Raw genomic sequence first — 72089 nt, 5'->3', positions numbered from 1 at the left:
ACTACGTTTTGACACTTGTTACTTTCAAAGCTTTTAAAGAAGGAGAAAACAGCTAAAACGGATTGTATGATGAAATGCTTGAGCTTACACTGTTTCTTTCAAGCAAATGACCTCTTTTCATCATTATCATCATGGTATGAAGGATTAGGCATAGTTTTAGAACCTGATTCACTCAACTACGTTTTGACCCTTATTGTTACTTTCAAAGCTTTTGCAGGAGAAAACAGCTAAAACGGACTGTATGATGAAATGCTTGAGCTTACACTGTTTCTTTTAAGCAAATGACCTGTTTTCATCTTTATCATTATGGTATGAATGATTAGGCATAGTTTTAGAACCTGATTCACTCAACTACGTTTTGACCCTTATTGTTACTTTCAAAGCTTTTTAAAGAAGGAGAAAACAGCTAAAACGGATTGTATGATGAAATGCTTGAGCTTACACTGTTTCTTTCAAGCAAATGACCTCTTTTCATCATTATCATCATGGTATGAAGGATTAGGCATAGTTTTAGAACCTGATTCACTCAACTACGTTTTGACCCTTATTGTTACTTTCAAAGCTTTTGCAGGAGAAAACAGCTAAAACGGACTGTATGATGAAATGCTTGAGCTTACACTGTTTCTTTTAAGCAAATGACCTCTTTTCATCATTATCATCATGGTATGAAGGATTAGGCATAGTTTTAGAACCTGATTCACTCAACTACGTTTTGACCCTTATTGTTACTTTCAAAGGTTTTGCAGAAGGGGAAAACAGCTAAAACGCACTGTATGAAGAATGCTTAAGCTTACACTGTTTCTTTTAACCAAATTACCTGTTTTCATCATTATTATTATGGTATAAAAGATTAGGTATAGTTTTAGAACCTGATTCACACAACTACGTTTTGAACCTTATTGTTACTTTTAAAGCTTTTGCAGAAGGACAAAACAGCTAAAACGGACTGTATGATGAAAATGCTTGAGCTTACACTGTTTCTTTTAAGCAAATGACCTGTTTTCATCTTTATCATTATGGTATGAATGATTAGGCATAGTTTTAGAACCTGATTCACTCAACTACGTTTTGACCCTTATTGTTACTTTCAAAGCTTTTGCAGAAGGGGAAAACAGCTAAAACTGATTGTATGAAGAATGCTTGAGCTTACACTGTTTTCTTTAAGGAAATGACCTGTTTTCATCATTATCATCATGGTATGAAGGATTAGGCATAGTTTTAGAACCTGATTCACTCAACTACGTTTTGACCCTTATTGTTACTTTCAAAGCTTTTAAAGAAGGAGAAAACAGCTAAAACGGATTGTATGATGAAATGCTTGAGCTTACACTGTTTCTTTCAAGCAAATGACCTCTTTTCATCATTATCATCATGGTATGAAGGATTAGGCATAGTTTTAGAACCTGATTCACTCAAATACGTTTTGACCCTTATTGTTACTTTCAAAGCTTTTGCAGGAGAAAACAGCTAAAACGGACTGTATGATGAAATGCTTGAGCTTACACTGTTTCTTTTAAGCAAATGACCTCTTTTCATCATTATCATCATGGTATGAAGGATTAGGCATAGTTTTAGAACTTGATTCACTCAACTACGTTTTGACCCTTATTGTTACTTTCAAAGCTTTTGCAGTAGGAGAAAACTTCTAAAACGGATTGTATAAAGAATACTTGAGCTTACACTGTTTCCTTTAAGGAAATGACCTGTTTTCATCATTATCATCATGGTATGAATGATTAGGCATAGTTTTAGAACCTGATTCACTTAACTTTGTTTTGACCCTTATTTTTACTTTCAAAGCTTTTGCAGAAGGGGAAAACAGCTAAAACGGACTGTATGATGAAATGCTTGAGCTTACACTGTTTCTTTTAAGCAAATGACCTCTTTTCATCATTATCATCATGGTATGAAGGATTAGGCATAGTTTTAGAACCTGATTCACTCAACTACGTTTTGACCCTTATTGTTACTTTCAAAGCTTTTGCAGTTGGAGAAAACTTCTAAAACGGATTGTATGAAGAATGCTTGAGCTTACACTGTTTCCTTTAAGAAAATGACCTGTTTTCATCATTATCATCATGGTATGAATGATTAGGCATAGTTTTAGAACCTGATTCACTTAACTACGTTTTGACACTTATTGTTACTTTCAAAGCTTTTAAAGAAGGAGAAAACAGCTAAAACGGATTGTATGATGAAATGCTTGAGCTTACACTGTTTCTTTCAAGCAAATGACCTCTTTTCATCATTATCATCATGGTATGAAGGATTAGGCATAGTTTTAGAACCTGATTCACTCAAATACGTTTTGACCCTTATTGTTACTTTCAAAGCTTTTGCAGGAGAAAACAGCTAAAACGGACTGTATGATGAAATGCTTGAGCTTACACTGTTTCTTTTAAGCAAATGACCTCTTTTCATCATTATCATCATGGTATGAAGGATTAGGCATAGTTTTAGAACTTGATTCACTCAACTACGTTTTGACCCTTATTGTTACTTTCAAAGCTTTTGCAGTAGGAGAAAACTTCTAAAACGGATTGTATGAAGAATACTTGAGCTTACACTGTTTCCTTTAAGGAAATGACCTGTTTTCATCATTATCATCATGGTATGAATGATTAGGCATAGTTTTAGAACCTGATTCACTTAACTTTGTTTTGACCCTTATTTTTACTTTCAAAGCTTTTGCAGAAGGGGAAAACAGCTAAAACGGACTGTATGATGAAATGCTTGAGCTTACACTGTTTCTTTTAAGCAAATGACCTCTTTTCATCATTATCATCATGGTATGAAGGATTAGGCATAGTTTTAGAACCTGATTCACTCAACTACGTTTTGACCCTTATTGTTACTTTCAAAGCTTTTGCAGTTGGAGAAAACTTCTAAAACGGATTGTATGAAGAATGCTTGAGCTTACACTGTTTCCTTTAAGAAAATGACCTGTTTTCATCATTATCATCATGGTATGAATGATTAGGCATAGTTTTAGAACCTGATTCACTTAACTACGTTTTGACACTTATTGTTACTTTCAAAGCTTTTAAAGAAGGAGAAAACAGCTAAAACGGATTGTATGATGAAATGCTTGAGCTTACACTGTTTCTTTCAAGCAAATGACCTCTTTTCATCATTATCATCATGGTATGAAGGATTAGGCATAGTTTTAGAACCTGATTCACTCAACTACGTTTTGACCCTTATTGTTACTTTCAAAGCTTTTGCAGGAGAAAACAGATAAAACGGACTGTATGATGAAATGCTTGAGCTTACACTGTTTCTTTTAAGCAAATGACCTGTTTTCATCTTTATCATTATGGTATGAATGATTAGGCATAGTTTTAGAACCTGATTCACTCAACTACGTTTTGACCCTTATTGTTACTTTCAAAGCTTTTTAAAGAAGGAGAAAACAGCTAAAACGGATTGTATGATGAAATGCTTGAGCTTACACTGTTTCTTTCAAGCAAATGACCTCTTTTCATCATTATCATCATGGTATGAAGGATTAGGCATAGTTTTAGAACCTGATTCACTCAACTACGTTTTGACCCTTATTGTTACTTTCAAAGCTTTTGCAGGAGAAAACAGCTAAAACGGACTGTATGATGAAATGCTTGAGCTTACACTGTTTCTTTTAAGCAAATGACCTCTTTTCATCATTATCATCATGGTATGAAGGATTAGGCATAGTTTTAGAACCTGATTCACTCAACTACGTTTTGACCCTTATTGTTACTTTCAAAGCTTTTGCAGTTGGAGAAAACTTCTAAAACGGATTGTATGAAGAATGCTTGAGCTTACACTGTTTCCTTTAAGAAAATGACCTGTTTTCATCATTATCATCATGGTATGAATAATTAGGCATAGTTTTAGAACCTGATTCACTTAACTACGTTTTGACACTTATTGTTACTTTCAAAGCTTTTAAAGAAGGAGAAAACAGCTAAAACGGATTGTATGATGAAATGCTTGAGCTTACACTGTTTCTTTCAAGCAAATGACCTCTTTTCATCATTATCATCATGGTATGAAGGATTAGGCATAGTTTTAGAACCTGATTCACTCAACTACGTTTTGACCCTTATTGTTACTTTCAAAGCTTTTGCAGGAGAAAACAGCTAAAACGGACTGTATGATGAAATGCTTGAGCTTACACTGTTTCTTTTAACCAAATGACCTGTTTTCATCATTATTATTATGGTATAAAAGATTAGGTATAGTTTTAGAACCTGATTCAGACAACTACGTTTTGAACCTTATTGTTACTTTTAAAGCTTTTGCAGAAGGACAAAACAGCTAAAACGGACTGTATGATGAAATGCTTGAGCTTACACTGTTTCTTTTAAGCAAATGACCTGTTTTCATCTTTATCATTATGGTATGAATGATTAGGCATAGTTTTAGAACCTGATTCACTCAACTACGTTTTGACCCTTATTGTTACTTTCAAAGCTTTTAAAGAAGGAGAAAACAGCTAAAACGGATTGTATGATGAAATGCTTGAGCTTACACTGTTTCTTTCAAGCAAATGACCTCTTTTCATCATTATCATCATGGTATGAAGGATTAGGCATAGTTTTAGAACCTGATTCACTCAACTACGTTTTGACCCTTATTGTTACTTTCAAAGCTTTTGCAGGAGAAAACAGATAAAACGGACTGTATGATGAAATGCTTGAGCTTACACTGTTTCTTTTAAGCAAATGACCTGTTTTCATCTTTATCATTATGGTATGAATGATTAGGCATAGTTTTAGAACCTGATTCACTCAACTACGTTTTGACCCTTATTGTTACTTTCAAAGCTTTTTAAAGAAGGAGAAAACAGCTAAAACGGATTGTATGATGAAATGCTTGAGCTTACACTGTTTCTTTCAAGCAAATGACCTCTTTTCATCATTATCATCATGGTATGAAGGATTAGGCATAGTTTTAGAACCTGATTCACTCAACTACGTTTTGACCCTTATTGTTACTTTCAAAGCTTTTGCAGGAGAAAACAGCTAAAACGGACTGTATGATGAAATGCTTGAGCTTACACTGTTTCTTTTAAGCAAATGACCTCTTTTCATCATTATCATCATGGTATGAAGGATTAGGCATAGTTTTAGAACCTGATTCACTCAACTACGTTTTGACCCTTATTGTTACTTTCAAAGCTTTTGCAGTTGGAGAAAACTTCTAAAACGGATTGTATGAAGAATGCTTGAGCTTACACTGTTTCCTTTAAGAAAATGACCTGTTTTCATCATTATCATCATGGTATGAATAATTAGGCATAGTTTTAGAACCTGATTCACTTAACTACGTTTTGACACTTATTGTTACTTTCAAAGCTTTTAAAGAAGGAGAAAACAGCTAAAACGGATTGTATGATGAAATGCTTGAGCTTACACTGTTTCTTTCAAGCAAATGACCTCTTTTCATCATTATCATCATGGTATGAAGGATTAGGCATAGTTTTAGAACCTGATTCACTCAACTACGTTTTGACCCTTATTGTTACTTTCAAAGCTTTTGCAGGAGAAAACAGCTAAAACGGACTGTATGATGAAATGCTTGAGCTTACACTGTTTCTTTTAACCAAATGACCTGTTTTCATCATTATTATTATGGTATAAAAGATTAGGTATAGTTTTAGAACCTGATTCAGACAACTACGTTTTGAACCTTATTGTTACTTTTAAAGCTTTTGCAGAAGGACAAAACAGCTAAAACGGACTGTATGATGAAATGCTTGAGCTTACACTGTTTCTTTTAAGCAAATGACCTGTTTTCATCTTTATCATTATGGTATGAATGATTAGGCATAGTTTTAGAACCTGATTCACTCAACTACGTTTTGACCCTTATTGTTACTTTCAAAGCTTTTAAAGAAGGAGAAAACAGCTAAAACGGATTGTATGATGAAATGCTTGAGCTTACACTGTTTCTTTTAAGCAAATGACCTCTTTTCATCATTATCATCATGGTATGAAGGATTAGGCATAGTTTTAGAACTTGATTCACTCAACTACGTTTTGACCCTTATTGTTACTTTCAAAGCTTTTGCAGTAGGAGAAAACTTCTAAAACGGATTGTATGAAGAATGCTTGAGCTTACACTGTTTCCTTTAAGGAAATGACCTGTTTTCATCATTATCATCATGGTATGAATGATTAGGCATAGTTTTAGAACCTGATTCACTAAACTACGTTTTGACACTTATTTTTACTTTCAAAGCTTTTGCAGAAGGGGAAAACAGCTAAAACGCACTGTATGAAGAATGCTTGAGCTTACACTGTTTCTTTTAACCAAATGACCTGTTTTCATCATTATTATTATGGTATAAAAGATTAGGTATAGTTTTAGAACCTGATTCACACAACTACGTTTTGAACCTTATTGTTACTTTTAAAGCTTTTGCAGAAGGACAAAACAGCTAAAACGGACTGTATGATGAAATGCTTGAGCTTACACTGTTTCTTTTAAGCAAATGACCTGTTTTCATCTTTATCATTATGGTATGAATGATTAGGCATAGTTTTAGAACCTGATTCACTCAACTACGTTTTGACCCTTATTGTTACTTTCAAAGCTTTTGCAGAAGGGGAAAACAGCTAAAACGCACTGTATGAAGAATGCTTAAGCTTACACTGTTTCTTTTAACCAAATGACCTGTTTTCATCATTATTATTATGGTATAAAAGATTAGGTATAGTTTTAGAACCTGATTCACACAACTACGTTTTGAACCTTATTGTTACTTTTAAAGCTTTTGCAGAAGGACAAAACAGCTAAAACGGACTGTATGATGAAATGCTTGAGCTTACACTGTTTCTTTTAAGCAAATGACCTGTTTTCATCTTTATCATCATGGTATGAATGATTAGGCATAGTTTTAGAACCTGATTCACTTAACTACGTTTTGACACTTATTGTTACTTTCAAAGCTTTTAAAGAAGGAGAAAACAGCTAAAACGGATTGTATGATGAAATGCTTGAGCTTACACTGTTTCTTTCAAGCAAATGACCTCTTTTCATCATTATCATCATGGTATGAAGGATTAGGCATAGTTTTAGAACCTGATTCACTCAACTACGTTTTGACCCTTATTGTTACTTTCAAAGCTTTTGCAGGAGAAAACAGCTAAAACGGACTGTATGATGAAATGCTTGAGCTTACACTGTTTCTTTTAAGCAAATGACCTCTTTTCATCATTATCATCATGGTATGAAGGATTAGGCATAGTTTTAGAACTTGGTTCACTCAACTACGTTTTGACCCTTATTGTTACTTTCAAAGCTTTTGCAGTAGGAGAAAACTTCTAAAACGGATTGTATGAAGAATGCTTGACCTTACACTGTTTCCTTTAAGGAAATGACCTGTTTTCATCATTATCATCATGGTATGAATGATTAGGCATAGTTTTAGAACCTGATTCACTTAACTACGTTTTGACCCTTATTTTTACTTTCAAAGCTTTTGCAGAAGGGGAAAACAGCTAAAACGGACTGTATGATGAAATGCTTGAGCTTACACTGTTTCTTTTAAGCAAATGACCTCTTTTCATCATTATCATTATGGTATGAATGATTAGGCATAGTTTTAGAACCTGATTCACTCAACTACGTTTTGACCCTTATTGTTACTTTCAAAGCTTTTAAAGAAGGAGAAAACAGCTAAAACGGATTGTATGATGAAATGCTTGAGCTTACACTGTTTCTTTTAAGCAAATGACCTGTTTTCATCATTATCATCATGGTATGAATGATTAGGCATAGTTTTAGAACCTGATTCACTTAACTACGTTTTGACACTCATTTTTACTTTCAAAGCTTTTGCAGAAGGGGAAAACAGCTAAAACGCACTGTATGAAGAATGCTTAAGCTTACACTGTTTCTTTTAACCAAATGACCTGTTTTCATCATTATTATTATGGTATAAAAGATTAGGTATAGTTTTAGAACCTGATTCACACAACTACGTTTTGACCCTTATTTTTACTTTCAAAGCTTTTAAAGAAGGAGAAAACAGCTAAAACGGATTGTATGATGAAATGCTTGAGCTTACACTGTTTCTTTCAAGCAAATGACCTCTTTTCATCATTATCATCATGGTATGAAGGATTAGGCATAGTTTTAGAACCTGATTCACTCAACTACGTTTTGACCCTTATTGTTACTTTCAAAGCTTTTGCAGGAGAAAACAGCTAAAACGGACTGTATGATGAAATGCTTGAGCTTACACTGTTTCTTTTAACCAAATGACCTGTTTTCATCATTATTATTATGGTATAAAAGATTAGGTATAGTTTTAGAACCTGATTCAGACAACTACGTTTTGAACCTTATTGTTACTTTTAAAGCTTTTGCAGAAGGACAAAACAGCTAAAACGGACTGTATGATGAAATGCTTGAGCTTACACTGTTTCTTTTAAGCAAATGACCTGTTTTCATCTTTATCATTATGGTATGAATGATTAGGCATAGTTTTAGAACCTGATTCACTCAACTACGTTTTGACCCTTATTGTTACTTTCAAAGCTTTTAAAGAAGGAGAAAACAGCTAAAACGGATTGTATGATGAAATGCTTGAGCTTACACTGTTTCTTTTAAGCAAATGACCTGTTTTCATCATTATCATCATGGTATGAATGATTAGGCATAGTTTTAGAACCTGATTCACTTAACTACGTTTTGACACTCATTTTTACTTTCAAAGCTTTTGCAGAAGGGGAAAACAGCTAAAACGCACTGTATGAAGAATGCTTAAGCTTACACTGTTTCTTTTAACCAAATGACCTGTTTTCATCATTATTATTATGGTATAAAAGATTAGGTATAGTTTTAGAACCTGATTCACACAACTACGTTTTGAACCTTATTGTTACTTTCAAAGCTTTTGCAGTAGGAGAAAACTTCTAAAACGGGTTGTATGAAGAATGCTTGAGCTTACACTGTTTCCTTTAAGGAAATGACCTGTTTTCATCATTATCATCATGGTATGAATGATTAGGCATAGTTTTAGAACCTGATTCACTTAACTACGTTTTGACCCTTATTTTTACTTTCAAAGCTTTTAAAGAAGGAGAAAACAGCTAAAACGGATTGTATGATGAAATGCTTGAGCTTACACTGTTTCTTTCAAGCAAATGACCTCTTTTCATCATTATCATCATGGTATGAAGGATTAGGCATAGTTTTAGAACCTGATTCACTCAACTACGTTTTGACCCTTATTGTTACTTTCAAAGCTTTTGCAGGAGAAAACAGCTAAAACGGACTGTATGATGAAATGCTTGAGCTTACACTGTTTCTTTTAACCAAATGACCTGTTTTCATCATTATTATTATGGTATAAAAGATTAGGTATAGTTTTAGAACCTGATTCAGACAACTACGTTTTGAACCTTATTGTTACTTTTAAAGCTTTTGCAGAAGGACAAAACAGCTAAAACGGACTGTATGATGAAATGCTTGAGCTTACACTGTTTCTTTTAAGCAAATGACCTGTTTTCATCTTTATCATTATGGTATGAATGATTAGGCATAGTTTTAGAACCTGATTCACTCAACTACGTTTTGACCCTTATTGTTACTTTCAAAGCTTTTAAAGAAGGAGAAAACAGCTAAAACGGATTGTATGATGAAATGCTTGAGCTTACACTGTTTCTTTCAAGCAAATGACCTCTTTTCATCATTATCATCATGGTATGAAGGATTAGGCATAGTTTTAGAACCTGATTCACTCAACTACGTTTTGACCCTTATTGTTACTTTCAAAGCTTTTAAAGAAGGAGAAAACAGCTAAAACGGATTGTATGATGAAATGCTTGAGCTTACACTGTTTCTTTCAAGCAAATGACCTCTTTTCATCATTATCATCATGGTATGAAGGATTAGGCATAGTTTTAGAACCTGATTCACTCAACTACGTTTTGACCCTTATTGTTACTTTCAAAGCTTTTGCAGTTGGAGAAAACTTCTAAAACGGATTGTATGAAGAATGCTTGAGCTTACACTGTTTCCTTTAAGAAAATGACCTGTTTTCATCATTATCATCATGGTATGAATGATTAGGCATAGTTTTAGAACCTGATTCACTTAACTACGTTTTGACACTTATTGTTACTTTCAAAGCTTTTAAAGAAGGAGAAAACAGCTAAAACGGATTGTATGATGAAATGCTTGAGCTTACACTGTTTCTTTCAAGCAAATGACCTCTTTTCATCATTATCATCATGGTATGAAGGATTAGGCATAGTTTTAGAACCTGATTCACTCAAATACGTTTTGACCCTTATTGTTACTTTCAAAGCTTTTGCAGGAGAAAACAGCTAAAACGGACTGTATGATGAAATGCTTGAGCTTACACTGTTTCTTTTAAGCAAATGACCTCTTTTCATCATTATCATCATGGTATGAAGGATTAGGCATAGTTTTAGAACTTGATTCACTCAACTACGTTTTGACCCTTATTGTTACTTTCAAAGCTTTTGCAGTAGGAGAAAACTTCTAAAACGGATTGTATGAAGAATACTTGAGCTTACACTGTTTCCTTTAAGGAAATGACCTGTTTTCATCATTATCATCATGGTATGAATGATTAGGCATAGTTTTAGAACCTGATTCACTTAACTTTGTTTTGACCCTTATTTTTACTTTCAAAGCTTTTGCAGAAGGGGAAAACAGCTAAAACGGACTGTATGATGAAATGCTTGAGCTTACACTGTTTCTTTTAAGCAAATGACCTCTTTTCATCATTATCATCATGGTATGAAGGATTAGGCATAGTTTTAGAACCTGATTCACTCAACTACGTTTTGACCCTTATTGTTACTTTCAAAGCTTTTGCAGTTGGAGAAAACTTCTAAAACGGATTGTATGAAGAATGCTTGAGCTTACACTGTTTCCTTTAAGAAAATGACCTGTTTTCATCATTATCATCATGGTATGAATGATTAGGCATAGTTTTAGAACCTGATTCACTTAACTACGTTTTGACACTTATTGTTACTTTCAAAGCTTTTAAAGAAGGAGAAAACAGCTAAAACGGATTGTATGATGAAATGCTTGAGCTTACACTGTTTCTTTTAAGCAAATGACCTGTTTTCATCATTATCATCATGGTATGAATGATTAGGCATAGTTTTAGAACCTGATTCACTTAACTACGTTTTGACACTCATTTTTACTTTCAAAGCTTTTGCAGAAGGGGAAAACAGCTAAAACGCACTGTATGAAGAATGCTTAAGCTTACACTGTTTCTTTTAACCAAATGACCTGTTTTCATCATTATTATTATGGTATAAAAGATTAGGTATAGTTTTAGAACCTGATTCACACAACTACGTTTTGACCCTTATTTTTACTTTCAAAGCTTTTAAAGAAGGAGAAAACAGCTAAAACGGATTGTATGATGAAATGCTTGAGCTTACACTGTTTCTTTCAAGCAAATGACCTCTTTTCATCATTATCATCATGGTATGAAGGATTAGGCATAGTTTTAGAACCTGATTCACTCAACTACGTTTTGACCCTTATTGTTACTTTCAAAGCTTTTGCAGGAGAAAACAGCTAAAACGGACTGTATGATGAAATGCTTGAGCTTACACTGTTTCTTTTAACCAAATGACCTGTTTTCATCATTATTATTATGGTATAAAAGATTAGGTATAGTTTTAGAACCTGATTCAGACAACTACGTTTTGAACCTTATTGTTACTTTTAAAGCTTTTGCAGAAGGACAAAACAGCTAAAACGGACTGTATGATGAAATGCTTGAGCTTACACTGTTTCTTTTAAGCAAATGACCTGTTTTCATCTTTATCATTATGGTATGAATGATTAGGCATAGTTTTAGAACCTGATTCACTCAACTACGTTTTGACCCTTATTGTTACTTTCAAAGCTTTTAAAGAAGGAGAAAACAGCTAAAACGGATTGTATGATGAAATGCTTGAGCTTACACTGTTTCTTTTAAGCAAATGACCTGTTTTCATCATTATCATCATGGTATGAATGATTAGGCATAGTTTTAGAACCTGATTCACTTAACTACGTTTTGACACTCATTTTTACTTTCAAAGCTTTTGCAGAAGGGGAAAACAGCTAAAACGCACTGTATGAAGAATGCTTAAGCTTACACTGTTTCTTTTAACCAAATGACCTGTTTTCATCATTATTATTATGGTATAAAAGATTAGGTATAGTTTTAGAACCTGATTCACACAACTACGTTTTGAACCTTATTGTTACTTTCAAAGCTTTTGCAGTAGGAGAAAACTTCTAAAACGGGTTGTATGAAGAATGCTTGAGCTTACACTGTTTCCTTTAAGGAAATGACCTGTTTTCATCATTATCATCATGGTATGAATGATTAGGCATAGTTTTAGAACCTGATTCACTTAACTACGTTTTGACCCTTATTTTTACTTTCAAAGCTTTTAAAGAAGGAGAAAACAGCTAAAACGGATTGTATGATGAAATGCTTGAGCTTACACTGTTTCTTTCAAGCAAATGACCTCTTTTCATCATTATCATCATGGTATGAAGGATTAGGCATAGTTTTAGAACCTGATTCACTCAACTACGTTTTGACCCTTATTGTTACTTTCAAAGCTTTTGCAGGAGAAAACAGCTAAAACGGACTGTATGATGAAATGCTTGAGCTTACACTGTTTCTTTTAACCAAATGACCTGTTTTCATCATTATTATTATGGTATAAAAGATTAGGTATAGTTTTAGAACCTGATTCAGACAACTACGTTTTGAACCTTATTGTTACTTTTAAAGCTTTTGCAGAAGGACAAAACAGCTAAAACGGACTGTATGATGAAATGCTTGAGCTTACACTGTTTCTTTTAAGCAAATGACCTGTTTTCATCTTTATCATTATGGTATGAATGATTAGGCATAGTTTTAGAACCTGATTCACTCAACTACGTTTTGACCCTTATTGTTACTTTCAAAGCTTTTAAAGAAGGAGAAAACAGCTAAAACGGATTGTATGATGAAATGCTTGAGCTTACACTGTTTCTTTCAAGCAAATGACCTCTTTTCATCATTATCATCATGGTATGAAGGATTAGGCATAGTTTTAGAACCTGATTCACTCAACTACGTTTTGACCCTTATTGTTACTTTCAAAGCTTTTAAAGAAGGAGAAAACAGCTAAAACGGATTGTATGATGAAATGCTTGAGCTTACACTGTTTCTTTCAAGCAAATGACCTCTTTTCATCATTATCATCATGGTATGAAGGATTAGGCATAGTTTTAGAACCTGATTCACTCAACTACGTTTTGACCCTTATTGTTACTTTCAAAGCTTTTGCAGTTGGAGAAAACTTCTAAAACGGATTGTATGAAGAATGCTTGAGCTTACACTGTTTCCTTTAAGAAAATGACCTGTTTTCATCATTATCATCATGGTATGAATGATTAGGCATAGTTTTAGAACCTGATTCACTTAACTACGTTTTGACACTTATTGTTACTTTCAAAGCTTTTAAAGAAGGAGAAAACAGCTAAAACGGATTGTATGATGAAATGCTTGAGCTTACACTGTTTCTTTCAAGCAAATGACCTCTTTTCATCATTATCATCATGGTATGAAGGATTAGGCATAGTTTTAGAACCTGATTCACTCAAATACGTTTTGACCCTTATTGTTACTTTCAAAGCTTTTGCAGGAGAAAACAGCTAAAACGGACTGTATGATGAAATGCTTGAGCTTACACTGTTTCTTTTAAGCAAATGACCTCTTTTCATCATTATCATCATGGTATGAAGGATTAGGCATAGTTTTAGAACTTGATTCACTCAACTACGTTTTGACCCTTATTGTTACTTTCAAAGCTTTTGCAGTAGGAGAAAACTTCTAAAACGGATTGTATGAAGAATACTTGAGCTTACACTGTTTCCTTTAAGGAAATGACCTGTTTTCATCATTATCATCATGGTATGAATGATTAGGCATAGTTTTAGAACCTGATTCACTTAACTTTGTTTTGACCCTTATTTTTACTTTCAAAGCTTTTGCAGAAGGGGAAAACAGCTAAAACGGACTGTATGATGAAATGCTTGAGCTTACACTGTTTCTTTTAAGCAAATGACCTCTTTTCATCATTATCATCATGGTATGAAGGATTAGGCATAGTTTTAGAACCTGATTCACTCAACTACGTTTTGACCCTTATTGTTACTTTCAAAGCTTTTGCAGTTGGAGAAAACTTCTAAAACGGATTGTATGAAGAATGCTTGAGCTTACACTGTTTCCTTTAAGAAAATGACCTGTTTTCATCATTATCATCATGTTATGAATGATTAGGCATAGTTTTAGAACCTGATTCACTTAACTACGTTTTGACACTTATTGTTACTTTCAAAGCTTTTAAAGAAGGAGAAAACAGCTAAAACGGATTGTATGATGAAATGCTTGAGCTTACACTGTTTCTTTCAAGCAAATGACCTCTTTTCATCATTATCATCATGGTATGAAGGATTAGGCATAGTTTTAGAACCTGATTCACTCAACTACGTTTTGACCCTTATTGTTACTTTCAAAGCTTTTGCAGGAGAAAACAGATAAAACGGACTGTATGATGAAATGCTTGAGCTTACACTGTTTCTTTTAAGCAAATGACCTGTTTTCATCTTTATCATTATGGTATGAATGATTAGGCATAGTTTTAGAACCTGATTCACTCAACTACGTTTTGACCCTTATTGTTACTTTCAAAGCTTTTAAAGAAGGAGAAAACAGCTAAAACGGATTGTATGATGAAATGCTTGAGCTTACACTGTTTCTTTTAAGCAAATGACCTGTTTTCATCATTATCATCATGGTATGAATGATTAGGCATAGTTTTAGAACCTGATTCACTTAACTACGTTTTGACACTCATTTTTACTTTCAAAGCTTTTGCAGAAGGGGAAAACAGCTAAAACGCACTGTATGAAGAATGCTTAAGCTTACACTGTTTCTTTTAACCAAATGACCTGTTTTCATCATTATTATTATGGTATAAAAGATTAGGTATAGTTTTAGAACCTGATTCACACAACTACGTTTTGAACCTTATTGTTACTTTCAAAGCTTTTGCAGTAGGAGAAAACTTCTAAAACGGGTTGTATGAAGAATGCTTGAGCTTACACTGTTTCCTTTAAGGAAATGACCTGTTTTCATCATTATCATCATGGTATGAATGATTAGGCATAGTTTTAGAACCTGATTCACTTAACTACGTTTTGACCCTTATTTTTACTTTCAAAGCTTTTAAAGAAGGAGAAAACAGCTAAAACGGATTGTATGATGAAATGCTTGAGCTTACACTGTTTCTTTCAAGCAAATGACCTCTTTTCATCATTATCATCATGGTATGAAGGATTAGGCATAGTTTTAGAACCTGATTCACTCAACTACGTTTTGACCCTTATTGTTACTTTCAAAGCTTTTGCAGGAGAAAACAGCTAAAACGGACTGTATGATGAAATGCTTGAGCTTACACTGTTTCTTTTAACCAAATGACCTGTTTTCATCATTATTATTATGGTATAAAAGATTAGGTATAGTTTTAGAACCTGATTCAGACAACTACGTTTTGAACCTTATTGTTACTTTTAAAGCTTTTGCAGAAGGACAAAACAGCTAAAACGGACTGTATGATGAAATGCTTGAGCTTACACTGTTTCTTTTAAGCAAATGACCTGTTTTCATCTTTATCATTATGGTATGAATGATTAGGCATAGTTTTAGAACCTGATTCACTCAACTACGTTTTGACCCTTATTGTTACTTTCAAAGCTTTTAAAGAAGGAGAAAACAGCTAAAACGGATTGTATGATGAAATGCTTGAGCTTACACTGTTTCTTTCAAGCAAATGACCTCTTTTCATCATTATCATCATGGTATGAAGGATTAGGCATAGTTTTAGAACCTGATTCACTCAACTACGTTTTGACCCTTATTGTTACTTTCAAAGCTTTTAAAGAAGGAGAAAACAGCTAAAACGGATTGTATGATGAAATGCTTGAGCTTACACTGTTTCTTTCAAGCAAATGACCTCTTTTCATCATTATCATCATGGTATGAAGGATTAGGCATAGTTTTAGAACCTGATTCACTCAACTACGTTTTGACCCTTATTGTTACTTTCAAAGCTTTTGCAGTTGGAGAAAACTTCTAAAACGGATTGTATGAAGAATGCTTGAGCTTACACTGTTTCCTTTAAGAAAATGACCTGTTTTCATCATTATCATCATGGTATGAATGATTAGGCATAGTTTTAGAACCTGATTCACTTAACTACGTTTTGACACTTATTGTTACTTTCAAAGCTTTTAAAGAAGGAGAAAACAGCTAAAACGGATTGTATGATGAAATGCTTGAGCTTACACTGTTTCTTTCAAGCAAATGACCTCTTTTCATCATTATCATCATGGTATGAAGGATTAGGCATAGTTTTAGAACCTGATTCACTCAAATACGTTTTGACCCTTATTGTTACTTTCAAAGCTTTTGCAGGAGAAAACAGCTAAAACAGACTGTATGATGAAATGCTTGAGCTTACACTGTTTCTTTTAAGCAAATGACCTCTTTTCATCATTATCATCATGGTATGAAGGATTAGGCATAGTTTTAGAACTTGATTCACTCAACTACGTTTTGACCCTTATTGTTACTTTCAAAGCTTTTGCAGTAGGAGAAAACTTCTAAAACGGATTGTATGAAGAATACTTGAGCTTACACTGTTTCCTTTAAGGAAATGACCTGTTTTCATCATTATCATCATGGTATGAATGATTAGGCATAGTTTTAGAACCTGATTCACTTAACTTTGTTTTGACCCTTATTTTTACTTTCAAAGCTTTTGCAGAAGGGGAAAACAGCTAAAACGGACTGTATGATGAAATGCTTGAGCTTACACTGTTTCTTTTAAGCAAATGACCTCTTTTCATCATTATCATCATGGTATGAAGGATTAGGCATAGTTTTAGAACCTGATTCACTCAACTACGTTTTGACCCTTATTGTTACTTTCAAAGCTTTTGCAGTTGGAGAAAACTTCTAAAACGGATTGTATGAAGAATGCTTGAGCTTACACTGTTTCCTTTAAGAAAATGACCTGTTTTCATCATTATCATCATGGTATGAATGATTAGGCATAGTTTTAGAACCTGATTCACTTAACTACGTTTTGACACTTATTGTTACTTTCAAAGCTTTTAAAGAAGGAGAAAACAGCTAAAACGGATTGTATGATGAAATGCTTGAGCTTACACTGTTTCTTTCAAGCAAATGACCTCTTTTCATCATTATCATCATGGTATGAAGGATTAGGCATAGTTTTAGAACCTGATTCACTCAACTACGTTTTGACCCTTATTGTTACTTTCAAAGCTTTTGCAGGAGAAAACAGATAAAACGGACTGTATGATGAAATGCTTGAGCTTACACTGTTTCTTTTAAGCAAATGACCTGTTTTCATCTTTATCATTATGGTATGAATGATTAGGCATAGTTTTAGAACCTGATTCACTCAACTACGTTTTGACCCTTATTGTTACTTTCAAAGCTTTTAAAGAAGGAGAAAACAGCTAAAACGGATTGTATGATGAAATGCTTGAGCTTACACTGTTTCTTTTAAGCAAATGACCTGTTTTCATCATTATCATCATGGTATGAATGATTAGGCATAGTTTTAGAACCTGATTCACTTAACTACGTTTTGACACTCATTTTTACTTTCAAAGCTTTTGCAGAAGGGGAAAACAGCTAAAACGCACTGTATGAAGAATGCTTAAGCTTACACTGTTTCTTTTAACCAAATGACCTGTTTTCATCATTATTATTATGGTATAAAAGATTAGGTATAGTTTTAGAACCTGATTCACACAACTACGTTTTGAACCTTATTGTTACTTTCAAAGCTTTTGCAGTAGGAGAAAACTTCTAAAACGGGTTGTATGAAGAATGCTTGAGCTTACACTGTTTCCTTTAAGGAAATGACCTGTTTTCATCATTATCATCATGGTATGAATGATTAGGCATAGTTTTAGAACCTGATTCACTTAACTACGTTTTGACCCTTATTTTTACTTTCAAAGCTTTTAAAGAAGGAGAAAACAGCTAAAACGGATTGTATGATGAAATGCTTTAGCTTACACTGTTTCTTTCAAGCAAATGACCTCTTTTCATCATTATCATCATGGTATGAAGGATTAGGCATAGTTTTAGAACCTGATTCACTCAACTACGTTTTGACCCTTATTGTTACTTTCAAAGCTTTTGCAGGAGAAAACAGCTAAAACGGACTGTATGATGAAATGCTTGAGCTTACACTGTTTCTTTTAACCAAATGACCTGTTTTCATCATTATTATTATGGTATAAAAGATTAGGTATAGTTTTAGAACCTGATTCAGACAACTACGTTTTGAACCTTATTGTTACTTTTAAAGCTTTTGCAGAAGGACAAAACAGCTAAAACGGACTGTATGATGAAATGCTTGAGCTTACACTGTTTCTTTTAAGCAAATGACCTGTTTTCATCTTTATCATTATGGTATGAATGATTAGGCATAGTTTTAGAACCTGATTCACTCAACTACGTTTTGACCCTTATTGTTACTTTCAAAGCTTTTAAAGAAGGAGAAAACAGCTAAAACGGATTGTATGATGAAATGCTTGAGCTTACACTGTTTCTTTCAAGCAAATGACCTCTTTTCATCATTATCATCATGGTATGAAGGATTAGGCATAGTTTTAGAACCTGATTCACTCAACTACGTTTTGACCCTTATTGTTACTTTCAAAGCTTTTAAAGAAGGAGAAAACAGCTAAAACGGATTGTATGATGAAATGCTTGAGCTTACACTGTTTCTTTCAAGCAAATGACCTCTTTTCATCATTATCATCATGGTATGAAGGATTAGGCATAGTTTTAGAACCTGATTCACTCAAATACGTTTTGACCCTTATTGTTACTTTCAAAGCTTTTGCAGGAGAAAACAGCTAAAACGGACTGTATGATGAAATGCTTGAGCTTACACTGTTTCTTTTAAGCAAATGACCTCTTTTCATCATTATCATCATGGTATGAAGGATTAGGCATAGTTTTAGAACTTGATTCACTCAACTACGTTTTGACCCTTATTGTTACTTTCAAAGCTTTTGCAGTAGGAGAAAACTTCTAAAACGGATTGTATGAAGAATACTTGAGCTTACACTGTTTCCTTTAAGGAAATGACCTGTTTTCATCATTATCATCATGGTATGAATGATTAGGCATAGTTTTAGAACCTGATTCACTTAACTTTGTTTTGACCCTTATTGTTACTTTCAAAGCTTTTGCAGTAGGAGAAAACTTCTAAAACGGATTGTATGAAGAATGCTTGACCTTACACTGTTTCCTTTAAGGAAATGACCTGTTTTCATCATTATCATCATGGTATGAATGATTAGGCATAGTTTTAGAACCTGATTCACTTAACTACGTTTTGACCCTTATTTTTACTTTCAAAGCTTTTGCAGAAGGGGAAAACAGCTAAAACGGACTGTATGATGAAATGCTTGAGCTTACACTGTTTCTTTTAAGCAAATGACCTCTTTTCATCATTATCATTATGGTATGAATGATTAGGCATAGTTTTAGAACCTGATTCACTCAACTACGTTTTGACCCTTATTGTTACTTTCAAAGCTTTTAAAGAAGGAGAAAACAGCTAAAACGGATTGTATGATGAAATGCTTGAGCTTACACTGTTTCTTTTAAGCAAATGACCTGTTTTCATCATTATCATCATGGTATGAATGATTAGGCATAGTTTTAGAACCTGATTCACTTAACTACGTTTTGACACTCATTTTTACTTTCAAAGCTTTTGCAGAAGGGGAAAACAGCTAAAACGCACTGTATGAAGAATGCTTAAGCTTACACTGTTTCTTTTAACCAAATGACCTGTTTTCATCATTATTATTATGGTATAAAAGATTAGGTATAGTTTTAGAACCTGATTCACACAACTACGTTTTGAACCTTATTGTTACTTTCAAAGGTTTTGCAGTAGGAGAAAACTTCTAAAACGGGTTGTATGAAGAATGCTTGAGCTTACACTGTTTCCTTTAAGGAAATGACCTGTTTTCATCATTATCATCATGGTATGAATGATTAGGCATAGTTTTAGAACCTGATTCACTTAACTACGTTTTGACCCTTATTTTTACTTCCAAAGCTTTTAAAGAAGGAGAAAACAGCTAAAACGGATTGTATGATGAAATGCTTGAGCTTACACTGTTTCTTTCAAGCAAATGACCTCTTTTCATCATTATCATCATGGTATGAAGGATTAGGCATAGTTTTAGAACCTGATTCACTCAACTACGTTTTGACCCTTATTGTTACTTTCAAAGCTTTTGCAGGAGAAAACAGCTAAAACGGACTGTATGATGAAATGCTTGAGCTTACACTGTTTCTTTTAACCAAATGACCTGTTTTCATCATTATTATTATGGTATAAAAGATTAGGTATAGTTTTAGAACCTGATTCAGACAACTACGTTTTGAACCTTATTGTTACTTTTAAAGCTTTTGCAGAAGGACAAAACAGCTAAAACGGACTGTATGATGAAATGCTTGAGCTTACACTGTTTCTTTTAAGCAAATGACCTGTTTTCATCTTTATCATTATGGTATGAATGATTAGGCATAGTTTTAGAACCTGATTCACTCAACTACGTTTTGACCCTTATTGTTACTTTCAAAGCTTTTAAAGAAGGAGAAAACAGCTAAAACGGATTGTATGATGAAATGCTTGAGCTTACACTGTTTCTTTTAAGCAAATGACCTGTTTTCATCATTATCATCATGGTATGAATGATTAGGCATAGTTTTAGAACCTGATTCACTTAACTACGTTTTGACACTCATTTTTACTTTCAAAGCTTTTGCAGAAGGGGAAAACAGCTAAAACGCACTGTATGAAGAATGCTTAAGCTTACACTGTTTCTTTTAACCAAATGACCTGTTTTCATCATTATTATTATGGTATAAAAGATTAGGTATAGTTTTAGAACCTGATTCACACAACTACGTTTTGAACCTTATTGTTACTTTCAAAGCTTTTGCAGTAGGAGAAAACTTCTAAAACGGGTTGTATGAAGAATGCTTGAGCTTACACTGTTTCCTTTAAGGAAATGACCTGTTTTCATCATTATCATCATGGTATGAATGATTAGGCATAGTTTTAGAACCTGATTCACTTAACTACGTTTTGACCCTTATTTTTACTTTCAAAGCTTTTAAAGAAGGAGAAAACAGCTAAAACGGATTGTATGATGAAATGCTTGAGCTTACACTGTTTCTTTCAAGCAAATGACCTCTTTTCATCATTATCATCATGGTATGAAGGATTAGGCATAGTTTTAGAACCTGATTCACTCAACTACGTTTTGACCCTTATTGTTACTTTCAAAGCTTTTGCAGGAGAAAACAGCTAAAACGGACTGTATGATGAAATGCTTGAGCTTACACTGTTTCTTTTAACCAAATGACCTGTTTTCATCATTATTATTATGGTATAAAAGATTAGGTATAGTTTTAGAACCTGATTCAGACAACTACGTTTTGAACCTTATTGTTACTTTTAAAGCTTTTGCAGAAGGACAAAACAGCTAAAACGGACTGTATGATGAAATGCTTGAGCTTACACTGTTTCTTTTAAGCAAATGACCTGTTTTCATCTTTATCATTATGGTATGAATGATTAGGCATAGTTTTAGAACCTGATTCACTCAACTACGTTTTGACCCTTATTGTTACTTTCAAAGCTTTTAAAGAAGGAGAAAACAGCTAAAACGGATTGTATGATGAAATGCTTGAGCTTACACTGTTTCTTTCAAGCAAATGACCTCTTTTCATCATTATCATCATGGTATGAAGGATTAGGCATAGTTTTAGAACCTGATTCACTCAACTACGTTTTGACCCTTATTGTTACTTTCAAAGCTTTTAAAGAAGGAGAAAACAGCTAAAACGGATTGTATGATGAAATGCTTGAGCTTACACTGTTTCTTTCAAGCAAATGACCTCTTTTCATCATTATCATCATGGTATGAAGGATTAGGCATAGTTTTAGAACCTGATTCACTCAACTACGTTTTGACCCTTATTGTTACTTTCAAAGCTTTTGCAGTTGGAGAAAACTTCTAAAACGGATTGTATGAAGAATGCTTGAGCTTACACTGTTTCCTTTAAGAAAATGACCTGTTTTCATCATTATCATCATGGTATGAATGATTAGGCATAGTTTTAGAACCTGATTCACTTAACTACGTTTTGACACTTATTGTTACTTTCAAAGCTTTTAAAGAAGGAGAAAACAGCTAAAACGGATTGTATGATGAAATGCTTGAGCTTACACTGTTTCTTTCAAGCAAATGACCTCTTTTCATCATTATCATCATGGTATGAAGGATTAGGCATAGTTTTAGAACCTGATTCACTCAAATACGTTTTGACCCTTATTGTTACTTTCAAAGCTTTTGCAGGAGAAAACAGCTAAAACGGACTGTATGATGAAATGCTTGAGCTTACACTGTTTCTTTTAAGCAAATGACCTCTTTTCATCATTATCATCATGGTATGAAGGATTAGGCATAGTTTTAGAACTTGATTCACTCAACTACGTTTTGACCCTTATTGTTACTTTCAAAGCTTTTGCAGTAGGAGAAAACTTCTAAAACGGATTGTATGAAGAATACTTGAGCTTACACTGTTTCCTTTAAGGAAATGACCTGTTTTCATCATTATCATCATGGTATGAATGATTAGGCATAGTTTTAGAACCTGATTCACTTAACTACGTTTTGACACTTATTGTTACTTTCAAAGCTTTTAAAGAAGGAGAAAACAGCTAAAACGGATTGTATGATGAAATGCTTGAGCTTACACTGTTTCTTTCAAGCAAATGACCTCTTTTCATCATTATCATCATGGTATGAATGATTAGGCATAGTTTTAGAACCTGATTCACTTAACTTTGTTTTGACCCTTATTTTTACTTTCAAAGCTTTTGCAGAAGGGGAAAACAGCTAAAACGGACTGTATGATGAAATGCTTGAGCTTACACTGTTTCTTTTAAGCAAATGACCTCTTTTCATCATTATCATCATGGTATGAAGGATTAGGCATAGTTTTAGAACCTGATTCACTCAACTACGTTTTGACCCTTATTGTTACTTTCAAAGCTTTTGCAGTTGGAGAAAACTTCTAAAACGGATTGTATGAAGAATGCTTGAGCTTACACTGTTTCCTTTAAGAAAATGACCTGTTTTCATCATTATCATCATGGTATGAATGATTAGGCATAGTTTTAGAACCTGATTCACTTAACTACGTTTTGACACTTATTGTTACTTTCAAAGCTTTTAAAGAAGGAGAAAACAGCTAAAACGGATTGTATGATGAAATGCTTGAGCTTACACTGTTTCTTTCAAGCAAATGACCTCTTTTCATCATTATCATCATGGTATGAAGGATTAGGCATAGTTTTAGAACCTGATTCACTCAACTACGTTTTGACCCTTATTGTTACTTTCAAAGCTTTTGCAGGAGAAAACAGATAAAACGGACTGTATGATGAAATGCTTGAGCTTACACTGTTTCTTTTAAGCAAATGACCTGTTTTCATCTTTATCATTATGGTATGAATGATTAGGCATAGTTTTAGAACCTGATTCACTCAACTACGTTTTGACCCTTATTGTTACTTTCAAAGCTTTTAAAGAAGGAGAAAACAGCTAAAACGGATTGTATGATGAAATGCTTGAGCTTACACTGTTTCTTTTAAGCAAATGACCTGTTTTCATCATTATCATCATGGTATGAATGATTAGGCATAGTTTTAGAACCTGATTCACTTAACTACGTTTTGACACTCATTTTTACTTTCAAAGCTTTTGCAGAAGGGGAAAACAGCTAAAACGCACTGTATGAAGAATGCTTAAGCTTACACTGTTTCTTTTAACCAAATGACCTGTTTTCATCATTATTATTATGGTATAAAAGATTAGGTATAGTTTTAGAACCTGATTCACACAACTACGTTTTGAACCTTATTGTTACTTTCAAAGCTTTTGCAGTAGGAGAAAACTTCTAAAACGGGTTGTATGAAGAATGCTTGAGCTTACACTGTTTCCTTTAAGGAAATGACCTGTTTTCATCATTATCATCATGGTATGAATGATTAGGCATAGTTTTAGAACCTGATTCACTTAACTACGTTTTGACCCTTATTTTTACTTTCAAAGCTTTTAAAGAAGGAGAAAACAGCTAAAACGGATTGTATGATGAAATGCTTGAGCTTACACTGTTTCTTTCAAGCAAATGACCTCTTTTCATCATTATCATCATGGTATGAAGGATTAGGCATAGTTTTAGAACCTGATTCACTCAACTACGTTTTGACCCTTATTGTTACTTTCAAAGCTTTTGCAGGAGAAAACAGCTAAAACGGACTGTATGATGAAATGCTTGAGCTTACACTGTTTCTTTTAACCAAATGACCTGTTTTCATCATTATTATTATGGTATAAAAGATTAGGTATAGTTTTAGAACCTGATTCAGACAACTACGTTTTGAACCTTATTGTTACTTTTAAAGCTTTTGCAGAAGGACAAAACAGCTAAAACGGACTGTATGATGAAATGCTTGAGCTTACACTGTTTCTTTTAACCAAATGACCTGTTTTCATCATTATTATTATGGTATAAAAGATTAGGTATAGTTTTAGAACCTGATTCACACAACTACGTTTTGAACCTTATTGTTACTTTCAAAGCTTTTGCAGTAGGAGAAAACTTCTAAAACGGGTTGTATGAAGAATGCTTGAGCTTACACTGTTTCCTTTAAGGAAATGACCTGTTTTCATCATTATCATCATGGTATGAATGATTAGGCATAGTTTTAGAACCTGATTCACTTAACTACGTTTTGACCCTTATTTTTACTTTCAAAGCTTTTAAAGAAGGAGAAAACAGCTAAAACGGATTGTATGATGAAATGCTTGAGCTTACACTGTTTCTTTCAAGCAAATGACCTCTTTTCATCATTATCATCATGGTATGAAGGATTAGGCATAGTTTTAGAACCTGATTCACTCAACTACGTTTTGACCCTTATTGTTACTTTCAAAGCTTTTGCAGGAGAAAACAGCTAAAACGGACTGTATGATGAAATGCTTGAGCTTACACTGTTTCTTTTAACCAAATGACCTGTTTTCATCATTATTATTATGGTATAAAAGATTAGGTATAGTTTTAGAACCTGATTCAGACAACTACGTTTTGAACCTTATTGTTACTTTTAAAGCTTTTGCAGAAGGACAAAACAGCTAAAACGGACTGTATGATGAAATGCTTGAGCTTACACTGTTTCTTTTAAGCAAATGACCTGTTTTCATCTTTATCATTATGGTATGAATGATTAGGCATAGTTTTAGAACCTGATTCACTCAACTACGTTTTGACCCTTATTGTTACTTTCAAAGCTTTTAAAGAAGGAGAAAACAGCTAAAACGGATTGTATGATGAAATGCTTGAGCTTACACTGTTTCTTTCAAGCAAATGACCTCTTTTCATCATTATCATCATGGTATGAAGGATTAGGCATAGTTTTAGAACCTGATTCACTCAACTACGTTTTGACCCTTATTGTTACTTTCAAAGCTTTTAAAGAAGGAGAAAACAGCTAAAACGGATTGTATGATGAAATGCTTGAGCTTACACTGTTTCTTTCAAGCAAATGACCTCTTTTCATCATTATCATCATGGTATGAAGGATTAGGCATAGTTTTAGAACCTGATTCACTCAAATACGTTTTGACCCTTATTGTTACTTTCAAAGCTTTTGCAGGAGAAAACAGCTAAAACGGACTGTATGATGAAATGCTTGAGCTTACACTGTTTCTTTTAAGCAAATGACCTCTTTTCATCATTATCATCATGGTATGAAGGATTAGGCATAGTTTTAGAACTTGATTCACTCAACTACGTTTTGACCCTTATTGTTACTTTCAAAGCTTTTGCAGTAGGAGAAAACTTCTAAAACGGATTGTATGAAGAATACTTGAGCTTACACTGTTTCCTTTAAGGAAATGACCTGTTTTCATCATTATCATCATGGTATGAATGATTAGGCATAGTTTTAGAACCTGATTCACTTAACTTTGTTTTGACCCTTATTGTTACTTTCAAAGCTTTTGCAGTAGGAGAAAACTTCTAAAACGGATTGTATGAAGAATGCTTGACCTTACACTGTTTCCTTTAAGGAAATGACCTGTTTTCATCATTATCATCATGGTATGAATGATTAGGCATAGTTTTAGAACCTGATTCACTTAACTACGTTTTGACCCTTATTTTTACTTTCAAAGCTTTTGCAGAAGGGGAAAACAGCTAAAACGGACTGTATGATGAAATGCTTGAGCTTACACTGTTTCTTTTAAGCAAATGACCTCTTTTCATCATTATCATTATGGTATGAATGATTAGGCATAGTTTTAGAACCTGATTCACTCAACTACGTTTTGACCCTTATTGTTACTTTCAAAGCTTTTAAAGAAGGAGAAAACAGCTAAAACGGATTGTATGATGAAATGCTTGAGCTTACACTGTTTCTTTTAAGCAAATGACCTGTTTTCATCATTATCATCATGGTATGAATGATTAGGCATAGTTTTAGAACCTGATTCACTTAACTACGTTTTGACACTCATTTTTACTTTCAAAGCTTTTGCAGAAGGGGAAAACAGCTAAAACGCACTGTATGAAGAATGCTTAAGCTTACACTGTTTCTTTTAACCAAATGACCTGTTTTCATCATTATTATTATGGTATAAAAGATTAGGTATAGTTTTAGAACCTGATTCACACAACTACGTTTTGAACCTTATTGTTACTTTCAAAGCTTTTGCAGTAGGAGAAAACTTCTAAAACGGGTTGTATGAAGAATGCTTGAGCTTACACTGTTTCCTTTAAGGAAATGACCTGTTTTCATCATTATCATCATGGTATGAATGATTAGGCATAGTTTTAGAACCTGATTCACTTAACTACGTTTTGACCCTTATTTTTACTTTCAAAGCTTTTAAAGAAGGAGAAAACAGCTAAAACGGATTGTATGATGAAATGCTTGAGCTTACACTGTTTCTTTCAAGCAAATGACCTCTTTTCATCATTATCATCATGGTATGAAGGATTAGGCATAGTTTTAGAACCTGATTCACTCAACTACGTTTTGACCCTTATTGTTACTTTCAAAGCTTTTGCAGGAGAAAACAGCTAAAACGGACTGTATGATGAAATGCTTGAGCTTACACTGTTTCTTTTAACCAAATGACCTGTTTTCATCATTATTATTATGGTATAAAAGATTAGGTATAGTTTTAGAACCTGATTCAGACAACTACGTTTTGAACCTTATTGTTACTTTTAAAGCTTTTGCAGAAGGACAAAACAGCTAAAACGGACTGTATGATGAAATGCTTGAGCTTACACTGTTTCTTTTAAGCAAATGACCTGTTTTCATCTTTATCATTATGGTATGAATGATTAGGCATAGTTTTAGAACCTGATTCACTCAACTACGTTTTGACCCTTATTGTTACTTTCAAAGCTTTTAAAGAAGGAGAAAACAGCTAAAACGGATTGTATGATGAAATGCTTGAGCTTACACTGTTTCTTTCAAGCAAATGACCTCTTTTCATCATTATCATCATGGTATGAAGGATTAGGCATAGTTTTAGAACCTGATTCACTCAACTACGTTTTGACCCTTATTGTTACTTTCAAAGCTTTTAAAGAAGGAGAAAACAGCTAAAACGGATTGTATGATGAAATGCTTGAGCTTACACTGTTTCTTTCAAGCAAATGACCTCTTTTCATCATTATCATCATGGTATGAAGGATTAGGCATAGTTTTAGAACCTGATTCACTCAACTACGTTTTGACCCTTATTGTTACTTTCAAAGCTTTTGCAGTTGGAGAAAACTTCTAAAACGGATTGTATGAAGAATGCTTGAGCTTACACTGTTTCCTTTAAGAAAATGACCTGTTTTCATCATTATCATCATGGTATGAATGATTAGGCATAGTTTTAGAACCTGATTCACTTAACTACGTTTTGACACTTATTGTTACTTTCAAAGCTTTTAAAGAAGGAGAAAACAGCTAAAACGGATTGTATGATGAAATGCTTGAGCTTACACTGTTTCTTTCAAGCAAATGACCTCTTTTCATCATTATCATCATGGTATGAAGGATTAGGCATAGTTTTAGAACCTGATTCACTCAAATACGTTTTGACCCTTATTGTTACTTTCAAAGCTTTTGCAGGAGAAAACAGCTAAAACGGACTGTATGATGAAATGCTTGAGCTTACACTGTTTCTTTTAAGCAAATGACCTCTTTTCATCATTATCATCATGGTATGAAGGATTAGGCATAGTTTTAGAACTTGATTCACTCAACTACGTTTTGACCCTTATTGTTACTTTCAAAGCTTTTGCAGTAGGAGAAAACTTCTAAAACGGATTGTATGAAGAATACTTGAGCTTACACTGTTTCCTTTAAGGAAATGACCTGTTTTCATCATTATCATCATGGTATGAATGATTAGGCATAGTTTTAGAACCTGATTCACTTAACTACGTTTTGACACTTATTGTTACTTTCAAAGCTTTTAAAGAAGGAGAAAACAGCTAAAACGGATTGTATGATGAAATGCTTGAGCTTACACTGTTTCTTTCAAGCAAATGACCTCTTTTCATCATTATCATCATGGTATGAATGATTAGGCATAGTTTTAGAACCTGATTCACTTAACTTTGTTTTGACCCTTATTTTTACTTTCAAAGCTTTTGCAGAAGGGGAAAACAGCTAAAACGGACTGTATGATGAAATGCTTGAGCTTACACTGTTTCTTTTAAGCAAATGACCTCTTTTCATCATTATCATCATGGTATGAAGGATTAGGCATAGTTTTAGAACCTGATTCACTCAACTACGTTTTGACCCTTATTGTTACTTTCAAAGCTTTTGCAGTTGGAGAAAACTTCTAAAACGGATTGTATGAAGAATGCTTGAGCTTACACTGTTTCCTTTAAGAAAATGACCTGTTTTCATCATTATCATCATGGTATGAATGATTAGGCATAGTTTTAGAACCTGATTCACTTAACTACGTTTTGACACTTATTGTTACTTTCAAAGCTTTTAAAGAAGGAGAAAACAGCTAAAACGGATTGTATGATGAAATGCTTGAGCTTACACTGTTTCTTTCAAGCAAATGACCTCTTTTCATCATTATCATCATGGTATGAAGGATTAGGCATAGTTTTAGAACCTGATTCACTCAACTACGTTTTGACCCTTATTGTTACTTTCAAAGCTTTTGCAGGAGAAAACAGATAAAACGGACTGTATGATGAAATGCTTGAGCTTACACTGTTTCTTTTAAGCAAATGACCTGTTTTCATCTTTATCATTATGGTATGAATGATTAGGCATAGTTTTAGAACCTGATTCACTCAACTACGTTTTGACCCTTATTGTTACTTTCAAAGCTTTTAAAGAAGGAGAAAACAGCTAAAACGGATTGTATGATGAAATGCTTGAGCTTACACTGTTTCTTTTAAGCAAATGACCTGTTTTCATCATTATCATCATGGTATGAATGATTAGGCATAGTTTTAGAACCTGATTCACTTAACTACGTTTTGACACTCATTTTTACTTTCAAAGCTTTTGCAGAAGGGGAAAACAGCTAAAACGCACTGTATGAAGAATGCTTAAGCTTACACTGTTTCTTTTAACCAAATGACCTGTTTTCATCATTATTATTATGGTATAAAAGATTAGGTATAGTTTTAGAACCTGATTCACACAACTACGTTTTGAACCTTATTGTTACTTTCAAAGCTTTTGCAGTAGGAGAAAACTTCTAAAACGGGTTGTATGAAGAATGCTTGAGCTTACACTGTTTCCTTTAAGGAAATGACCTGTTTTCATCATTATCATCATGGTATGAATGATTAGGCATAGTTTTAGAACCTGATTCACTTAACTACGTTTTGACCCTTATTTTTACTTTCAAAGCTTTTAAAGAAGGAGAAAACAGCTAAAACGGATTGTATGATGAAATGCTTGAGCTTACACTGTTTCTTTCAAGCAAATGACCTCTTTTCATCATTATCATCATGGTATGAAGGATTAGGCATAGTTTTAGAACCTGATTCACTCAACTACGTTTTGACCCTTATTGTTACTTTCAAAGCTTTTGCAGGAGAAAACAGCTAAAACGGACTGTATGATGAAATGCTTGAGCTTACACTGTTTCTTTTAACCAAATGACCTGTTTTCATCATTATTATTATGGTATAAAAGATTAGGTATAGTTTTAGAACCTGATTCAGACAACTACGTTTTGAACCTTATTGTTACTTTTAAAGCTTTTGCAGAAGGACAAAACAGCTAAAACGGACTGTATGATGAAATGCTTGAGCTTACACTGTTTCTTTTAAGCAAATGACCTGTTTTCATCTTTATCATTATGGTATGAATGATTAGGCATAGTTTTAGAACCTGATTCACTCAACTACGTTTTGACCCTTATTGTTACTTTCAAAGCTTTTAAAGAAGGAGAAAACAGCTAAAACGGATTGTATGATGAAATGCTTGAGCTTACACTGTTTCTTTCAAGCAAATGACCTCTTTTCATCATTATCATCATGGTATGAAGGATTAGGCATAGTTTTAGAACCTGATTCACTCAACTACGTTTTGACCCTTATTGTTACTTTCAAAGCTTTTAAAGAAGGAGAAAACAGCTAAAACGGATTGTATGATGAAATGCTTGAGCTTACACTGTTTCTTTCAAGCAAATGACCTCTTTTCATCATTATCATCATGGTATGAAGGATTAGGCATAGTTTTAGAACCTGATTCACTCAAATACGTTTTGACCCTTATTGTTACTTTCAAAGCTTTTGCAGGAGAAAACAGCTAAAACGGACTGTATGATGAAATGCTTGAGCTTACACTGTTTCTTTCAAGCAAATGACCTCTTTTCATCATTATCATCATGGTATGAAGGATTAGGCATAGTTTTAGAACCTGATTCACTCAAATACGTTTTGACCCTTATTGTTACTTTCAAAGCTTTTGCAGGAGAAAACAGCTAAAACGGACTGTATGATGAAATGCTTGAGCTTACACTGTTTCTTTTAAGCAAATGACCTCTTTTCATCATTATCATCATGGTATGAAGGATTAGGCATAGTTTTAGAACTTGATTCACTCAACTACGTTTTGACCCTTATTGTTACTTTCAAAGCTTTTGCAGTAGGAGAAAACTTCTAAAACGGATTGTATGAAGAATACTTGAGCTTACACTGTTTCCTTTAAGGAAATGACCTGTTTTCATCATTATCATCATGGTATGAATGATTAGGCATAGTTTTAGAACCTGATTCACTTAACTTTGTTTTGACCCTTATTTTTACTTTCAAAGCTTTTGCAGAAGGGGAAAACAGCTAAAACGGACTGTATGATGAAATGCTTGAGCTTACACTGTTTCTTTTAAGCAAATGACCTCTTTTCATCATTATCATCATGGTATGAAGGATTAGGCATAGTTTTAGAACCTGATTCACTCAACTACGTTTTGACCCTTATTGTTACTTTCAAAGCTTTTGCAGTTGGAGAAAACTTCTAAAACGGATTGTATGAAGAATGCTTGAGCTTACACTGTTTCCTTTAAGAAAATGACCTGTTTTCATCATTATCATCATGGTATGAATGATTAGGCATAGTTTTAGAACCTGATTCACTTAACTACGTTTTGACACTTTTTGTTACTTTCAAAGCTTTTAAAGAAGGAGAAAACAGCTAAAACGGATTGTATGATGAAATGCTTGAGCTTACACTGTTTCTTTTAAGCAAATGACCTGTTTTCATCATTATCATCATGGTATGAATGATTAGGCATAGTTTTAGAACCTGATTCACTTAACTACGTTTTGACACTCATTTTTACTTTCAAAGCTTTTGCAGAAGGGGAAAACAGCTAAAACGCACTGTATGAAGAATGCTTAAGCTTACACTGTTTCTTTTAACCAAATGACCTGTTTTCATCATTATTATTATGGTATAAAAGATTAGGTATAGTTTTAGAACCTGATTCACACAACTACGTTTTGAACCTTATTGTTACTTTCAAAGCTTTTGCAGTAGGAGAAAACTTCTAAAACGGGTTGTATGAAGAATGCTTGAGCTTACACTGTTTCCTTTAAGGAAATGACCTGTTTTCATCATTATCATCATGGTATGAATGATTAGGCATAGTTTTAGAACCTGATTCACTTAACTACGTTTTGACCCTTATTTTTACTTTCAAAGCTTTTAAAGAAGGAGAAAACAGCTAAAACGGATTGTATGATGAAATGCTTGAGCTTACACTGTTTCTTTCAAGCAAATGACCTCTTTTCATCATTATCATCATGGTATGAAGGATTAGGCATAGTTTTAGAACCTGATTCACTCAACTACGTTTTGACCCTTATTGTTACTTTCAAAGCTTTTGCAGGAGAAAACAGCTAAAACGGACTGTATGATGAAATGCTTGAGCTTACACTGTTTCTTTTAACCAAATGACCTGTTTTCATCATTATTATTATGGTATAAAAGATTAGGTATAGTTTTAGAACCTGATTCAGACAACTACGTTTTGAACCTTATTGTTACTTTTAAAGCTTTTGCAGAAGGACAAAACAGCTAAAACGGACTGTATGATGAAATGCTTGAGCTTACACTGTTTCTTTTAAGCAAATGACCTGTTTTCATCTTTATCATTATGGTATGAATGATTAGGCATAGTTTTAGAACCTGATTCACTCAACTACGTTTTGACCCTTATTGTTACTTTCAAAGCTTTTAAAGAAGGAGAAAACAGCTAAAACGGATTGTATGATGAAATGCTTGAGCTTACACTGTTTCTTTCAAGCAAATGACCTCTTTTCATCATTATCATCATGGTATGAAGGATTAGGCATAGTTTTAGAACCTGATTCACTCAACTACGTTTTGACCCTTATTGTTACTTTCAAAGCTTTTAAAGAAGGAGAAAACAGCTAAAACGGATTGTATGATGAAATGCTTGAGCTTACACTGTTTCTTTCAAGCAAATGACCTCTTTTCATCATTATCATCATGGTATGAAGGATTAGGCATAGTTTTAGAACCTGATTCACTCAAATACGTTTTGACCCTTATTGTTACTTTCAAAGCTTTTGCAGGAGAAAACAGCTAAAACGGACTGTATGATGAAATGCTTGAGCTTACACTGTTTCTTTTAAGCAAATGACCTCTTTTCATCATTATCATCATGGTATGAAGGATTAGGCATAGTTTTAGAACTTGATTCACTCAACTACGTTTTGACCCTTATTGTTACTTTCAAAGCTTTTGCAGTAGGAGAAAACTTCTAAAACGGATTGTATGAAGAATACTTGAGCTTACACTGTTTCCTTTAAGGAAATGACCTGTTTTCATCATTATCATCATGGTATGAATGATTAGGCATAGTTTTAGAACCTGATTCACTTAACTTTGTTTTGACCCTTATTTTTACTTTCAAAGCTTTTGCAGAAGGGGAAAACAGCTAAAACGGACTGTATGATGAAATGCTTGAGCTTACACTGTTTCTTTTAAGCAAATGACCTCTTTTCATCATTATCATCATGGTATGAAGGATTAGGCATAGTTTTAGAACCTGATTCACTCAACTACGTTTTGACCCTTATTGTTACTTTCAAAGCTTTTGCAGTTGGAGAAAACTTCTAAAACGGATTGTATGAAGAATGCTTGAGCTTACACTGTTTCCTTTAAGAAAATGACCTGTTTTCATCATTATCATCATGGTATGAATGATTAGGCATAGTTTTAGAACCTGATTCACTTAACTACGTTTTGACACTTATTGTTACTTTCAAAGCTTTTAAAGAAGGAGAAAACAGCTAAAACGGATTGTATGATGAAATGCTTGAGCTTACACTGTTTCTTTTAAGCAAATGACCTGTTTTCATCATTATCATCATGGTATGAATGATTAGGCATAGTTTTAGAACCTGATTCACTTAACTACGTTTTGACACTCATTTTTACTTTCAAAGCTTTTGCAGAAGGGGAAAACAGCTAAAACGCACTGTATGAAGAATGCTTAAGCTTACACTGTTTCTTTTAACCAAATGACCTGTTTTCATCATTATTATTATGGTATAAAAGATTAGGTATAGTTTTAGAACCTGATTCACACAACTACGTTTTGAACCTTATTGTTACTTTCAAAGCTTTTGCAGTAGGAGAAAACTTCTAAAACGGGTTGTATGAAGAATGCTTGAGCTTACACTGTTTCCTTTAAGGAAATGACCTGTTTTCATCATTATCATCATGGTATGAATGATTAGGCATAGTTTTAGAACCTGATTCACTTAACTACGTTTTGACCCTTATTTTTACTTTCAAAGCTTTTAAAGAAGGAGAAAACAGCTAAAACGGATTGTATGATGAAATGCTTGAGCTTACACTGTTTCTTTCAAGCAAATGACCTCTTTTCATCATTATCATCATGGTATGAAGGATTAGGCATAGTTTTAGAACCTGATTCACTCAACTACGTTTTGACCCTTATTGTTACTTTCAAAGCTTTTGCAGGAGAAAACAGCTAAAACGGACTGTATGATGAAATGCTTGAGCTTACACTGTTTCTTTTAACCAAATGACCTGTTTTCATCATTATTATTATGGTATAAAAGATTAGGTATAGTTTTAGAACCTGATTCAGACAACTACGTTTTGAACCTTATTGTTACTTTTAAAGCTTTTGCAGAAGGACAAAACAGCTAAAACGGACTGTATGATGAAATGCTTGAGCTTACACTGTTTCTTTTAAGCAAATGACCTGTTTTCATCTTTATCATTATGGTATGAATGATTAGGCATAGTTTTAGAACCTGATTCACTCAACTACGTTTTGACCCTTATTGTTACTTTCAAAGCTTTTAAAGAAGGAGAAAACAGCTAAAACGGACTGTATGATGAAATGCTTGAGCTTACACTGTTTCTTTCAAGCAAATGACCTCTTTTCATCATTATCATCATGGTATGAAGGATTAGGCATAGTTTTAGAACCTGATTCACTCAACTACGTTTTGACCCTTATTGTTACTTTCAAAGCTTTTAAAGAAGGAGAAAACAGCTAAAACGGATTGTATGATGAAATGCTTGAGCTTACACTGTTTCTTTCAAGCAAATGACCTCTTTTCATCATTATCATCATGGTATGAAGGATTAGGCATAGTTTTAGAACCTGATTCACTCAAATACGTTTTGACCCTTATTGTTACTTTCAAAGCTTTTGCAGGAGAAAACAGCTAAAACGGACTGTATGATGAAATGCTTGAGCTTACACTGTTTCTTTTAAGCAAATGACCTCTTTTCATCATTATCATCATGGTATGAAGGATTAGGCATAGTTTTAGAACTTGATTCACTCAACTACGTTTTGACCCTTATTGTTACTTTCAAAGCTTTTGCAGTAGGAGAAAACTTCTAAAACGGATTGTATGAAGAATACTTGAGCTTACACTGTTTCCTTTAAGGAAATGACCTGTTTTCATCATTATCATCATGGTATGAATGATTAGGCATAGTTTTAGAACCTGATTCACTTAACTTTGTTTTGACCCTTATTTTTACTTTCAAAGCTTTTGCAGAAGGGGAAAACAGCTAAAACGGACTGTATGATGAAATGCTTGAGCTTACACTGTTTCTTTTAAGCAAATGACCTCTTTTCATCATTATCATCATGGTATGAAGGATTAGGCATAGTTTTAGAACCTGATTCACTCAACTACGTTTTGACCCTTATTGTTACTTTCAAAGCTTTTGCAGTTGGAGAAAACTTCTAAAACGGATTGTATGAAGAATGCTTGAGCTTACACTGTTTCCTTTAAGAAAATGACCTGTTTTCATCATTATCATCATGGTATGAATGATTAGGCATAGTTTTAGAACCTGATTCACTTAACTACGTTTTGACACTTATTGTTACTTTCAAAGCTTTTAAAGAAGGAGAAAACAGCTAAAACGGATTGTATGATGAAATGCTTGAGCTTACACTGTTTCTTTTAAGCAAATGACCTGTTTTCATCATTATCATCATGGTATGAATGATTAGGCATAGTTTTAGAACCTGATTCACTTAACTACGTTTTGACACTCATTTTTACTTTCAAAGCTTTTGCAGAAGGGGAAAACAGCTAAAACGCACTGTATGAAGAATGCTTAAGCTTACACTGTTTCTTTTAACCAAATGACCTGTTTTCATCATTATTATTATGGTATAAAAGATTAGGTATAGTTTTAGAACCTGATTCACACAACTACGTTTTGAACCTTATTGTTACTTTCAAAGCTTTTGCAGTAGGAGAAAACTTCTAAAACGGGTTGTATGAAGAATGCTTGAGCTTACACTGTTTCCTTTAAGGAAATGACCTGTTTTCATCATTATCATCATGGTATGAATGATTAGGCATAGTTTTAGAACCTGATTCACTTAACTACGTTTTGACCCTTATTTTTACTTTCAAAGCTTTTAAAGAAGGAGAAAACAGCTAAAACGGATTGTATGATGAAATGCTTGAGCTTACACTGTTTCTTTCAAGCAAATGACCTCTTTTCATCATTATCATCATGGTATGAAGGATTAGGCATAGTTTTAGAACCTGATTCACTCAACTACGTTTTGACCCTTATTGTTACTTTCAAAGCTTTTGCAGGAGAAAACAGCTAAAACGGACTGTATGATGAAATGCTTGAGCTTACACTGTTTCTTTTAACCAAATGACCTGTTTTCATCATTATTATTATGGTATAAAAGATTAGGTATAGTTTTAGAACCTGATTCAGACAACTACGTTTTGAACCTTATTGTTACTTTTAAAGCTTTTGCAGAAGGACAAAACAGCTAAAACGGACTGTATGATGAAATGCTTGAGCTTACACTGTTTCTTTTAAGCAAATGACCTGTTTTCATCTTTATCATTATGGTATGAATGATTAGGCATAGTTTTAGAACCTGATTCACTCAACTACGTTTTGACCCTTATTGTTACTTTCAAAGCTTTTAAAGAAGGAGAAAACAGCTAAAACGGATTGTATGATGAAATGCTTGAGCTTACACTGTTTCTTTCAAGCAAATGACCTCTTTTCATCATTATCATCATGGTATGAAGGATTAGGCATAGTTTTAGAACCTGATTCACTCAACTACGTTTTGACCCTTATTGTTACTTTCAAAGCTTTTAAAGAAGGAGAAAACAGCTAAAACGGATTGTATGATGAAATGCTTGAGCTTACACTGTTTCTTTCAAGCAAATGACCTCTTTTCATCATTATCATCATGGTATGAAGGATTAGGCATAGTTTTAGAACCTGATTCACTCAAATACGTTTTGACCCTTATTGTTACTTTCAAAGCTTTTGCAGGAGAAAACAGCTAAAACGGACTGTATGATGAAATGCTTGAGCTTACACTGTTTCTTTTAAGCAAATGACCTCTTTTCATCATTATCATCATGGTATGAAGGATTAGGCATAGTTTTAGAACTTGATTCACTCAACTACGTTTTGACCCTTATTGTTACTTTCAAAGCTTTTGCAGTAGGAGAAAACTTCTAAAACGGATTGTATGAAGAATACTTGAGCTTACACTGTTTCCTTTAAGGAAATGACCTGTTTTCATCATTATCATCATGGTATGAATGATTAGGCATAGTTTTAGAACCTGATTCACTTAACTTTGTTTTGACCCTTATTTTTACTTTCAAAGCTTTTGCAGAAGGGGAAAACAGCTAAAACGGACTGTATGATGAAATGCTTGAGCTTACACTGTTTCTTTTAAGCAAATGACCTCTTTTCATCATTATCATCATGGTATGAAGGATTAGGCATAGTTTTAGAACCTGATTCACTCAACTACGTTTTGACCCTTATTGTTACTTTCAAAGCTTTTGCAGTTGGAGAAAACTTCTAAAACGGATTGTATGAAGAATGCTTGAGCTTACACTGTTTCCTTTAAGAAAATGACCTGTTTTCATCATTATCATCATGGTATGAATGATTAGGCATAGTTTTAGAACCTGATTCACTTAACTACGTTTTGACACTTATTGTTACTTTCAAAGCTTTTAAAGAAGGAGAAAACAGCTAAAACGGATTGTATGATGAAATGCTTGAGCTTACACTGTTTCTTTCAAGCAAATGACCTCTTTTCATCATTATCATCATGGTATGAAGGATTAGGCATAGTTTTAGAACCTGATTCACTCAAATACGTTTTGACCCTTATTGTTACTTTCAAAGCTTTTGCAGGAGAAAACAGCTAAAACGGACTGTATGATGAAATGCTTGAGCTTACACTGTTTCTTTTAAGCAAATGACCTGTTTTCATCATTATCATCATGGTATGAATGATTAGGCATAGTTTTAGAACCTGATTCACTTAACTACGTTTTGACACTCATTTTTACTTTCAAAGCTTTTGCAGAAGGGGAAAACAGCTAAAACGCACTGTATGAAGAATGCTTAAGCTTACACTGTTTCTTTTAACCAAATGACCTGTTTTCATCATTATTATTATGGTATAAAAGATTAGGTATAGTTTTAGAACCTGATTCACACAACTACGTTTTGAACCTTATTGTTACTTTCAAAGCTTTTGCAGTAGGAGAAAACTTCTAAAACGGGTTGTATGAAGAATGCTTGAGCTTACACTGTTTCCTTTAAGGAAATGACCTGTTTTCATCATTATCATCATGGTATGAATGATTAGGCATAGTTTTAGAACCTGATTCACTTAACTACGTTTTGACCCTTATTTTTACTTTCAAAGCTTTTAAAGAAGGAGAAAACAGCTAAAACGGATTGTATGATGAAATGCTTGAGCTTACACTGTTTCTTTCAAGCAAATGACCTCTTTTCATCATTATCATCATGGTATGAAGGATTAGGCATAGTTTTAGAACCTGATTCACTCAACTACGTTTTGACCCTTATTGTTACTTTCAAAGCTTTTGCAGGAGAAAACAGCTAAAACGGACTGTATGATGAAATGCTTGAGCTTACACTGTTTCTTTTAACCAAATGACCTGTTTTCATCATTATTATTATGGTATAAAAGATTAGGTATAGTTTTAGAACCTGATTCAGACAACTACGTTTTGAACCTTATTGTTACTTTTAAAGCTTTTGCAGAAGGACAAAACAGCTAAAACGGACTGTATGATGAAATGCTTGAGCTTACACTGTTTCTTTTAAGCAAATGACCTGTTTTCATCTTTATCATTATGGTATGAATGATTAGGCATAGTTTTAGAACCTGATTCACTCAACTACGTTTTGACCCTTATTGTTACTTTCAAAGCTTTTAAAGAAGGAGAAAACAGCTAAAACGGATTGTATGATGAAATGCTTGAGCTTACACTGTTTCTTTCAAGCAAATGACCTCTTTTCATCATTATCATCATGGTATGAAGGATTAGGCATAGTTTTAGAACCTGATTCACTCAACTACGTTTTGACCCTTATTGTTACTTTCAAAGCTTTTAAAGAAGGAGAAAACAGCTAAAACGGATTGTATGATGAAATGCTTGAGCTTACACTGTTTCTTTCAAGCAAATGACCTCTTTTCATCATTATCATCATGGTATGAAGGATTAGGCATAGTTTTAGAACCTGATTCACTCAAATACGTTTTGACCCTTATTGTTACTTTCAAAGCTTTTGCAGGAGAAAACAGCTAAAACGGACTGTATGATGAAATGCTTGAGCTTACACTGTTTCTTTTAAGCAAATGACCTCTTTTCATCATTATCATCATGGTATGAAGGATTAGGCATAGTTTTAGAACTTGATTCACTCAACTACGTTTTGACCCTTATTGTTACTTTCAAAGCTTTTGCAGTAGGAGAAAACTTCTAAAACGGATTGTATGAAGAATACTTGAGCTTACACTGTTTCCTTTAAGGAAATGACCTGTTTTCATCATTATCATCATGGTATGAATGATTAGGCATAGTTTTAGAACCTGATTCACTTAACTTTGTTTTGACCCTTATTTTTACTTTCAAAGCTTTTGCAGAAGGGGAAAACAGCTAAAACGGACTGTATGATGAAATGCTTGAGCTTACACTGTTTCTTTTAAGCAAATGACCTCTTTTCATCATTATCATCATGGTATGAAGGATTAGGCATAGTTTTAGAACCTGATTCACTCAACTACGTTTTGACCCTTATTGTTACTTTCAAAGCTTTTGCAGTTGGAGAAAACTTCTAAAACGGATTGTATGAAGAATGCTTGAGCTTACACTGTTTCCTTTAAGAAAATGACCTGTTTTCATCATTATCATCATGGTATGAATGATTAGGCATAGTTTTAGAACCTGATTCACTTAACTACGTTTTGACACTTATTGTTACTTTCAAAGCTTTTAAAGAAGGAGAAAACAGCTAAAACGGATTGTATGATGAAATGCTTGAGCTTACACTGTTTCTTTCAAGCAAATGACCTCTTTTCATCATTATCATCATGGTATGAAGGATTAGGCATAGTTTTAGAACCTGATTCACTCAAATACGTTTTGACCCTTATTGTTACTTTCAAAGCTTTTGCAGTAGGAGAAAACTTCTAAAACGGATTGTATGAAGAATACTTGAGCTTACACTGTTTCCTTTAAGGAAATGACCTGTTTTCATCATTATCATCATGGTATGAATGATTAGGCATAGTTTTAGAACCTGATTCACTTAACTTTGTTTTGACCCTTATTTTTACTTTCAAAGCTTTTGCAGAAGGGGAAAACAGCTAAAACGGACTGTATGATGAAATGCTTGAGCTTACACTGTTTCTTTTAAGCAAATGACCTCTTTTCATCATTATCATCATGGTATGAAGGATTAGGCATAGTTTTAGAACCTGATTCACTCAACTACGTTTTGACCCTTATTGTTACTTTCAAAGCTTTTGCAGTTGGAGAAAACTTCTAAAACGGATTGTATGAAGAATGCTTGAGCTTACACTGTTTCCTTTAAGAAAATGACCTGTTTTCATCATTATCATCATGGTATGAATGATTAGGCATAGTTTTAGAACCTGATTCACTTAACTACGTTTTGACACTTATTGTTACTTTCAAAGCTTTTAAAGAAGGAGAAAACAGCTAAAACGGATTGTATGATGAAATGCTTGAGCTTACACTGTTTCTTTCAAGCAAATGACCTCTTTTCATCATTATCATCATGGTATGAAGGATTAGGCATAGTTTTAGAACCTGATTCACTCAACTACGTTTTGACCCTTATTGTTACTTTCAAAGCTTTTGCAGGAGAAAACAGATAAAACGGACTGTATGATGAAATGCTTGAGCTTACACTGTTTCTTTTAAGCAAATGACCTGTTTTCATCTTTATCATTATGGTATGAATGATTAGGCATAGTTTTAGAACCTGATTCACTCAACTACGTTTTGACCCTTATTGTTACTTTCAAAGCTTTTTAAAGAAGGAGAAAACAGCTAAAACGGATTGTATGATGAAATGCTTGAGCTTACACTGTTTCTTTCAAGCAAATGACCTCTTTTCATCATTTACATCATGGTATGAAGGATTAGGCATAGTTTTAGAACCTGATTCACTCAACTACGTTTTGACCCTTATTGTTACTTTCAAAGCTTTTGCAGGAGAAAACAGCTAAAACGGACTGTATGATGAAATGCTTGAGCTTACACTGTTTCTTTTAACCAAATGACCTGTTTTCATCATTATTATTATGGTATAAAAGATTAGGTATAGTTTTAGAACCTGATTCAGACAACTACGTTTTGAACCTTATTGTTACTTTTAAAGCTTTTGCAGAAGGACAAAACAGCTAAAACGGACTGTATGATGAAATGCTTGAGCTTACACTGTTTCTTTTAAGCAAATGACCTGTTTTCATCTTTATCATTATGGTATGAATGATTAGGCATAGTTTTAGAACCTGATTCACTCAACTACGTTTTGACCCTTATTGTTACTTTCAAAGCTTTTAAAGAAGGAGAAAACAGCTAAAACGGATTGTATGATGAAATGCTTGAGCTTACACTGTTTCTTTCAAGCAAATGACCTCTTTTCATCATTATCATCATGGTATGAAGGATTAGGCATAGTTTTAGAACCTGATTCACTCAACTACGTTTTGACCCTTATTGTTACTTTCAAAGCTTTTAAAGAAGGAGAAAACAGCTAAAACGGATTGTATGATGAAATGCTTGAGCTTACACTGTTTCTTTCAAGCAAATGACCTCTTTTCATCATTATCATCATGGTATGAAGGATTAGGCATAGTTTTAGAACCTGATTCACTCAAATACGTTTTGACCCTTATTGTTACTTTCAAAGCTTTTGCAGGAGAAAACAGCTAAAACGGACTGTATGATGAAATGCTTGAGCTTACACTGTTTCTTTTAAGCAAATGACCTCTTTTCATCATTATCATCATGGTATGAAGGATTAGGCATAGTTTTAGAACTTGATTCACTCAACTACGTTTTGACCCTTATTGTTACTTTCAAAGCTTTTGCAGTAGGAGAAAACTTCTAAAACGGATTGTATGAAGAATACTTGAGCTTACACTGTTTCCTTTAAGGAAATGACCTGTTTTCATCATTATCATCATGGTATGAATGATTAGGCATAGTTTTAGAACCTGATTCACTTAACTTTGTTTTGACCCTTATTTTTACTTTCAAAGCTTTTGCAGAAGGGGAAAACAGCTAAAACGGACTGTATGATGAAATGCTTGAGCTTACACTGTTTCTTTTAAGCAAATGACCTCTTTTCATCATTATCATCATGGTATGAAGGATTAGGCATAGTTTTAGAACCTGATTCACTCAACTACGTTTTGACCCTTATTGTTACTTTCAAAGCTTTTGCAGTTGGAGAAAACTTCTAAAACGGATTGTATGAAGAATGCTTGAGCTTACACTGTTTCCTTTAAGAAAATGACCTGTTTTCATCATTATCATCATGGTATGAATGATTAGGCATAGTTTTAGAACCTGATTCACTTAACTACGTTTTGACACTTATTGTTACTTTCAAAGCTTTTAAAGAAGGAGAAAACAGCTAAAACGGATTGTATGATGAAATGCTTGAGCTTACACTGTTTCTTTCAAGCAAATGACCTCTTTTCATCATTATCATCATGGTATGAAGGATTAGGCATAGTTTTAGAACCTGATTCACTCAAATACGTTTTGACCCTTATTGTTACTTTCAAAGCTTTTGCAGGAGAAAACAGCTAAAACGGACTGTATGATGAAATGCTTGAGCTTACACTGTTTCTTTTAAGCAAATGACCTGTTTTCATCATTATCATCATGGTATGAATGATTAGGCATAGTTTTAGAACCTGATTCACTTAACTACGTTTTGACACTCATTTTTACTTTCAAAGCTTTTGCAGAAGGGGAAAACAGCTAAAACGCACTGTATGAAGAATGCTTAAGCTTACACTGTTTCTTTTAACCAAATGACCTGTTTTCATCATTATTATTATGGTATAAAAGATTAGGTATAGTTTTAGAACCTGATTCACACAACTACGTTTTGAACCTTATTGTTACTTTCAAAGCTTTTGCAGTAGGAGAAAACTTCTAAAACGGGTTGTATGAAGAATGCTTGAGCTTACACTGTTTCCTTTAAGGAAATGACCTGTTTTCATCATTATCATCATGGTATGAATGATTAGGCATAGTTTTAGAACCTGATTCACTTAACTACGTTTTGACCCTTATTTTTACTTTCAAAGCTTTTAAAGAAGGAGAAAACAGCTAAAACGGATTGTATGATGAAATGCTTGAGCTTACACTGTTTCTTTCAAGCAAATGACCTCTTTTCATCATTATCATCATGGTATGAAGGATTAGGCATAGTTTTAGAACCTGATTCACTCAACTACGTTTTGACCCTTATTGTTACTTTCAAAGCTTTTGCAGGAGAAAACAGCTAAAACGGACTGTATGATGAAATGCTTGAGCTTACACTGTTTCTTTTAACCAAATGACCTGTTTTCATCATTATTATTATGGTATAAAAGATTAGGTATAGTTTTAGAACCTGATTCAGACAACTACGTTTTGAACCTTATTGTTACTTTTAAAGCTTTTGCAGAAGGACAAAACAGCTAAAACGGACTGTATGATGAAATGCTTGAGCTTACACTGTTTCTTTTAAGCAAATGACCTGTTTTCATCTTTATCATTATGGTATGAATGATTAGGCATAGTTTTAGAACCTGATTCACTCAACTACGTTTTGACCCTTATTGTTACTTTCAAAGCTTTTAAAGAAGGAGAAAACAGCTAAAACGGATTGTATGATGAAATGCTTGAGCTTACACTGTTTCTTTCAAGCAAATGACCTCTTTTCATCATTATCATCATGGTATGAAGGATTAGGCATAGTTTTAGAACCTGATTCACTCAACTACGTTTTGACCCTTATTGTTACTTTCAAAGCTTTTAAAGAAGGAGAAAACAGCTAAAACGGATTGTATGATGAAATGCTTGAGCTTACACTGTTTCTTTCAAGCAAATGACCTCTTTTCATCATTATCATCATGGTATGAAGGATTAGGCATAGTTTTAGAACCTGATTCACTCAAATACGTTTTGACCCTTATTGTTACTTTCAAAGCTTTTGCAGGAGAAAACAGCTAAAACGGACTGTATGATGAAATGCTTGAGCTTACACTGTTTCTTTTAAGCAAATGACCTCTTTTCATCATTATCATCATGGTATGAAGGATTAGGCATAGTTTTAGAACTTGATTCACTCAACTACGTTTTGACCCTTATTGTTACTTTCAAAGCTTTTGCAGTAGGAGAAAACTTCTAAAACGGATTGTATGAAGAATACTTGAGCTTACACTGTTTCCTTTAAGGAAATGACCTGTTTTCATCATTATCATCATGGTATGAATGATTAGGCATAGTTTTAGAACCTGATTCACTTAACTTTGTTTTGACCCTTATTTTTACTTTCAAAGCTTTTGCAGAAGGGGAAAACAGCTAAAACGGACTGTATGATGAAATGCTTGAGCTTACACTGTTTCTTTTAAGCAAATGACCTCTTTTCATCATTATCATCATGGTATGAAGGATTAGGCATAGTTTTAGAACCTGATTCACTCAACTACGTTTTGACCCTTATTGTTACTTTCAAAGCTTTTGCAGTTGGAGAAAACTTCTAAAACGGATTGTATGAAGAATGCTTGAGCTTACACTGTTTCCTTTAAGAAAATGACCTGTTTTCATCATTATCATCATGGTATGAATGATTAGGCATAGTTTTAGAACCTGATTCACTTAACTACGTTTTGACACTTATTGTTACTTTCAAAGCTTTTAAAGAAGGAGAAAACAGCTAAAACGGATTGTATGATGAAATGCTTGAGCTTACACTGTTTCTTTCAAGCAAATGACCTCTTTTCATCATTATCATCATGGTATGAAGGATTAGGCATAGTTTTAGAACCTGATTCACTCAAATACGTTTTGACCCTTATTGTTACTTTCAAAGCTTTTGCAGGAGAAAACAGCTAAAACGGACTGTATGATGAAATGCTTGAGCTTACACTGTTTCTTTTAAGCAAATGACCTGTTTTCATCATTATCATCATGGTATGAATGATTAGGCATAGTTTTAGAACCTGATTCACTTAACTACGTTTTGACACTCATTTTTACTTTCAAAGCTTTTGCAGAAGGGGAAAACAGCTAAAACGCACTGTATGAAGAATGCTTAAGCTTACACTGTTTCTTTTAACCAAATGACCTGTTTTCATCATTATTATTATGGTATAAAAGATTAGGTATAGTTTTAGAACCTGATTCACACAACTACGTTTTGAACCTTATTGTTACTTTCAAAGCTTTTGCAGTAGGAGAAAACTTCTAAAACGGGTTGTATGAAGAATGCTTGAGCTTACACTGTTTCCTTTAAGGAAATGACCTGTTTTCATCATTATCATCATGGTATGAATGATTAGGCATAGTTTTAGAACCTGATTCACTTAACTACGTTTTGACCCTTATTTTTACTTTCAAAGCTTTTAAAGAAGGAGAAAACAGCTAAAACGGATTGTATGATGAAATGCTTGAGCTTACACTGTTTCTTTCAAGCAAATGACCTCTTTTCATCATTATCATCATGGTATGAAGGATTAGGCATAGTTTTAGAACCTGATTCACTCAACTACGTTTTGACCCTTATTGTTACTTTCAAAGCTTTTGCAGGAGAAAACAGCTAAAACGGACTGTATGATGAAATGCTTGAGCTTACACTGTTTCTTTTAACCAAATGACCTGTTTTCATCATTATTATTATGGTATAAAAGATTAGGTATAGTTTTAGAACCTGATTCAGACAACTACGTTTTGAACCTTATTGTTACTTTTAAAGCTTTTGCAGAAGGACAAAACAGCTAAAACGGACTGTATGATGAAATGCTTGAGCTTACACTGTTTCTTTTAAGCAAATGACCTGTTTTCATCTTTATCATTATGGTATGAATGATTAGGCATAGTTTTAGAACCTGATTCACTCAACTACGTTTTGACCCTTATTGTTACTTTCAAAGCTTTTAAAGAAGGAGAAAACAGCTAAAACGGATTGTATGATGAAATGCTTGAGCTTACACTGTTTCTTTCAAGCAAATGACCTCTTTTCATCATTATCATCATGGTATGAAGGATTAGGCATAGTTTTAGAACCTGATTCACTCAACTACGTTTTGACCCTTATTGTTACTTTCAAAGCTTTTAAAGAAGGAGAAAACAGCTAAAACGGATTGTATGATGAAATGCTTGAGCTTACACTGTTTCTTTCAAGCAAATGACCTCTTTTCATCATTATCATCATGGTATGAAGGATTAGGCATAGTTTTAGAACCTGATTCACTCAAATACGTTTTGACCCTTATTGTTACTTTCAAAGCTTTTGCAGGAGAAAACAGCTAAAACGGACTGTATGATGAAATGCTTGAGCTTACACTGTTTCTTTTAAGCAAATGACCTCTTTTCATCATTATCATCATGGTATGAAGGATTAGGCATAGTTTTAGAACTTGATTCACTCAACTACGTTTTGACCCTTATTGTTACTTTCAAAGCTTTTGCAGTAGGAGAAAACTTCTAAAACGGATTGTATGAAGAATACTTGAGCTTACACTGTTTCCTTTAAGGAAATGACCTGTTTTCATCATTATCATCATGGTATGAATGATTAGGCATAGTTTTAGAACCTGATTCACTTAACTTTGTTTTGACCCTTATTTTTACTTTCAAAGCTTTTGCAGAAGGGGAAAACAGCTAAAACGGACTGTATGATGAAATGCTTGAGCTTACACTGTTTCTTTTAAGCAAATGACCTCTTTTCATCATTATCATCATGGTATGAAGGATTAGGCATAGTTTTAGAACCTGATTCACTCAACTACGTTTTGACCCTTATTGTTACTTTCAAAGCTTTTGCAGTTGGAGAAAACTTCTAAAACGGATTGTATGAAGAATGCTTGAGCTTACACTGTTTCCTTTAAGAAAATGACCTGTTTTCATCATTATCATCATGGTATGAATGATTAGGCATAGTTTTAGAACCTGATTCACTTAACTACGTTTTGACACTTATTGTTACTTTCAAAGCTTTTAAAGAAGGAGAAAACAGCTAAAACGGATTGTATGATGAAATGCTTGAGCTTACACTGTTTCTTTCAAGCAAATGACCTCTTTTCATCATTATCATCATGGTATGAAGGATTAGGCATAGTTTTAGAACCTGATTCACTCAAATACGTTTTGACCCTTATTGTTACTTTCAAAGCTTTTGCAGTAGGAGAAAACTTCTAAAACGGATTGTATGAAGAATACTTGAGCTTACACTGTTTCCTTTAAGGAAATGACCTGTTTTCATCATTATCATCATGGTATGAATGATTAGGCATAGTTTTAGAACCTGATTCACTTAACTTTGTTTTGACCCTTATTTTTACTTTCAAAGCTTTTGCAGAAGGGGAAAACAGCTAAAACGGACTGTATGATGAAATGCTTGAGCTTACACTGTTTCTTTTAAGCAAATGACCTCTTTTCATCATTATCATCATGGTATGAAGGATTAGGCATAGTTTTAGAACCTGATTCACTCAACTACGTTTTGACCCTTATTGTTACTTTCAAAGCTTTTGCAGTTGGAGAAAACTTCTAAAACGGATTGTATGAAGAATGCTTGAGCTTACACTGTTTCCTTTAAGAAAATGACCTGTTTTCATCATTATCATCATGGTATGAATGATTAGGCATAGTTTTAGAACCTGATTCACTTAACTACGTTTTGACACTTATTGTTACTTTCAAAGCTTTTAAAGAAGGAGAAAACAGCTAAAACGGATTGTGAGATGAAATGCTTGAGCTTACACTGTTTCTTTCAAGCAAATGACCTCTTTTCATCATTATCATCATGGTATGAAGGATTAGGCATAGTTTTAGAACCTGATTCACTCAACTACGTTTTGACCCTTATTGTTACTTTCAAAGCTTTTGCAGGAGAAAACAGATAAAACGGACTGTATGATGAAATGCTTGAGCTTACACTGTTTCTTTTAAGCAAATGACCTGTTTTCATCTTTATCATTATGGTATGAATGATTAGGCATAGTTTTAGAACCTGATTCACTCAACTACGTTTTGACCCTTATTGTTACTTTCAAAGCTTTTTAAAGAAGGAGAAAACAGCTAAAACGGATTGTATGATGAAATGCTTGAGCTTACACTGTTTCTTTCAAGCAAATGACCTCTTTTCATCATTTACATCATGGTATGAAGGATTAGGCATAGTTTTAGAACCTGATTCACTCAACTACGTTTTGACCCTTATTGTTACTTTCAAAGCTTTTGCAGGAGAAAACAGCTAAAACGGACTGTATGATGAAATGCTTGAGCTTACACTGTTTCTTTTAACCAAATGACCTGTTTTCATCATTATTATTATGGTATAAAAGATTAGGTATAGTTTTAGAACCTGATTCAGACAACTACGTTTTGAACCTTATTGTTACTTTTAAAGCTTTTGCAGAAGGACAAAACAGCTAAAACGGACTGTATGATGAAATGCTTGAGCTTACACTGTTTCTTTTAAGCAAATGACCTGTTTTCATCTTTATCATTATGGTATGAATGATTAGGCATAGTTTTAGAACCTGATTCACTCAACTACGTTTTGACCCTTATTGTTACTTTCAAAGCTTTTAAAGAAGGAGAAAACAGCTAAAACGGATTGTATGATGAAATGCTTGAGCTTACACTGTTTCTTTCAAGCAAATGACCTCTTTTCATCATTATCATCATGGTATGAAGGATTAGGCATAGTTTTAGAACCTGATTCACTCAACTACGTTTTGACCCTTATTGTTACTTTCAAAGCTTTTAAAGAAGGAGAAAACAGCTAAAACGGATTGTATGATGAAATGCTTGAGCTTACACTGTTTCTTTCAAGCAAATGACCTCTTTTCATCATTATCATCATGGTATGAAGGATTAGGCATAGTTTTAGAACCTGATTCACTCAAATACGTTTTGACCCTTATTGTTACTTTCAAAGCTTTTGCAGGAGAAAACAGCTAAAACGGACTGTATGATGAAATGCTTGAGCTTACACTGTTTCTTTTAAGCAAATGACCTCTTTTCATCATTATCATCATGGTATGAAGGATTAGGCATAGTTTTAGAACTTGATTCACTCAACTACGTTTTGACCCTTATTGTTACTTTCAAAGCTTTTGCAGTAGGAGAAAACTTCTAAAACGGATTGTATGAAGAATACTTGAGCTTACACTGTTTCCTTTAAGGAAATGACCTGTTTTCATCATTATCATCATGGTATGAATGATTAGGCATAGTTTTAGAACCTGATTCACTTAACTTTGTTTTGACCCTTATTTTTACTTTCAAAGCTTTTGCAGAAGGGGAAAACAGCTAAAACGGACTGTATGATGAAATGCTTGAGCTTACACTGTTTCTTTTAAGCAAATGACCTCTTTTCATCATTATCATCATGGTATGAAGGATTAGGCATAGTTTTAGAACCTGATTCACTCAACTACGTTTTGACCCTTATTGTTACTTTCAAAGCTTTTGCAGTTGGAGAAAACTTCTAAAACGGATTGTATGAAGAATGCTTGAGCTTACACTGTTTCCTTTAAGAAAATGACCTGTTTTCATCATTATCATCATGGTATGAATGATTAGGCATAGTTTTAGAACCTGATTCACTTAACTACGTTTTGACACTTATTGTTACTTTCAAAGCTTTTAAAGAAGGAGAAAACAGCTAAAACGGATTGTATGATGAAATGCTTGAGCTTACACTGTTTCTTTCAAGCAAATGACCTCTTTTCATCATTATCATCATGGTATGAAGGATTAGGCATAGTTTTAGAACCTGATTCACTCAAATACGTTTTGACCCTTATTGTTACTTTCAAAGCTTTTGCAGGAGAAAACAGCTAAAACGGACTGTATGATGAAATGCTTGAGCTTACACTGTTTCTTTTAAGCAAATGACCTGTTTTCATCATTATCATCATGGTATGAATGATTAGGCATAGTTTTAGAACCTGATTCACTTAACTACGTTTTGACACTCATTTTTACTTTCAAAGCTTTTGCAGAAGGGGAAAACAGCTAAAACGCACTGTATGAAGAATGCTTAAGCTTACACTGTTTCTTTTAACCAAATGACCTGTTTTCATCATTATTATTATGGTATAAAAGATTAGGTATAGTTTTAGAACCTGATTCACACAACTACGTTTTGAACCTTATTGTTACTTTCAAAGCTTTTGCAGTAGGAGAAAACTTCTAAAACGGGTTGTATGAAGAATGCTTGAGCTTACACTGTTTCCTTTAAGGAAATGACCTGTTTTCATCATTATCATCATGGTATGAATGATTAGGCATAGTTTTAGAACCTGATTCACTTAACTACGTTTTGACCCTTATTTTTACTTTCAAAGCTTTTAAAGAAGGAGAAAACAGCTAAAACGGATTGTATGATGAAATGCTTGAGCTTACACTGTTTCTTTCAAGCAAATGACCTCTTTTCATCATTATCATCATGGTATGAAGGATTAGGCATAGTTTTAGAACCTGATTCACTCAACTACGTTTTGACCCTTATTGTTACTTTCAAAGCTTTTGCAGGAGAAAACAGCTAAAACGGACTGTATGATGAAATGCTTGAGCTTACACTGTTTCTTTTAACCAAATGACCTGTTTTCATCATTATTATTATGGTATAAAAGATTAGGTATAGTTTTAGAACCTGATTCAGACAACTACGTTTTGAACCTTATTGTTACTTTTAAAGCTTTTGCAGAAGGACAAAACAGCTAAAACGGACTGTATGATGAAATGCTTGAGCTTACACTGTTTCTTTTAAGCAAATGACCTGTTTTCATCTTTATCATTATGGTATGAATGATTAGGCATAGTTTTAGAACCTGATTCACTCAACTACGTTTTGACCCTTATTGTTACTTTCAAAGCTTTTAAAGAAGGAGAAAACAGCTAAAACGGATTGTATGATGAAATGCTTGAGCTTACACTGTTTCTTTCAAGCAAATGACCTCTTTTCATCATTATCATCATGGTATGAAGGATTAGGCATAGTTTTAGAACCTGATTCACTCAACTACGTTTTGACCCTTATTGTTACTTTCAAAGCTTTTAAAGAAGGAGAAAACAGCTAAAACGGATTGTATGATGAAATGCTTGAGCTTACACTGTTTCTTTCAAGCAAATGACCTCTTTTCATCATTATCATCATGGTATGAAGGATTAGGCATAGTTTTAGAACCTGATTCACTCAAATACGTTTTGACCCTTATTGTTACTTTCAAAGCTTTTGCAGGAGAAAACAGCTAAAACGGACTGTATGATGAAATGCTTGAGCTTACACTGTTTCTTTTAAGCAAATGACCTCTTTTCATCATTATCATCATGGTATGAAGGATTAGGCATAGTTTTAGAACTTGATTCACTCAACTACGTTTTGACCCTTATTGTTACTTTCAAAGCTTTTGCAGTAGGAGAAAACTTCTAAAACGGATTGTATGAAGAATACTTGAGCTTACACTGTTTCCTTTAAGGAAATGACCTGTTTTCATCATTATCATCATGGTATGAATGATTAGGCATAGTTTTAGAACCTGATTCACTTAACTTTGTTTTGACCCTTATTTTTACTTTCAAAGCTTTTGCAGAAGGGGAAAACAGCTAAAACGGACTGTATGATGAAATGCTTGAGCTTACACTGTTTCTTTTAAGCAAATGACCTCTTTTCATCATTATCATCATGGTATGAAGGATTAGGCATAGTTTTAGAACCTGATTCACTCAACTACGTTTTGACCCTTATTGTTACTTTCAAAGCTTTTGCAGTTGGAGAAAACTTCTAAAACGGATTGTATGAAGAATGCTTGAGCTTACACTGTTTCCTTTAAGAAAATGACCTGTTTTCATCATTATCATCATGGTATGAATGATTAGGCATAGTTTTAGAACCTGATTCACTTAACTACGTTTTGACACTTATTGTTACTTTCAAAGCTTTTAAAGAAGGAGAAAACAGCTAAAACGGATTGTATGATGAAATGCTTGAGCTTACACTGTTTCTTTCAAGCAAATGACCTCTTTTCATCATTATCATCATGGTATGAAGGATTAGGCATAGTTTTAGAACCTGATTCACTCAAATACGTTTTGACCCTTATTGTTACTTTCAAAGCTTTTGCAGTAGGAGAAAACTTCTAAAACGGATTGTATGAAGAATACTTGAGCTTACACTGTTTCCTTTAAGGAAATGACCTGTTTTCATCATTATCATCATGGTATGAATGATTAGGCATAGTTTTAGAACCTGATTCACTTAACTTTGTTTTGACCCTTATTTTTACTTTCAAAGCTTTTGCAGAAGGGGAAAACAGCTAAAACGGACTGTATGATGAAATGCTTGAGCTTACACTGTTTCTTTTAAGCAAATGACCTCTTTTCATCATTATCATCATGGTATGAAGGATTAGGCATAGTTTTAGAACCTGATTCACTCAACTACGTTTTGACCCTTATTGTTACTTTCAAAGCTTTTGCAGTTGGAGAAAACTTCTAAAACGGATTGTATGAAGAATGCTTGAGCTTACACTGTTTCCTTTAAGAAAATGACCTGTTTTCATCATTATCATCATGGTATGAATGATTAGGCATAGTTTTAGAACCTGATTCACTTAACTACGTTTTGACACTTATTGTTACTTTCAAAGCTTTTAAAGAAGGAGAAAACAGCTAAAACGGATTGTATGATGAAATGCTTGAGCTTACACTGTTTCTTTCAAGCAAATGACCTCTTTTCATCATTATCATCATGGTATGAAGGATTAGGCATAGTTTTAGAACCTGATTCACTCAACTACGTTTTGACCCTTATTGTTACTTTCAAAGCTTTTGCAGGAGAAAACAGATAAAACGGACTGTATGATGAAATGCTTGAGCTTACACTGTTTCTTTTAAGCAAATGACCTGTTTTCATCTTTATCATTATGGTATGAATGATTAGGCATAGTTTTAGAACCTGATTCACACAACTACGTTTTGAACCTTATTGTTACTTTTAAAGCTTTTGCAGAAGGACAAAACAGCTAAAACGGACTGTATGATGAAATGCTTGAGCTTACACTGTTTCTTTTAAGCAAATGACCTGTTTTCATCTTTATCATTATGGTATGAATGATTAGGCATAGTTTTAGAACCTGATTCACTCAACTACGTTTTGACCCTTATTGTTACTTTCAAAGCTTTTGCAGAAGGGGAAAACAGCTAAAACGCACTGTATGAAGAATGCTTAAGCTTACACTGTTTCTTTTAACCAAATGACCTGTTTTCATCATTATTATTATGGTATAAAAGATTAGGTATAGTTTTAGAACCTGATTCACACAACTTTGTTTTGAACCTTATTGTTACTTTTAAAGCTTTTGCAGAAGGACAAAACAGCTAAAACGGACTGTATGATGAAATGCTTGAGCTTACACTGTTTCTTTTAAGCAAATGACCTGTTTTCATCTTTATCATCATGGTATGAATGATTAGGCATAGTTTTAGAACCTGATTCACTTAACTACGTTTTGACACTTATTGTTACTTTCAAAGCTTTTAAAGAAGGAGAAAACAGCTAAAACGGATTGTATGATGAAATGCTTGAGCTTACACTGTTTCTTTCAAGCAAATGACCTCTTTTCATCATTATCATCATGGTATGAAGGATTAGGCATAGTTTTAGAACCTGATTCACTCAACTACGTTTTGACCCTTATTGTTACTTTCAAAGCTTTTGCAGGAGAAAACAGCTAAAACGGACTGTATGATGAAATGCTTGAGCTTACACTGTTTCTTTTAAGCAAATGACCTCTTTTCATCATTATCATCATGGTATGAAGGATTAGGCATAGTTTTAGAACTTGGTTCACTCAACTACGTTTTGACCCTTATTGTTACTTTCAAAGCTTTTGCAGTAGGAGAAAACTTCTAAAACGGATTGTATGAAGAATGCTTGACCTTACACTGTTTCCTTTAAGGAAATGACCTGTTTTCATCATTATCATCATGGTATGAATGATTAGGCATAGTTTTAGAACCTGATTCACTTAACTACGTTTTGACCCTTATTTTTACTTTCAAAGCTTTTGCAGAAGGGGAAAACAGCTAAAACGGACTGTATGATGAAATGCTTGAGCTTACACTGTTTCTTTTAAGCAAATGACCTCTTTTCATCATTATCATCATGGTATGAAGGATTAGGCATAGTTTTAGAACCTGATTCACTCAACTACGTTTTGACCCTTATTGTTACTTTCAAAGCTTTTGCAGTTGGAGAAAACTTCTAAAACGGATTGTATGAAGAATGCTTGAGCTTACACTGTTTCCTTTAAGAAAATGACCTGTTTTCATCATTATCATCATGGTATGAATGATTAGGCATAGTTTTAGAACCTGATTCACTCAACTACGTTTTGACCCTTATTGTTACTTTCAAAGCTTTTAAAGAAGGAGAAAACAGCTAAAACGGATTGTATGATGAAATGCTTGAGCTTACACTGTTTCTTTTAAGCAAATGACCTGTTTTCATCATTATCATCATGGTATGAATGATTAGGCATAGTTTTAGAACCTGATTCACTTAACTACGTTTTGACACTCATTTTTACTTTCAAAGCTTTTGCAGAAGGGGAAAACAGCTAAAACGCACTGTATGAAGAATGCTTAAGCTTACACTGTTTCTTTTAACCAAATGACCTGTTTTCATCATTATCATCATGGTATGAATGATTAGGCATAGTTTTAGAACCTGATTCACTTAACTTTGTTTTGACCCTTATTTTTACTTTCAAAGCTTTTGCAGAAGGGGAAAACAGCTAAAACGGACTGTATGATGAAATGCTTGAGCTTACACTGTTTCTTTTAAGCAAATGACCTCTTTTCATCATTATCATCATGGTATGAAGGATTAGGCATAGTTTTAGAACCTGATTCACTCAACTACGTTTTGACCCTTATTGTTACTTTCAAAGCTTTTGCAGTTGGAGAAAACTTCTAAAACGGATTGTATGAAGAATGCTTGAGCTTACACTGTTTCCTTTAAGAAAATGACCTGTTTTCATCATTATCATCATGGTATGAATGATTAGGCATAGTTTTAGAACCTGATTCACTTAACTACGTTTTGACACTTATTGTTACTTTCAAAGCTTTTAAAGAAGGAGAAAACAGCTAAAACGGATTGTATGATGAAATGCTTGAGCTTACACTGTTTCTTTTAAGCAAATGACCTGTTTTCATCATTATCATCATGGTATGAATGATTAGGCATAGTTTTAGAACCTGATTCACTTAACTACGTTTTGACACTCATTTTTACTTTCAAAGCTTTTGCAGAAGGGGAAAACAGCTAAAACGCACTGTATGAAGAATGCTTAAGCTTACACTGTTTCTTTTAACCAAATGACCTGTTTTCATCATTATTATTATGGTATAAAAGATTAGGTATAGTTTTAGAACCTGATTCACACAACTACGTTTTGAACCTTATTGTTACTTTCAAAGCTTTTGCAGTAGGAGAAAACTTCTAAAACGGGTTGTATGAAGAATGCTTGAGCTTACACTGTTTCCTTTAAGGAAATGACCTGTTTTCATCATTATCATCATGGTATGAATGATTAGGCATAGTTTTAGAACCTGATTCACTTAACTACGTTTTGACCCTTATTTTTACTTTCAAAGCTTTTAAAGAAGGAGAAAACAGCTAAAACGGATTGTATGATGAAATGCTTGAGCTTACACTGTTTCTTTCAAGCAAATGACCTCTTTTCATCATTATCATCATGGTATGAAGGATTAGGCATAGTTTTAGAACCTGATTCACTCAACTACGTTTTGACCCTTATTGTTACTTTCAAAGCTTTTGCAGGAGAAAACAGCTAAAACGGACTGTATGATGAAATGCTTGAGCTTACACTGTTTCTTTTAACCAAATGACCTGTTTTCATCATTATTATTATGGTATAAAAGATTAGGTATAGTTTTAGAACCTGATTCAGACAACTACGTTTTGAACCTTATTGTTACTTTTAAAGCTTTTGCAGAAGGACAAAACAGCTAAAACGGACTGTATGATGAAATGCTTGAGCTTACACTGTTTCTTTTAAGCAAATGACCTGTTTTCATCTTTATCATTATGGTATGAATGATTAGGCATAGTTTTAGAACCTGATTCACTCAACTACGTTTTGACCCTTATTGTTACTTTCAAAGCTTTTAAAGAAGGAGAAAACAGCTAAAACGGATTGTATGATGAAATGCTTGAGCTTACACTGTTTCTTTCAAGCAAATGACCTCTTTTCATCATTATCATCATGGTATGAAGGATTAGGCATAGTTTTAGAACCTGATTCACTCAACTACGTTTTGACCCTTATTGTTACTTTCAAAGCTTTTAAAGAAGGAGAAAACAGCTAAAACGGATTGTATGATGAAATGCTTGAGCTTACACTGTTTCTTTCAAGCAAATGACCTCTTTTCATCATTATCATCATGGTATGAAGGATTAGGCATAGTTTTAGAACCTGATTCACTCAAATACGTTTTGACCCTTATTGTTACTTTCAAAGCTTTTGCAGGAGAAAACAGCTAAAACGGACTGTATGATGAAATGCTTGAGCTTACACTGTTTCTTTTAAGCAAATGACCTCTTTTCATCATTATCATCATGGTATGAAGGATTAGGCATAGTTTTAGAACTTGATTCACTCAACTACGTTTTGACCCTTATTGTTACTTTCAAAGCTTTTGCAGTAGGAGAAAACTTCTAAAACGGATTGTATGAAGAATACTTGAGCTTACACTGTTTCCTTTAAGGAAATGACCTGTTTTCATCATTATCATCATGGTATGAATGATTAGGCATAGTTTTAGAACCTGATTCACTTAACTTTGTTTTGACCCTTATTTTTACTTTCAAAGCTTTTGCAGAAGGGGAAAACAGCTAAAACGGACTGTATGATGAAATGCTTGAGCTTACACTGTTTCTTTTAAGCAAATGACCTCTTTTCATCATTATCATCATGGTATGAAGGATTAGGCATAGTTTTAGAACCTGATTCACTCAACTACGTTTTGACCCTTATTGTTACTTTCAAAGCTTTTGCAGTTGGAGAAAACTTCTAAAACGGATTGTATGAAGAATGCTTGAGCTTACACTGTTTCCTTTAAGAAAATGACCTGTTTTCATCATTATCATCATGGTATGAATGATTAGGCATAGTTTTAGAACCTGATTCACTTAACTACGTTTTGACACTTATTGTTACTTTCAAAGCTTTTAAAGAAGGAGAAAACAGCTAAAACGGATTGTATGATGAAATGCTTGAGCTTACACTGTTTCTTTCAAGCAAATGACCTCTTTTCATCATTATCATCATGGTATGAAGGATTAGGCATAGTTTTAGAACCTGATTCACTCAACTACGTTTTGACCCTTATTGTTACTTTCAAAGCTTTTGCAGGAGAAAACAGATAAAACGGACTGTATGATGAAATGCTTGAGCTTACACTGTTTCTTTTAAGCAAATGACCTGTTTTCATCTTTATCATTATGGTATGAATGATTAGGCATAGTTTTAGAACCTGATTCACACAACTACGTTTTGAACCTTATTGTTACTTTTAAAGCTTTTGCAGAAGGACAAAACAGCTAAAACGGACTGTATGATGAAATGCTTGAGCTTACACTGTTTCTTTTAAGCAAATGACCTGTTTTCATCTTTATCATTATGGTATGAATGATTAGGCATAGTTTTAGAACCTGATTCACTCAACTACGTTTTGACCCTTATTGTTACTTTCAAAGCTTTTGCAGAAGGGGAAAACAGCTAAAACGCACTGTATGAAGAATGCTTAAGCTTACACTGTTTCTTTTAACCAAATGACCTGTTTTCATCATTATTATTATGGTATAAAAGATTAGGTATAGTTTTAGAACCTGATTCACACAACTTTGTTTTGAACCTTATTGTTACTTTTAAAGCTTTTGCAGAAGGACAAAACAGCTAAAACGGACTGTATGATGAAATGCTTGAGCTTACACTGTTTCTTTTAAGCAAATGACCTGTTTTCATCTTTATCATCATGGTATGAATGATTAGGCATAGTTTTAGAACCTGATTCACTTAACTACGTTTTGACACTTATTGTTACTTTCAAAGCTTTTAAAGAAGGAGAAAACAGCTAAAACGGATTGTATGATGAAATGCTTGAGCTTACACTGTTTCTTTCAAGCAAATGACCTCTTTTCATCATTATCATCATGGTATGAAGGATTAGGCATAGTTTTAGAACCTGATTCACTCAACTACGTTTTGACCCTTATTGTTACTTTCAAAGCTTTTGCAGGAGAAAACAGCTAAAACGGACTGTATGATGAAATGCTTGAGCTTACACTGTTTCTTTTAAGCAAATGACCTCTTTTCATCATTATCATCATGGTATGAAGGATTAGGCATAGTTTTAGAACTTGGTTCACTCAACTACGTTTTGACCCTTATTGTTACTTTCAAAGCTTTTGCAGTAGGAGAAAACTTCTAAAACGGATTGTATGAAGAATGCTTGACCTTACACTGTTTCCTTTAAGGAAATGACCTGTTTTCATCATTATCATCATGGTATGAATGATTAGGCATAGTTTTAGAACCTGATTCACTTAACTACGTTTTGACCCTTATTTTTACTTTCAAAGCTTTTGCAGAAGGGGAAAACAGCTAAAACGGACTGTATGATGAAATGCTTGAGCTTACACTGTTTCTTTTAAGCAAATGACCTCTTTTCATCATTATCATCATGGTATGAAGGATTAGGCATAGTTTTAGAACCTGATTCACTCAACTACGTTTTGACCCTTATTGTTACTTTCAAAGCTTTTGCAGTTGGAGAAAACTTCTAAAACGGATTGTATGAAGAATGCTTGAGCTTACACTGTTTCCTTTAAGAAAATGACCTGTTTTCATCATTATCATCATGGTATGAATGATTAGGCATAGTTTTAGAACCTGATTCACTCAACTACGTTTTGACCCTTATTGTTACTTTCAAAGCTTTTAAAGAAGGAGAAAACAGCTAAAACGGATTGTATGATGAAATGCTTGAGCTTACACTGTTTCTTTTAAGCAAATGACCTGTTTTCATCATTATCATCATGGTATGAATGATTAGGCATAGTTTTAGAACCTGATTCACTTAACTACGTTTTGACACTCATTTTTACTTTCAAAGCTTTTGCAGAAGGGGAAAACAGCTAAAACGCACTGTATGAAGAATGCTTAAGCTTACACTGTTTCTTTTAACCAAATGACCTGTTTTCATCATTATCATCATGGTATGAATGATTAGGCATAGTTTTAGAACCTGATTCACTTAACTTTGTTTTGACCCTTATTTTTACTTTCAAAGCTTTTGCAGAAGGGGAAAACAGCTAAAACGGACTGTATGATGAAATGCTTGAGCTTACACTGTTTCTTTTAAGCAAATGACCTCTTTTCATCATTATCATCATGGTATGAAGGATTAGGCATAGTTTTAGAACCTGATTCACTCAACTACGTTTTGACCCTTATTGTTACTTTCAAAGCTTTTGCAGTTGGAGAAAACTTCTAAAACGGATTGTATGAAGAATGCTTGAGCTTACACTGTTTCCTTTAAGAAAATGACCTGTTTTCATCATTATCATCATGGTATGAATGATTAGGCATAGTTTTAGAACCTGATTCACTTAACTACGTTTTGACACTTATTGTTACTTTCAAAGCTTTTAAAGAAGGAGAAAACAGCTAAAACGGATTGTATGATGAAATGCTTGAGCTTACACTGTTTCTTTTAAGCAAATGACCTGTTTTCATCATTATCATCATGGTATGAATGATTAGGCATAGTTTTAGAACCTGATTCACTTAACTACGTTTTGACACTCATTTTTACTTTCAAAGCTTTTGCAGAAGGGGAAAACAGCTAAAACGCACTGTATGAAGAATGCTTAAGCTTACACTGTTTCTTTTAACCAAATGACCTGTTTTCATCATTATTATTATGGTATAAAAGATTAGGTATAGTTTTAGAACCTGATTCACACAACTACGTTTTGAACCTTATTGTTACTTTCAAAGCTTTTGCAGTAGGAGAAAACTTCTAAAACGGGTTGTATGAAGAATGCTTGAGCTTACACTGTTTCCTTTAAGGAAATGACCTGTTTTCATCATTATCATCATGGTATGAATGATTAGGCATAGTTTTAGAACCTGATTCACTTAACTACGTTTTGACCCTTATTTTTACTTTCAAAGCTTTTAAAGAAGGAGAAAACAGCTAAAACGGATTGTATGATGAAATGCTTGAGCTTACACTGTTTCTTTCAAGCAAATGACCTCTTTTCATCATTATCATCATGGTATGAAGGATTAGGCATAGTTTTAGAACCTGATTCACTCAACTACGTTTTGACCCTTATTGTTACTTTCAAAGCTTTTGCAGGAGAAAACAGCTAAAACGGACTGTATGATGAAATGCTTGAGCTTACACTGTTTCTTTTAACCAAATGACCTGTTTTCATCATTATTATTATGGTATAAAAGATTAGGTATAGTTTTAGAACCTGATTCAGACAACTACGTTTTGAACCTTATTGTTACTTTTAAAGCTTTTGCAGAAGGACAAAACAGCTAAAACGGACTGTATGATGAAATGCTTGAGCTTACACTGTTTCTTTTAAGCAAATGACCTGTTTTCATCTTTATCATTATGGTATGAATGATTAGGCATAGTTTTAGAACCTGATTCACTCAACTACGTTTTGACCCTTATTGTTACTTTCAAAGCTTTTAAAGAAGGAGAAAACAGCTAAAACGGATTGTATGATGAAATGCTTGAGCTTACACTGTTTCTTTCAAGCAAATGACCTCTTTTCATCATTATCATCATGGTATGAAGGATTAGGCATAGTTTTAAAACCTGATTCACTCAACTACGTTTTGACCCTTATTGTTACTTTCAAAGCTTTTAAAGAAGGAGAAAACAGCTAAAACGGATTGTATGATGAAATGCTTGAGCTTACACTGTTTCTTTCAAGCAAATGACCTCTTTTCATCATTATCATCATGGTATGAAGGATTAGGCATAGTTTTAGAACCTGATTCACTCAAATACGTTTTGACCCTTATTGTTACTTTCAAAGCTTTTGCAGGAGAAAACAGCTAAAACGGACTGTATGATGAAATGCTTGAGCTTACACTGTTTCTTTTAAGCAAATGACCTCTTTTCATCATTATCATCATGGTATGAAGGATTAGGCATAGTTTTAGAACTTGATTCACTCAACTACGTTTTGACCCTTATTGTTACTTTCAAAGCTTTTGCAGTAGGAGAAAACTTCTAAAACGGATTGTATGAAGAATACTTGAGCTTACACTGTTTCCTTTAAGGAAATGACCTGTTTTCATCATTATCATCATGGTATGAATGATTAGGCATAGTTTTAGAACCTGATTCACTTAACTTTGTTTTGACCCTTATTTTTACTTTCAAAGCTTTTGCAGAAGGGGAAAACAGCTAAAACGGACTGTATGATGAAATGCTTGAGCTTACACTGTTTCTTTTAAGCAAATGACCTCTTTTCATCATTATCATCATGGTATGAAGGATTAGGCATAGTTTTAGAACCTGATTCACTCAACTACGTTTTGACCCTTATTGTTACTTTCAAAGCTTTTGCAGTTGGAGAAAACTTCTAAAACGGATTGTATGAAGAATGCTTGAGCTTACACTGTTTCCTTTAAGAAAATGACCTGTTTTCATCATTATCATCATGGTATGAATGATTAGGCATAGTTTTAGAACCTGATTCACTTAACTACGTTTTGACACTTATTGTTACTTTCAAAGCTTTTAAAGAAGGAGAAAACAGCTAAAACGGATTGTATGATGAAATGCTTGAGCTTACACTGTTTCTTTCAAGCAAATGACCTCTTTTCATCATTATCATCATGGTATGAAGGATTAGGCATAGTTTTAGAACCTGATTCACTCAAATACGTTTTGACCCTTATTGTTACTTTCAAAGCTTTTGCAGTAGGAGAAAACTTCTAAAACGGATTGTATGAAGAATACTTGAGCTTACACTGTTTCCTTTAAGGAAATGACCTGTTTTCATCATTATCATCATGGTATGAATGATTAGGCATAGTTTTAGAACCTGATTCACTTAACTTTGTTTTGACCCTTATTTTTACTTTCAAAGCTTTTGCAGAAGGGGAAAACAGCTAAAACGGACTGTATGATGAAATGCTTGAGCTTACACTGTTTCTTTTAAGCAAATGACCTCTTTTCATCATTATCATCATGGTATGAAGGATTAGGCATAGTTTTAGAACCTGATTCACTCAACTACGTTTTGACCCTTATTGTTACTTTCAAAGCTTTTGCAGTTGGAGAAAACTTCTAAAACGGATTGTATGAAGAATGCTTGAGCTTACACTGTTTCCTTTAAGAAAATGACCTGTTTTCATCATTATCATCATGGTATGAATGATTAGGCATAGTTTTAGAACCTGATTCACTTAACTACGTTTTGACACTCATTTTTACTTTCAAAGCTTTTGCAGAAGGGGAAAACAGCTAAAACGCACTGTATGAAGAATGCTTAAGCTTACACTGTTTCTTTTAACCAAATGACCTGTTTTCATCATTATCATCATGGTATGAATGATTAGGCATAGTTTTAGAACCTGATTCACTTAACTTTGTTTTGACCCTTATTTTTACTTTCAAAGCTTTTGCAGAAGGGGAAAACAGCTAAAACGGACTGTATGATGAAATGCTTGAGCTTACACTGTTTCTTTTAAGCAAATGACCTCTTTTCATCATTATCATCATTGTATGAAGGATTAGGCATAGTTTTAGAACCTGATTCACTCAACTACGTTTTGACCCTTATTGTTACTTTCAAAGCTTTTGCAGTTGGAGAAAACTTCTAAAACGGATTGTATGAAGAATGCTTGAGCTTACACTGTTTCCTTTAAGAAAATGACCTGTTTTCATCATTATCATCATGGTATGAATGATTAGGCATAGTTTTAGAACCTGATTCACTTAACTACGTTTTGACACTTATTGTTACTTTCAAAGCTTTTAAAGAAGGAGAAAACAGCTAAAACGGATTGTATGATGAAATGCTTGAGCTTACACTGTTTCTTTTAAGCAAATGACCTGTTTTCATCATTATCATCATGGTATGAATGATTAGGCATAGTTTTAGAACCTGATTCACTTAACTACGTTTTGACACTCATTTTTACTTTCAAAGCTTTTGCAGAAGGGGAAAACAGCTAAAACGCACTGTATGAAGAATGCTTAAGCTTACACTGTTTCTTTTAACCAAATGACCTGTTTTCATCATTATTATTATGGTATAAAAGATTAGGTATAGTTTTAGAACCTGATTCACACAACTACGTTTTGAACCTTATTGTTACTTTCAAAGCTTTTGCAGTAGGAGAAAACTTCTAAAACGGGTTGTATGAAGAATGCTTGAGCTTACACTGTTTCCTTTAAGGAAATGACCTGTTTTCATCATTATCATCATGGTATGAATGATTAGGCATAGTTTTAGAACCTGATTCACTTAACTACGTTTTGACCCTTATTTTTACTTTCAAAGCTTTTAAAGAAGGAGAAAACAGCTAAAACGGATTGTATGATGAAATGCTTGAGCTTACACTGTTTCTTTCAAGCAAATGACCTCTTTTCATCATTATCATCATGGTATGAAGGATTAGGCATAGTTTTAGAACCTGATTCACTCAACTACGTTTTGACCCTTATTGTTACTTTCAAAGCTTTTGCAGGAGAAAACAGCTAAAACGGACTGTATGATGAAATGCTTGAGCTTACACTGTTTCTTTTAACCAAATGACCTGTTTTCATCATTATTATTATGGTATAAAAGATTAGGTATAGTTTTAGAACCTGATTCAGACAACTACGTTTTGAACCTTATTGTTACTTTTAAAGCTTTTGCAGAAGGACAAAACAGCTAAAACGGACTGTATGATGAAATGCTTGAGCTTACACTGTTTCTTTTAAGCAAATGACCTGTTTTCATCTTTATCATTATGGTATGAATGATTAGGCATAGTTTTAGAACCTGATTCACTCAACTACGTTTTGACCCTTATTGTTACTTTCAAAGCTTTTAAAGAAGGAGAAAACAGCTAAAACGGATTGTATGATGAAATGCTTGAGCTTACACTGTTTCTTTCAAGCAAATGACCTCTTTTCATCATTATCATCATGGTATGAAGGATTAGGCATAGTTTTAGAACCTGATTCACTCAACTACGTTTTGACCCTTATTGTTACTTTCAAAGCTTTTAAAGAAGGAGAAAACAGCTAAAACGGATTGTATGATGAAATGCTTGAGCTTACACTGTTTCTTTCAAGCAAATGACCTCTTTTCATCATTATCATCATGGTATGAAGGATTAGGCATAGTTTTAGAACCTGATTCACTCAAATACGTTTTGACCCTTATTGTTACTTTCAAAGCTTTTGCAGGAGAAAACAGCTAAAACGGACTGTATGATGAAATGCTTGAGCTTACACTGTTTCTTTTAAGCAAATGACCTCTTTTCATCATTATCATCATGGTATGAAGGATTAGGCATAGTTTTAGAACTTGATTCACTCAACTACGTTTTGACCCTTATTGTTACTTTCAAAGCTTTTGCAGTAGGAGAAAACTTCTAAAACGGATTGTATGAAGAATACTTGAGCTTACACTGTTTCCTTTAAGGAAATGACCTGTTTTCATCATTATCATCATGGTATGAATGATTAGGCATAGTTTTAGAACCTGATTCACTTAACTTTGTTTTGACCCTTATTTTTACTTTCAAAGCTTTTGCAGAAGGGGAAAACAGCTAAAACGGACTGTATGATGAAATGCTTGAGCTTACACTGTTTCTTTTAAGCAAATGACCTCTTTTCATCATTATCATCATGGTATGAAGGATTAGGCATAGTTTTAGAACCTGATTCACTCAACTACGTTTTGACCCTTATTGTTACTTTCAAAGCTTTTGCAGTTGGAGAAAACTTCTAAAACGGATTGTATGAAGAATGCTTGAGCTTACACTGTTTCCTTTAAGAAAATGACCTGTTTTCATCATTATCATCATGGTATGAATGATTAGGCATAGTTTTAGAACCTGATTCACTTAACTACGTTTTGACACTTATTGTTACTTTCAAAGCTTTTAAAGAAGGAGAAAACAGCTAAAACGGATTGTATGATGAAATGCTTGAGCTTACACTGTTTCTTTCAAGCAAATGACCTCTTTTCATCATTATCATCATGGTATGAAGGATTAGGCATAGTTTTAGAACCTGATTCACTCAAATACGTTTTGACCCTTATTGTTACTTTCAAAGCTTTTGCAGGAGAAAACAGCTAAAACGGACTGTATGATGAAATGCTTGAGCTTACACTGTTTCTTTTAAGCAAATGACCTCTTTTCATCATTATCATCATTGTATGAAGGATTAGGCATAGTTTTAGAACCTGATTCACTCAACTACGTTTTGACCCTTATTGTTACTTTCAAAGCTTTTGCAGTTGGAGAAAACTTCTAAAACGGATTGTATGAAGAATGCTTGAGCTTACACTGTTTCCTTTAAGAAAATGACCTGTTTTCATCATTATCATCATGGTATGAATGATTAGGCATAGTTTTAGAACCTGATTCACTTAACTACGTTTTGACACTTATTGTTACTTTCAAAGCTTTTAAAGGAGAAAACAGCTAAAACGGATTGTATGATGAAATGCTTGAGCTTACACTGTTTCTTTCAAGCAAATGACCTCTTTTCATCATTATCATCATGGTATGAAGGATTAGGCATAGTTTTAGAACCTGATTCACTCAACTACGTTTTGACCCTTATTGTTACTTTCAAAGCTTTTGCAGGAGAAAACAGATAAAACGGACTGTATGATGAAATGCTTGAGCTTACACTGTTTCTTTTAAGCAAATGACCTGTTTTCATCTTTATCATTATGGTATGAATGATTAGGCATAGTTTTAGAACCTGATTCACTCAACTACGTTTTGACCCTTATTGTTACTTTCAAAGCTTTTTAAAGAAGGAGAAAACAGCTAAAACGGATTGTATGATGAAATGCTTGAGCTTACACTGTTTCTTTCAAGCAAATGACCTCTTTTCATCATTTACATCATGGTATGAAGGATTAGGCATAGTTTTAGAACCTGATTCACTCAACTACGTTTTGACCCTTATTGTTACTTTCAAAGCTTTTGCAGGAGAAAACAGCTAAAACGGACTGTATGATGAAATGCTTGAGCTTACACTGTTTCTTTTAAGCAAATGACCTCTTTTCATCATTATCATCATGGTATGAAGGATTAGGCATAGTTTTAGAACCTGATTCACTCAACTACGTTTTGACCCTTATTGTTACTTTCAAAGCTTTTGCAGTTGGAGAAAACTTCTAAAACGGATTGTATGAAGAATGCTTGAGCTTACACTGTTTCCTTTAAGAAAATGACCTGTTTTCATCATTATCATCATGGTATGAATAATTAGGCATAGTTTTAGAACCTGATTCACTTAACTACGTTTTGACACTTATTGTTACTTTCAAAGCTTTTAAAGAAGGAGAAAACAGCTAAAACGGATTGTATGATGAAATGCTTGAGCTTACACTGTTTCTTTCAAGCAAATGACCTCTTTTCATCATTATCATCATGGTATGAAGGATTAGGCATAGTTTTAGAACCTGATTCAATCAACTACGTTTTGACCCTTATTGTTACTTTCAAAGCTTTTGCAGGAGAAAACAGCTAAAACGGACTGTATGATGAAATGCTTGAGCTTACACTGTTTCTTTTAACCAAATGACCTGTTTTCATCATTATTATTATGGTATAAAAGATTAGGTATAGTTTTAGAACCTGATTCAGACAACTACGTTTTGAACCTTATTGTTACTTTTAAAGCTTTTGCAGAAGGACAAAACAGCTAAAACGGACTGTATGATGAAATGCTTGAGCTTACACTGTTTCTTTTAAGCAAATGACCTGTTTTCATCTTTATCATTATGGTATGAATGATTAGGCATAGTTTTAGAACCTGATTCACTCAACTACGTTTTGACCCTTATTGTTACTTTCAAAGCTTTTAAAGAAGGAGAAAACAGCTAAAACGGATTGTATGATGAAATGCTTGAGCTTACACTGTTTCTTTTAAGCAAATGACCTCTTTTCATCATTATCATCATGGTATGAAGGATTAGGCATAGTTTTAGAACTTGATTCACTCAACTACGTTTTGACCCTTATTGTTACTTTCAAAGCTTTTGCAGTAGGAGAAAACTTCTAAAACGGATTGTATGAAGAATGCTTGAGCTTACACTGTTTCCTTTAAGAAAATGACCTGTTTTCATCATTATCATCATGGTATGAATGATTAGGCATAGTTTTAGAACCTGATTCACTTAACTACGTTTTGACACTTATTGTTACTTTCAAAGCTTTTAAAGAAGGAGAAAACAGCTAAAACGGATTGTATGATGAAATGCTTGAGCTTACACTGTTTCTTTCAAGCAAATGACCTCTTTTCATCATTATCATCATGGTATGAAGGATTAGGCATAGTTTTAGAACCTGATTCACTCAACTACGTTTTGACCCTTATTGTTACTTTCAAAGCTTTTGCAGGAGAAAACAGATAAAACGGACTGTATGATGAAATGCTTGAGCTTACACTGTTTCTTTTAAGCAAATGACCTGTTTTCATCTTTATCATTATGGTATGAATGATTAGGCATAGTTTTAGAACCTGATTCACACAACTACGTTTTGAACCTTATTGTTACTTTTAAAGCTTTTGCAGAAGGACAAAACAGCTAAAACGGACTGTATGATGAAATGCTTGAGCTTACACTGTTTCTTTTAAGCAAATGACCTGTTTTCATCTTTATCATTATGGTATGAATGATTAGGCATAGTTTTAGAACCTGATTCACTCAACTACGTTTTGACCCTTATTGTTACTTTCAAAGCTTTTGCAGAAGGGGAAAACAGCTAAAACGCACTGTATGAAGAATGCTTAAGCTTACACTGTTTCTTTTAACCAAATGACCTGTTTTCATCATTATTATTATGGTATAAAAGATTAGGTATAGTTTTAGAACCTGATTCACACAACTTTGTTTTGAACCTTATTGTTACTTTTAAAGCTTTTGCAGAAGGACAAAACAGCTAAAACGGACTGTATGATGAAATGCTTGAGCTTACACTGTTTCTTTTAAGCAAATGACCTGTTTTCATCTTTATCATCATGGTATGAATGATTAGGCATAGTTTTAGAACCTGATTCACTTAACTACGTTTTGACACTTATTGTTACTTTCAAAGCTTTTAAAGAAGGAGAAAACAGCTAAAACGGATTGTATGATGAAATGCTTGAGCTTACACTGTTTCTTTCAAGCAAATGACCTCTTTTCATCATTATCATCATGGTATGAAGGATTAGGCATAGTTTTAGAACCTGATTCACTCAACTACGTTTTGACCCTTATTGTTACTTTCAAAGCTTTTGCAGGAGAAAACAGCTAAAACGGACTGTATGATGAAATGCTTGAGCTTACACTGTTTCTTTTAAGCAAATGACCTCTTTTCATCATTATCATCATGGTATGAAGGATTAGGCATAGTTTTAGAACTTGGTTCACTCAACTACGTTTTGACCCTTATTGTTACTTTCAAAGCTTTTGCAGTAGGAGAAAACTTCTAAAACGGATTGTATGAAGAATGCTTGACCTTACACTGTTTCCTTTAAGGAAATGACCTGTTTTCATCATTATCATCATGGTATGAATGATTAGGCATAGTTTTAGAACCTGATTCACTTAACTACGTTTTGACCCTTATTTTTACTTTCAAAGCTTTTGCAGAAGGGGAAAACAGCTAAAACGGACTGTATGATGAAATGCTTGAGCTTACACTGTTTCTTTTAAGCAAATGACCTCTTTTCATCATTATCATCATGGTATGAAGGATTAGGCATAGTTTTAGAACCTGATTCACTCAACTACGTTTTGACCCTTATTGTTACTTTCAAAGCTTTTGCAGTTGGAGAAAACTTCTAAAACGGATTGTATGAAGAATGCTTGAGCTTACACTGTTTCCTTTAAGAAAATGACCTGTTTTCATCATTATCATCATGGTATGAATGATTAGGCATAGTTTTAGAACCTGATTCACTCAACTACGTTTTGACCCTTATTGTTACTTTCAAAGCTTTTAAAGAAGGAGAAAACAGCTAAAACGGATTGTATGATGAAATGCTTGAGCTTACACTGTTTCTTTTAAGCAAATGACCTGTTTTCATCATTATCATCATGGTATGAATGATTAGGCATAGTTTTAGAACCTGATTCACTTAACTACGTTTTGACACTCATTTTTACTTTCAAAGCTTTTGCAGAAGGGGAAAACAGCTAAAACGCACTGTATGAAGAATGCTTAAGCTTACACTGTTTCTTTTAACCAAATGACCTGTTTTCATCATTATTATTATGGTATAAAAGATTAGGTATAGTTTTAGAACCTGATTCACACAACTACGTTTTGAACCTTATTGTTACTTTCAAAGGTTTTGCAGTAGGAGAAAACTTCTAAAACGGGTTGTATGAAGAATGCTTGAGCTTACACTGTTTCCTTTAAGGAAATGACCTGTTTTCATCATTATCATCATGGTATGAATGATTAGGCATAGTTTTAGAACCTGATTCACTTAACTACGTTTTGACCCTTATTGTTACTTTCAAAGCTTTTAAAGAAGGAGAAAACAGCTAAAACGGATTGTATGATGAAATGCTTGAGCTTACACTGTTTCTTTTAACCAAATGACCTGTTTTCATCATTATTATTATGGTATAAAAGATTAGGTATAGTTTTAGAACCTGATTCAGACAACTACGTTTTGAACCTTATTGTTACTTTTAAAGCTTTTGCAGAAGGACAAAACAGCTAAAACGGACTGTATGATGAAATGCTTGAGCTTACACTGTTTCTTTTAAGCAAATGACCTGTTTTCATCTTTATCATTATGGTATGAATGATTAGGCATAGTTTTAGAACCTGATTCACTCAACTACGTTTTGACCCTTATTGTTACTTTCAAAGCTTTTAAAGAAGGAGAAAACAGCTAAAACGGATTGTATGATGAAATGCTTGAGCTTACACTGTTTCTTTTAAGCAAATGACCTGTTTTCATCTTTATCATTATGGTATGAATGATTAGGCATAGTTTTAGAACCTGATTCACTCAACTACGTTTTGACCCTTATTGTTACTTTCAAAGCTTTTAAAGAAGGAGAAAACAGCTAAAACGGATTGTATGATGAAATGCTTGAGCTTACACTGTTTCTTTTAAGCAAATGACCTGTTTTCATCATTATTATTATGGTATGAATGATTAGGCATAGTTTTAGAACCTGATTCACACAACTACGTTTTGAACCTTATTGTTACTTTCAAAGCTTTTGCAGTAGGAGAAAACTTCTAAAACGGGTTGTATGAAGAATGCTTGAGCTTACACTGTTTCCTTTAAGGAAATGACCTGTTTTCATCATTATCATCATGGTATGAATGATTAGGCATAGTTTTAGAACCTGATTCACTTAACTACGTTTTGACCCTTATTGTTACTTTCAAAGCTTTTGCAGAAGGGGAAAACAGCTAAAACGCACTGTATGAAGAATGCTTAAGCTTACACTGTTTCTTTTAAGCAAATGACCTGTTTTCATCATTATTATTATGGTATAAAAGATTAGGTATAGTTTTAGAACCTGATTCACACAACTACGTTTTGAACCTTATTGTTACTTTTAAAGCTTTTGCAGAAGGACAAAACAGCTAAAACGGACTGTATGATGAAATGCTTGAGCTTACACTGTTTCTTTTAAGCAAATGACCTGTTTTCATCTTTATCATCATGGTATGAATGATTAGGCATAGTTTTAGAACCTGATTCACTTAACTACGTTTTGACACTTATTGTTACTTTCAAAGCTTTTAAAGAAGGAGAAAACAGCTAAAACGGATTGTATGATCAAATGCTTGAGCTTACACTGTTTCTTTCAAGCAAATGACCTCTTTTCATCATTATCATCATGGTATGAATGATTAGGCATAGTTTTAGAACCTGATTCACA

This window comes from Pungitius pungitius, chromosome 10, assembly GCF_949316345.1.
Source record: "Pungitius pungitius chromosome 10, fPunPun2.1, whole genome shotgun sequence".
NCBI lineage: Eukaryota > Metazoa > Chordata > Actinopteri > Perciformes > Gasterosteidae > Pungitius > Pungitius pungitius.
This window is presented reverse-complemented; position numbering follows the sequence as displayed.